At 33.6% G+C, this 72089-nt stretch overlaps 6 protein-coding genes and 1 long non-coding RNA gene across 7 annotated transcripts in view; 4 read left to right on the top strand and 3 right to left on the bottom strand.

Annotated features, from left to right (window-relative positions):
• Positions 1 to 177, top strand: part of LOC147396709 (BTB/POZ domain-containing protein At5g48800-like) — a 5800-nt gene extending 5623 nt beyond the window's left edge. The window contains exon 4 of the mRNA XM_086452075.1: positions 1 to 177. This exon is cut by the window's left edge and continues 582 nt beyond it. The gene's annotated coding sequence lies outside the window, so the exon portion shown is untranslated.
• Positions 178 to 6111: 5934 nt separating this feature from the next.
• LOC147396708 (cytochrome b5-like) lies at positions 6112 to 13685 on the bottom strand. Its single transcript, XM_086451776.1, has 3 exons — positions 13425 to 13685; positions 7079 to 7145; positions 6112 to 6554 (listed from the first exon to the last, which is right to left on the bottom strand). The coding sequence occupies exons 1-3, from the start codon at positions 13506 to 13508 to the stop codon at positions 6304 to 6306; spliced, it is 402 nt and encodes a 133-aa protein (XP_086307902.1). The 5' UTR covers positions 13509 to 13685; the 3' UTR covers positions 6112 to 6303.
• An 8383-nt stretch (positions 13686 to 22068) lies between these two features.
• Positions 22069 to 25177, top strand: LOC147396707 (transcription factor FAMA-like). The gene is made up of 4 exons (XM_086452879.1): positions 22069 to 22489; positions 22575 to 23222; positions 24209 to 24649; positions 24916 to 25177. Exons 1-4 carry the CDS (start codon positions 22454 to 22456, stop codon positions 25003 to 25005), a joined length of 1215 nt encoding a protein of 404 aa, XP_086309005.1. The 5' UTR covers positions 22069 to 22453; the 3' UTR covers positions 25006 to 25177.
• Positions 25178 to 33934: 8757 nt separating this feature from the next.
• On the bottom strand, positions 33935 to 35606 carry LOC147396706 (uncharacterized). The gene is made up of 4 exons (XR_015181204.1): positions 35463 to 35606; positions 35288 to 35379; positions 34482 to 34659; positions 33935 to 34200 (listed from the first exon to the last, which is right to left on the bottom strand). It is a non-coding gene; the product is annotated as an uncharacterized LOC147396706 (long non-coding RNA).
• Positions 35607 to 42400: 6794 nt separating this feature from the next.
• LOC147396705 (uncharacterized) lies at positions 42401 to 49752 on the bottom strand. The gene is made up of 13 exons (XM_086450160.1): positions 49724 to 49752; positions 48680 to 49634; positions 48369 to 48559; positions 48120 to 48227; positions 47379 to 47999; positions 47038 to 47262; positions 46847 to 46946; positions 46428 to 46758; positions 46054 to 46307; positions 45794 to 45856; positions 42770 to 42826; positions 42603 to 42667; positions 42401 to 42509 (listed from the first exon to the last, which is right to left on the bottom strand). Exons 1-13 carry the CDS (start codon positions 49750 to 49752, stop codon positions 42401 to 42403), a joined length of 3108 nt encoding a protein of 1035 aa, XP_086306286.1.
• Positions 49753 to 55349: 5597 nt separating this feature from the next.
• LOC147396704 (large ribosomal subunit protein uL13w-like) lies at positions 55350 to 58845 on the top strand. Its single transcript, XM_086451756.1, has 4 exons — positions 55350 to 55704; positions 55786 to 55902; positions 56030 to 56117; positions 58508 to 58845. The coding sequence occupies exons 1-4, from the start codon at positions 55433 to 55435 to the stop codon at positions 58649 to 58651; spliced, it is 621 nt and encodes a 206-aa protein (XP_086307882.1). The 5' UTR covers positions 55350 to 55432; the 3' UTR covers positions 58652 to 58845.
• Positions 58846 to 68580: 9735 nt separating this feature from the next.
• The window catches only part of LOC147396703 (Leucine-rich repeat protein kinase family protein), a 16325-nt gene continuing 12816 nt past the window's right edge, over positions 68581 to 72089 (top strand). Inside the window, 7 exon segments of the mRNA XM_086451755.1 lie at positions 68581 to 68965; positions 69520 to 70063; positions 70553 to 71004; positions 71092 to 71209; positions 71319 to 71387; positions 71497 to 71565; positions 71679 to 71730. Of these exon segments, the coding sequence (XP_086307881.1) occupies positions 68887 to 68965; positions 69520 to 70063; positions 70553 to 71004; positions 71092 to 71209; positions 71319 to 71387; positions 71497 to 71565; positions 71679 to 71730 (1383 nt within the window). The 5' untranslated portion in view covers positions 68581 to 68886.

Genomic DNA, 72089 nt, shown 5'->3' with positions numbered 1-72089 from the left:
TTTTTCTCTTTTTTTCCTGTCTGCTTTGTCCACCTTGTTTAGCCATTGGCGGCGATTTTCGGTGATTTCTATAATGCTGTTTGATTTACACTAATGGTGTCTTTACAGTCAAGAAATAGAAATAAAAATCTCTTGTATAGTAAATTTACCTGATTGTATGTTGAAGTTTACCATTACTATATCACTCTCTTATTTGTTTTACATGTTTTTTTATTTTTTGAGCAAGCAAGAAGTGTTTAGAATTGCAAAATGTTACACAATTTCAGGGGCATATCCCCTATTTCACAGGTCTCCGAACTGAGAATTTAGAGGATCTCATATACAACATTGAGAAACAGTTTTCGATGATGAAATTGGATTAAAAAATATGGCATGCAATTTTCTTCGAGCACCAGATGAAGTAAGGGGTCTCTCTACCATCAGATTACCCTCCCTAAAACGATTATTTTATTTTACTAGACCAATACATGATTTGCATGGCATAAATGATTTTCTTTTAGTATATTTTTTTAATTGGGACTTAAATTAGGAGATCTATCGGGTGGTATTACTCAAAAGTTTAGAATCTCGTTTCAAGGCAATGTTTCGGTCAGGTGAAATGCCAAAACAATATCGACCGATACATTTCAAGACAATCCTAAACTTTGGTCAATGTTTCATTCTGTCTTAGACCGAAACATTTTGAAACGGAATGAAACTTTGAACCATGGTTTTACTTACCAATCCAATTGTTGGCTTGTTGGGATTGGTTCTTGTTTGTAGATCCTTAATCCATATTCCATCGAACTCCCACTTTGTAGCTTCCACAATAGGTGCACAAAGACAGGCATAAACGCAAACGTACTAATGTAATCTAAGTCCTCATAAGTAATCAACAAATTGAGAAGATTGTGTCACAATACTTAGAAAGAAGAAATTAAAATCAAAGCCAGAACTCAGAAATCATGAACAAGATACGAAGAATGAAAGAATTTGTAGAACAACAAATTAAGTAGTTTTATGCATTCAGTTGACAATCCCCTTGTATCTTCAACTTACCCTATCATCCTCGCGTGGCAAGGAAAATTTTACTCTGAGACCACGAGATTTCCGATCACTGTCTTTCTTACAAAAACAAGACTTCAACACAATAGGTGGCTTAGCATGGAAACGTCTCACCTCAATCGAAGAATCAAGTTTAGATTTTTCCTTAAATTGTTCACTGTGTCCTTGTTGCTTAGTAACCGGATCATAGTTTTCGTGTTTGGAAGTAAGTTTATTCCAGCAATTGATAGGAAGTAATTCTTGATAAAGATGTCGATCATGAATTTGGATCTTGGGAGTAAACTTAAGCCAATATCCAAACGGGAATCGTCGTTTAAGATATCGATCATCTTCTTGGTACTTAGAAGTCTCCTGAGCCCATGACCCAGCTCGAGATTTTTTTAATGAACGAAGTTGACGTCGGGCTTCATAGGCTTGTAACAACTCATATAACGTGTGGTTGGGGACGATGTAGAAGATGCTTCCTAGGTTCAAAACCGAATCAGGGTGGACCACAATCCATGGAAACTTAAACACGTCGGGGCGAGCAACACAGTGCCTTGGATTCCTGTCCATGACTTCCACGGCGATTATGGGCTGGGTGTGAACCTCCACGAACCCGCCGGGGTGCACGAGCTTCAGTATGCCATGTTCTCTAGTGACAGTTCCCATTGTCATAGTTTTTCTCAAGTAAGAAACAAAAGGAGGAGATAGCAATGCCCCCTATCACCCCTTCTTATGCATGTTCATGTCCCACCAACCTTTGAAGTTGTGACAAAAAACTGGCGGAAATTCTCATGAAGGATATCTTTGGATAATGTGGATGGCTTTGTTCTATGGTGTAATTGTGATTAAGATCATTCAATTAAATAAAAGAAAATAAGAGATAGACTGTAGAGAGCATCTAAGTGTTGTATTTGTCTTATGTCATGTTGTGTTAGAACAATGATTTATAACTTAATAGTTCGACTCGACTCTATATTCTAATTCCTTATTTGTACTCTATGTACTCCCACCTAAGACAAAAATTTAGATAATCCAATACTAAAATGAATTGTTTAGGTTTCGAAGATTATCCTCAAAAAAAAAATAATAATAATAAAATAAAAATCAATCTATTCTGACATGTTTTACTCCGCTAAAACTTGACTTAAATTTAAGAAATTTATTTATTTAAATCGTTAATGTATAATAGCACATAATGCTATTACTTTCGGTGACTAATGAAGAATGACTCATGAAAAAAACACATGATATAGGCCCTCGAGATAAGTATTCCTTTAGATGTGTTATTAGGATATATGTAAATCCCAACTGTTGGATTTCATGATTTCTCATGAATCTTTCGTTGTGAGTCACCGAAACCCAGCCCAATGTATATGTCCAATCATATTTCGAGTCAATCTCAACATGATAGAGCATCATCACCAAAAAAAGAAACCAATAATACATTCTAACTAAGAATACTAAATACATATATTTAAATTAACAGTCTAGGTTCCTCAATTTCTCAAGTCAAGTTTGAAAAGAAGTATGTTAAAATAGATTGAATTTTTTTTTGAAGATGATCTTCTGAATAATTAATTAATTATATGATTAAATTATTTAAAATACTATCCAAAATTCCAAATGGACCTGAAGGAAATCCAATTCATGAAGATATTATTAATATGTTAAAATTTGAAATTTTATTTATTTTTTATTTTCCTGGAAAATAATATATTAAAGTTAGCTCCAACGTGATCCAATAAGATTTGACTAGTTTTTTAATTCAGACTTGGTAGATCAAACCTTTGGGGTTTGAATACAGATGTTTTGTAGGACAAATAACAGCATATAAGCCTCACATCACCCTACCTTATCTGATTTTTGGGATAAGGCTTTGACAACTAATGGGACTGAGACTGACTTTTGTACTAAAGGTTTCAATGGGTACCCACTGACCCGATGTATCATCCAAAACAGTTTATATTGGGTCAATCATGGATCCGATCATTTTTTGGTTTGGTTCGGTTTGGTTCTGAGTTACTGTCTTAGGAATTCAGGCCTCCATCAAGTATCCGAATGGGTATCCAACTAATCGATATGTTTCAATAACTAGTTATGAGTATTGGTCACAAAACTATCTGAATTTCTTTAAAAATTTGTAAAATTATTTATAATTTAATCAAGGAATACATTTGCATTTTTTTTACCTTTCACCAAATAAATTTTATTTTCGTCACATTCAAACATCAAGAAGGTCAAAGATGATGGATTTTCATATATATTAAAAACCCCCAAAAATCATTTATATTCACAAAAGTTTTCCCAAAATTTTTATGAAACATTTCCAAATTTATCTTAATGAACTTCACTGAATTATTAAGGAATCCAAATTTTGTTACTTTGCTTATAACTTATAAGAATATTAGAAGTCTTAACTGATTAAAAAAAAAACACATCAATAATCTAATTAAATATTTAATTATAAGGTATCTAGAAGTAAATGTACTTTAGATTTTACTTTCTCTTTATATAAAAGTTCATTCACATTCCTCATTTCTTCTCAATTTTAATTACAAAAAACATACTCCACATCATAATTTTCTAAGATTTTCTTCTAAAAAATTTGATTTCTTTGTGGTATCAACTATCATAACGAATTCCAATTTAGCTTTTCCTTTTCTTTTATCTTTTATTGGATACCTATCTTTTCTTTTCAATTAAGGAATAATTATATATCTTATTGGATATCTAATGAGTATTAGTTATCATATATATATATATATATATATATATATATATATATATATATATATATGAGAGCGGTTCGGCAGCCCTAAAGTTTGCCAAGTTTGGTGCCAAACATTTTTTGTAAATCACTTTTGATGGGGTTAGAAGTTTTGGAATAGGCTGATTTTTTATGAGGATGATCTCTTTGTGAGGATGATCTCTACGGTAAAGAGATCATCTTCACAAAAAATCAGCTCATTTTGAAATTTTTAACCCTAATTTACAAGTTGAAGAATCGTGGACCGTCCAATTTTTGTAAATCACTTTTGATGGGGTTAGAAATTTTGGAATAAGCTGATTTTTGGTGAGGATGATCTCCTCATCATAGAGATCATCCTCACAAAAAATCAGCTCATTCCAAAGCTTCTAACCCATATTTTGAAAAATGTTTGGCACCAAACTTGGCAAACTTTAGGGCTGCTGAACCGTCTAGGAGATCATCCTCACAAAAAATCAGCTCATTCCAAAGCTTCTAACCCATATTTTGAAAAATGTTTGGCACCAAACTTGGCAAACTTGAGGGCTGCTGAACCGTCCCCTATATATATATATATATATGGAAAATGTTTGGCACCCTACGTGTTTTGTCCTACATGGGTTAGAAGTTTTGGAATAGGCTGATTTTTGGTGAGGATGATCTCTACGGTTAGAAGATCCTCCTCACCAAAAATCAGTCCATTCTGAAATTTCTAACTCCATGTTTACAAGTTGAAAAATCGTGGACCGTCCATTTTTTGCAAATCATTTTTGATGGGGTTAGAAATTTTGGAATTGGCTGATTTTTGGTGAGAATGATCTCCCCACCGTAGAGATTATCCTCACCAAAAATTAGTTTATTCCAAAACTTCTAACCCATGTAAGACAAAACACGTAGGGTAAAGTGTAGGGTGCCGAACGGGACCATATATATGGGAAATGTTCAGCACCTAACATTTTGCCCAATATGTTTTATCCTACATACGTAAGAAGTTTTGGAATGGGCTGATTTTTTGTGAGGATGGTCTCTATGGTGAGGAGATCATCCTCACCAAAAATCAATCCATTCCAAAACTTCTAACCCCATGTTTATAAGTTGAAAAATCGTGGACCGTCCATTTTTTGTAAACCACTTGTGATGAGGTTAGAAGTTTTGGAATGGGCTGATTTTGGGTGAGGATGATTTCCTCACCATAGAGATCATCCTCACCAAAAATCAGCTTATTCCAAAACTTCTAACCCATGTAGAACAAAACATGTTGGGTAAAATGTTGAGTGTTATATATATATATGAGATCAAGATCCGTATACACACATATCTACTCATATATCTACAACGTGTGTAGATCATCTGATCTTCTCTAATAGATGACAATCCTACAGTAGAGATCAATTTAAAGACTACATGCTCAATTATTCACTTAAAACTTATCCTATATTACAGATACCTTCCCAAAATTGTAGACACCTCCTTGTACTTGAAATAAAACCCCAAACCCAACTCACTATCTTCTTCACAAAAACCCTCTCCTATGAACAAGAGAAGCGAACCCAAAAGCGAAGAAATCCTACTCTTCAATTTGAAGAAACCTACATCTCCATCTCTCCCTTACACCTTATCTTTCAGATAACAACCCTCAAATGATTAAGACAACAACACCCACTGCACTAAATGTGAATGATTGACTTCAACATTATTCATCAGATATTCAACAAATCGAGTCAAGAAGAACCCAATGTGAATGACGAAAAAAAGGAACCTTTATCTTTATCCTATCTTACTTTTTGACATGTGCTTCTGCTTAATTTAAGTGTGAGACTGTGGAGAGGTTCCTTTCAAATAACAAAGTAGATAATGAGAAGGAAAGGAAGTCTGATGATGAATCGGTGACAAAGTTCAGGATAAAAAAAACTTGAGAAATGACGGTGCGAGGTATTTGATTTAGGCACGTGAGGTATTTCTGATCTTCAAAGTAAAGAAATTATAGACAAATCGTGAAACAGAAATTGAAATAGAGGGTTTTGTAGTGAAGAAGACGAAGTTGAGAAACTGAGATATGTTTTTACGAGTAAGTACTTGCAATTTTGAAATTTTCGTTTGTAAATAGTAAAGTCACACTTGATCTGAACCATAGATCTACTATATATCAGACGGTTTAAACTGTTTGTAGAGATGTGAGCCCGTATGTTTTGTCTTCCGAACACATATCCAATGAGTATTAGGTATTTGTAGGACATTTTCCTGAAAAATGTAAATTCCTGAAAAATCATTTTTGATATTTTCCCCCAAACTAAAAACCAAATCTCTTTTTGGCATTTTCCAAGGAGAAATCAAAATCCAGAACCATTTCTCAAGAAATTTATTATCCCCCAATCATTTTCCCTTGAAAACAAATTCCCAAATGAGCTCACCATACAAATGTTTACCATCCTATTTATCCCCTAAATAGCAATGATACCAACATAACATGATAACTAACAAGATCGGTGATTGTTCTTTTAACAGAAACCTACTGCGAATTGTACCCCTTAAGCAGATTTGGTATAGAAACGAATTCCGACAGCCAAACCCAAAATCGCCAGGGGAACCAGGAATTGGAGTAGTTTGATGATGAAGTCTGAGCTCTTGTCCTGATCGTAGTGAGGTTGATTGGGAGTAGTGTATTTCTGCTTGGTTGTGATGGTTGATGCATCAATCTCCCCAATATAGTATTCCTCCATCATTGCCCTAGCAGTGTTACTATGACCAACATCCTCGAAATCATCGGTTGCATCCTTCCCTGCCACACCATGCACAGCATTTAGATATAGATTCACTATCAGAAGCTTATATTGCCTCACCAAATTTTCATTATACCACACCAACCATTGAATTAAATGGGATTTTTTTTATTGGGAAAGAAGGGGAGGGATAACATTTTTAGATGAGTCGTGATAATATGACGCCTCCTATGACACACGCCCCCATCACAGAACCGTAGATCATTTGCATCAGGATACACAAGAAAAGGATTTATGATTATGCATATCCCGAGTCAAATGGTCTAAAGTTCTGTAATGAGGGCATGTGTCAGTTGGGGCATCAGAAAATCATTACACTTTTTAGATCTCTCTCTCTCTCAGCCCTGCTTTATATGCAACTAGACTCGAGGAAAGAAGGAGAGAGAGTGGAGGGAGAGGAGGTTCTCTATGTCGGTGGGTTATAACAAAAAGTTGGTGTGGTTATATAATCTATTTACTAATCTAGACCGAAAAAATAAAATTGTAAATGTTTTATTAAATAACATTTCATTTTACGTTATACCTGTGGCCGACAACAGAACCTCATCGCCCCCAGGATGGTCCTCCAAGAATTTGGTCACATCATACACCTGTTCCAATCCAACATTATAAGATGTGGAATTCAAGAGCATGATAAATAAACAAGCGAAATCCAACCTCAAACTTGAAGTTCAACAATCCACCTCTGAGTTGCAAGCAACCGATAAAGCTCATTTTGTCTATAATTTTTTTTTTTTTTACTATCAGTGATGTTTAATGGACGTCTAAGAGCATCGAAATCTGATATAAAACCATCAAATAATTATATTTACATCAATTTCGTAGGTCCTTCATCTCTTTAATAAGCTTCACATTCCTACTATGTCAAGGAAACACAATGTGTGCTCAGATGATACGCAAACGTGATTCACGGACATCCACACACAAACATGAGCACAGGTGCTTTACACAGAATGGGCGACAGCGGGTAGAAAAAGAAAACCAACTTCACCTCCTGAATCCAAACAGAACTCTAAACATCCTACAGAAGATTAGATCAGATCATCAAGAACTAAACCTGCAACTCACACCTCTTAAGAAGTGAGATTGATGATGTAGGGGAATTCAATTGGTAGGGAATGTGGTTGCTATGGGTAGTGTTCATTAGAAAGCGAGTTCAATTGATGATGGGATGTGGGCTAGTTGGATGTATGGGTGCATGGGTGGTTCACGGATACTGAAACATAAAGTAAGAGGAATGGAAAATTTTTTTTTTTTTTTTGTAAGTATAAATTTTATTAAGAACAAGAAAAATGAACAAAAGTCGGTCGAGATGACCAACCGAAGAGGAAAAAACAGCTAGCAACTACAATTAACCACTACAAAGAGAATCCCAACGAAACATAAGCTCCTCAAAGAAAACACTCTTGAACTTGGGGCAAAGTTTGCTCCAAAAAATACAGCAGCCCCAAAGCATCACATCTTGAAAAGAAGCAGCTACCCCTTTAAAAATTCTCCTATTCCTTTCCAACCATAATCCCCAGGTAATGGCAAAAGGAAGTAGCCTCTAAAGAATTTACTTTCTCCCACGGAACATTGACGAATGCCAACTTTGAAAAATGGACATCAAGGAATTAGGAAAAACCCAAGGAATTTCGAAAAGCCTAAAGAAGTGATACCAAATGGAATAAGAAAAGGAGCAATGCAATATGATATGGTCACAGATTCCCCACCCGCACTACAAAGATAGCAATAATTTGGGGTTACAAAGCCTCGTCTAATAAGAAGATCGATGGTGGGAAGTTTACCAAGAATCACTACCCAAGTGAAGAAGTGCACCTTAAAAGGAGACTTAGAACTCCAAATGAACTTGTAAAAAAAATGTATAGAAAAAGTAGTAGAAGTTGTCATACTTGAGGCCAACGATCTCATAGAGAAGTTAAAACTTTTAGTGCAAGTCCAATCCCTCCCATCCTCTTCCATAACCACCCAATGAATGTGATCAAGTTGAGTCATTAAGTTTTGAAAATCCTATAACTCCCAATTATTGAAATTCCTCCTGAAACCCAAGTCCCAACCAAGCTCATTTCCATCAATGTTCAAGAAAGTGGCACAAGTCAGCCCCTTTTTCATGGAGAGACTACACAACCGCAGGAGGCGAGGCTAAGCACTGAGTCCCCACACCACCAATCCTCCCAAAATCTGACCCTATCACCTTTCCCCACTTTAAATCTCACTCACTTCCTAAACTCCGACGCAACTTTTGTAATTCCTTTCCACATACCACATCCATACGACTGATTGACCTCCTTACTCTCCCAACCATTTCAAAACTCCTCGTACTTGACCTTAACAACCTTTCTCCAAAGACTAGAGTTTTCAAAAACCAAACCACCATAACCATTTTCACAACAATACCTTGTTAGCTACCATAAAGCCCCCTAATACCTAAACCTCCTTTCTTCTTAGAGTTTCACACCATTTTCCAATTCACCAAGGGTACATTTGATTGCACGGAAAATCAGGCGGAAATTGTAATTCTGTGAAAAACTACTATTTTCAAGTGTGTGATGTGTCAAAAATTAGAAAATTACAAGGTAAATGATTTGCCAACACACGCGATTTTCCTTCATGAACAGCAAATCATTTTCTAACCCCTCCCCCCTACGAAAATGATTTGCCATCACATGTAGCATTAAAATATTAAAATAATGAATTATTTTAAATTGTTAAAAATTATACTTTATTTGTAAAATAAATATTTAAATTGGGTAATTAAAAAAAATATAACAAGATCATAGTTTTATTTGTAAAATAAATCTTTAAATCATTAAAATTTAATTATATTTATCAAAAAAAAAAATTAATTAGCTTAGTCGATCATATTTTTGTAAATTTCTGATAAATAAATAATTTTAAATTATTTCAATATATTTTTTGTAAATAAAAATAAAGAGCTACTATTGGCACCCCAAATTTTATTGATTACACCCTAGATTAAAAAAAAAACAAATCATAAATAAAAGTTATGGTGCCAATAAAAACAATCTTAGATTTTTTCTAGATTATTATCTAATTTTTTGTTTACGATTTTATATGAGCTTAATCATAATTGTAAACAACTATTAAAATTATTTGAACGAGTGTTATAATGTTGAGATTATAATTTGTGCCAAACCTTTGTAGTTTTTGAAGAGTGTGTTTTAATCTTTAAGTGGGGTGTGATAACTTATTTAAGAAATTGGAATGTAATAATTAAAATTTGGGGTGCCCATAGTAGCTCTCTACAAATTTAAGAAATTAGGGTGTAATAATTCAATTTTTTCACAAAAGAATGATTTTACTAGGATTTTTTATATAGTTATCACAAAAGTCAAATTAAAATAATATTTTGTTATGCAACTCTAATCACAAAAATAATTTTCCACAAAATTTTCCATGCTATGGTCAAACAACAGAAAAGAATTTGCCTAGCAAATGATTTGCCAAGTAATATTTTCTCTGCAATCAAACACACCCTAAATGTAATTTCTTTGATTAGTTCTTGTCATGCCACAAAAAAATCACTAACTAACTTCTCTAATCTCTCCTCCACACTTTTTGGCATAGTGAATAAAGAAAGGTGGTAAACTGGAATACTTGCCAAAGTGCTCTTAGTCAGAGTAAGCTTCCCTCTCTTGGACAAATATTTGGCCTTCCAAGCACTCAACCTCTTCTCCATGCGCTCGACTACTAGATCCCAAATGGTCTTGCCCCTATACTCCACTCCTAGCGGCAAGCCCAAATATAAGGTCGGAAGTCGCTTCCTTTGACAACCAAACAAATTGGAACTGAGTTTAATATAAAGAGAATAATTATATATTCCTCATGGCATCACCATATTATAATGATTGTTTTGGACATGGACTTGTCACTATTTTTTCTGCTTCCAACAGTTGCTAGTCGAAGACAATAAACAATCAACATTAGTGTCTCTTATGCTTTGAGTGTTGCACTTAGTGAGGTGGGATTCCTTGCTTTTAAGGAGGTGTGACCCCATCATTTGGAGGAATTAAGGGTATGTTTGATTGCATGGAAAGTGACTTTCCATGGAATTTGAAATCCATGGAAAATTAGTTATGGAAAATAGGTAGGGTTGGAAAATCAAATTCCATTGTTTGATTTCACTTGGATAAAATCATGGAAAAATATGAGAAAAAAGAAGAAGAGGAGAAGGAGGAAGAAGATGAGAGGAGGGGGAGAGGAAGAAGAAGATGACGAGGAAGAGGGAGGGGGGAGGATGTGGTTACGGTGGTGACGAAGGTGGCGGCGGCAAAGACGGAGACGGTGGCGGCAACGACGGCGACGGAGGTAAGTGAGGAAGATGGGGGGGAGAACGTGGTGGTGGTGGTGGCGGAAGAGATGAGGGATGGAGAAGAAGAAAAAGAAGAAGAGAGAGAGAGAAGATGGTCGGAGACGAAGCCGACGGCTACGGCGATGGTAACGACGGCGAGGTTAGTGTAATGGTGGTGGGGGTGGTGGTAGTGATGGTGGTAGGGAAGAATTGAGGATGGAAAATATGGGTGGATTTCATTTTCCCACCCATATGGATGGGAAAGTGAAATCCATGATTTAGTGGACTTTTTGAATGGGGTGGAAAATGAATTTCCATTTCCATGTGCAATCAAACACTTGAAAAATGTCATTTTCCATGGAAATTGATTTTCCACCCTATTTTCCATGTGCAATCAAACATACCCTAAGGTTAGATAAATGCTATCCTATTTCTTCCTAGCAATGTTTTCAAAGGCATTGGAACCTTATGCCTTAAGGCGTAAGAAATACCTTTTTCATATATAAATATTTAAGAAATACCTTCTTACCTCAAATGTTTATGTTTTTCTCCAAGAGGTATGAAAAAGCCCATGCCTTAGGAGAGGCACGTTCTTATAAGTAAAAGAATACAATATATCCCCCATAAGGCATACGGCTTAGTGACTATACACACATGCGTGCACACGGATACATACACAATTATTCAAAATGAGCCGAACAGATAGGTCCAAGTCAAAGGATAAAAACTAGAGGAACGCTTAGCACATAGGTCAACAAAAATCGAAGACTGATGCTTGTCATACAAAAGCAGGCTAAGAACTAGAAAGAAAAAAATTATCAATTAAGAGTGTGTCCTTAGTTCTCCGTTAAATCTTTTCTACTTGTTATAATCTTTACAAACCCTATCAATTTGCAACATAACAATCTCTGGCTCTTCTTTCTTTCTTTCTTACCTATTTATTTGTATCTCTCTCTATGTTGAACCTACTCATATGATTTTTCTCCTAGACTTAAAGAGTGGTTGTTACACTCTTTAAGTGTTACCTTTTTGTGTGTGCGTGTATGTGTGTGTGTGTGTGTGTTCAAGGGAATGAAAAAAAACATGCATGACCAGCCTGTTAGGTCATCATTGGCACTTTAGGCCCATATCTCCTTAATCACAAGCATTAAAATGAATTTAAGGGGGTCTTTTTTGAGGATTTCATTTTTAGGTGGGAGTCAACATCAAGAAATTGCTCCATAGCCTTTTTCATTTTTGTTGTTTCTTTTGTGGCAGCCCTCCTTGGCCTCCTTTGTGATTTTTTACTTTCATGGTTTTAATCAATATTAAATAAAAAAACAAAATATTTGAGAGCTTGGAATTTGAATTGACTATTAAATTTTGAAATGCAATATTTTTTTTCTTTTGAGATTTTTCCCCAATTTTTCTTTGTTGGAATTTGTATTATTTAAGAACTCTGGATTGTAATGAAGCTGAAAAAATTTTGATGGTCATTTTGCCGAGTTCCTTTGATATGGTTCTCTCGGTTAGGGACCTAAAAGATTGAATGGAACAATACATAGATACATAGACAAGTAAATCCCTTATGGGTTCCAAGGTCTTCCTTTAAGGTAAGGAAAGTAGACTACTTTTAGCTATACATTCAATCGTTCATCTATTTGAAAAATGCATGCTCATAAGACTTACGCCTTACACCTTGAGACTAACTCAAGGCTTTGGCTAGTGAAGTGCCTCGCCTCACTCGTTAGCATTTAGAAACATTACACACATCATGTGTTTATAACAATTTCCACTTGCGCATAAAGACTCATTTTTTCTTCCACTCGGATCCCTTTCATCTCCAAAGAGATTAAGTCTTTTTTGTCCCCATCAGATTCTACATTACACTTGTTACATCCAACTCAAACAGAGAGTGATGCGGCACTATGAGAAAGACACCAACAAAAAAATTTGTCAATTACATGGAGAGAGGGTTTCAAATTCAATAAAATGGTGGGTGTGTAGACACAATGGGACAACTAGAAAAGAGAGCAGACTACAAAGAAAGTAAAATGTCTTTGTGTCGTCTTCTAATGTAAAAGAATGGGATTTCCAAAACCTAATCTTCAAGGACAATCCTCCCATCTTCAATAAAGAAACAAACACAAATATCGTTATTTCCTCTTCTAATTCTAGTTATCAGTAAAATAATAGAAATCGAAGCTGTGAAATCTTCAGACTACGTGTTCTTTTATGAACCCAAGTCAAATCTGCTTCTTCCCACCACAATCAAACCTAAAAATTGCAAAAGTACAAATCTAACAGCATTAGAACCCTAGATTGCGATAAAGACTGAACTATTGAGAAGATAAAAACATCAACCGGAACAAATAACAGATCTAAACAACAACAACATCGCAACCATTTTAAAACAATTCCAAGAACATTAACATAGAAATAAATGATCAAAACGAATTTCTCGATCAAATTGATCTTATTCAACCACCGAATCGAATTCAATTGAACTAAGATCGCATACAAAACATGGAATCAGATATTAAAAGTCCAAAAAATCAAAGAAATTAGAAACAGATACCTTGGAATTGATGATGAGCCAACAATCCTTAGAGTTGTTGTGCTCAGAGACTTCAGCCAAAGTGAAGACCTTCCCTTCTCCCATTTGAGATTGAACAAAAGTGTGATCGAGATGGATCGAAGGTATGAACCCTAACCCTGGAAATCAAACCCTAGGTAGAGGTGTCGGTATCAAGAGAAGAGTAAAGAATGATGCAGACTACGAAGAGAAGTAAAACCGAAGAGGAGAGCTGACAAGAGAAGAAATTGGTGGTAGGTAGGTAGGTGGTGGGGTAGGGCAGAAAATATGATATATGTCCTTTTCGAAAGTTGATATACGAAAAAAATCTTAGCCGTAGGATTTACCTACTTTTTTCAAATCCTAATCTGTCATCGCACACTCTAATGCCACGTTCATTTGACTTTTTTTTGAAGGGAATGGATCAGCAGTCAAATTCTCAAATCAATATTCATACAATTTATTGTGATCGTTGGATCAAGATAGATTTAATAGTGGATTGAGATGTTAATAACCCATGTTTGATTTTTCTCACTTAAAAATTTTAAAAATTATAAATACTTCCCTAAACAGAGACTAAACTTAGATTTCTCTCCTCTCTTCTCTTTTCTCTCTTCTCTCTTCTCCTTGTTTTGTCTTATTTAACTCAAATCCTAATTCTAAACACAAATCAGATTTTTCTCATCTCTTCTCTCTTCTCTCTTCTCCTCGTTTTACCTTAATATTAACTCACTTTTTCTCTATTGCGACGACGACGACTCACTACCGTTCCAGTCATTGTGATGAAGAAGACGAAGACGCGCAAACGAGCATTACCACTCCATCTCTTTGACACTCTGACCTCAATGACAACAACGGACAAAAAAACCCATCTCAATCTCATCTTCTTCATTTTTGTCGTATGTAATTGATCAACTTAGGTCAACTTTGACGAAGTTTATCTCAAAAGTATGATTTTTAGTTGTTTTTTCAACTTTTTTCTAAATTATAATTATTCCATCAAATGTTGTTGAAGATGAGAATGGGGTTAAGAGGTTGTATCTATGGTTCAGTTGATAATTTTAAGGGCTTATACCCTGGAGCAACAATGATAACATCAATAATAAGTGCTTATACCCATAGTTCAGTTGGACCCTAGTTATCAGAAGATGGGCAAAAACCTTATACCTTGAGTATTAGTTTTTAAGATAGAAATTGTTGGTTGGGGCTATGGAACATAACAGTCTGCATAACTTCACTGAGGAATTTTATAAGTATAATTTATGATTTACAAATCAGAAATCTTAAACTTGCACTCATTCTTTCAGTGAGTATTAATTTGTTATCTATGAGGAACTCCTCTTAACAAACTAATTCCTCCTAAAAAAAATATGATTTTTAATTTATTTGTTGATTTGTTCTTCTTTCTCAGAGGTAAGATTTCTAGTTGATTTTTCAACTTTTTATAGATGATAATTATTCCATCAAATGTTGTTGAAGATGAGAATGGGGTTAAGGGGTTGATGCACTTCACATGCCTTAGGAGTTGTTTATAAGCTTAATCTCCTTTTTTTTCACCAAGAAGATCTATTAACAGATTAAATTAAAGATGTTAGATTTATAACCAAAAGCGGATCTCTTTTTTCTCATTTTGTGGAGTTTTCAAAGCTCTAATTGAGCAATGAGTCTATGTTCTGTAGTTTCTTGTGTATCTGAAATATTCACCAAATAGACACTTAAAACACTTGTTTCTCAGCTTCAAGCTTTCTCATAAGAAATTAAACAAATAGTAATTTAAATTCCCATCTTTAAATTTAGCTAATCAAAAGTTAATATATGGATTTGGCCAAATTAGCATACCTCCTCTACATCAAAGCATATCTAGGGACAATATTTGTGTATTGGTGTGTAGAAAATTTAATTAACACTTTCAAATCCTCCCTAAAACAACAATGATAATACCTCCTTTGCCTGACCTTTCTCTTTATAGCTTCATATGATTATGCCTCGAGTGTATCTATCTCAAGAATCAAATTGATTCGTAATGTCATATTTCTATTTTGAGTGTTTCTTGATACCCCTTTGTAAAATTATTTGCAAGGAATGTATTTTCCATTAGTCATTCACGACTAAAAATCAACGGAATTGATCTCAATATCCATTGGAAAAACTACGTGAAGAAGATGAGAAAAAAAGTAATTTGGATATTTCAAAAAACACTATTGATAATCTGTCTTAGGCACATGGCATACTCAATGACTTACCTGATATGATAGGCTTAGAAATCGTAGATCTGCTCTCATCGGGATACAAACCTGTGGTTCCCCATAAAAAGATGCGGTTTTGTATCCCAGGGACAAGAGATCTATGGTTTTCAAGACTGTCACGTTAGGTAAGTCAATTGAGTATGACATGTGCCTATGTCAGATTATCACAAATCTTTAAAAAATTATAACGTGGGATGAGGTTGAGGGATCATTAAAAAAAGAAAAGTTTACTAAATGAACTATCAAGCTATTACCCAACATATAGGGGCTATTAAAAAAGAAATCCTTCCGCCAAGAGTCCTTTAAGTATTTTTTTTTTCCTTTCTTTCAAAACTAGATAATGTTCTAAGTTTCGCTAAATAACTAAATAAGGCACAACTTAGAAATTAAGGGTAACTCGATTACTTAATGTCTATAGAATTGATTAATTGATTTGGGATTTTTAGTGGATTTGATAAAAAAAAAATAATGATTTTATTTTGTGGCAGTCTTTTTAGGGATTTAATAAAAATCAGCTCTCCTTCAAGCAATGGTTTCAGAGGTTAAGACGTCAGGCAAGGCCCTCAATTAGTATCAAGTCATAAAGCGTAAGCCTCACACATTATTTTTCAATAAATAATATAAATATATAACATCTGAAATAATTAATATTATAAAATTGAAAAATTAAAATAACCACCACATATTTCTAAGATAGTTTCTATTGCCACACCAATTTTTACTAATGCCACGTCAACTCTGGTGATTTATATAAGAATGGTGAGGCATTAGTAAAAGTTGGAGTGGCAATAGTAACTCTCATATTTAAAATATATAATCAAATTTCAAATTTTAATCCCATTAGAATAAATAATGATATAAAATACTATTATTTTATATTCAACAAAAATTACTTTAAATCATTTTCCCTATAATAAAAAAAAAAGGCTTGATGTCATATTAAACAATGTCTTGTGAAATACTTTTTTCAGCCCAACAATCATATAGGCCAATCTTTTGCTGGACATATATATACATAAACAATCAGCTTGATTGGTGACTTCTATTACTTAAATTCCATTTGTTGGTACTCTACATTTTACAATACTGATCAAACTTTAGGTGTATATATGTTCTTTAAGTAATTTTCCCCCCAAAAAAGAAAAAAAAATCCCAAAAGGGAAATTCTATCTATCATCCCATCTCAGCCATTCGATGACGATGTCGATCGTGGTTGGACCCTAGAAATGTCCATCTAAAAATACTGGACAGATCCCCTGGATCACAGGAAAGTAATAATCTTCTCTAGAGGTCCTTCACGGGTTAAAATATCTTGTATCACATGAACGCTAACTTAACTAACCTTTTTATATTATTATTTTGACTGTTGAAACTTCAAAGTTCAATCTGTTTGTTAAACTTCATTTCCACCAACATTATAACCTTTTTATAATAGACACGTGAGTCGTGATTGGTTTGGAGACCGAGTTGACTCGAATAAATTTAGATTTCGAGGTGAATCAGTCTCAATACTGGATAGATCACTGAGTCAACTCAGAAAATTGGTGGAGTCAGACTGAAAATTAACTGGGCTTGGTCAAAAAACTCCACCGAGTTTTTGTGAAGAACACAAAAAATGTGTATTTATTTATTTATTTATTTAAAAAAATATATATATTTTTAAAGTTTAAATATCGATAAATTCAATAAATCAATATTTGACTCATTCAAGTAAACTTGACTCGACTAGGTGGACAATGTACTCAAAACATATTTGTCTTTTATCATGAAAAGTGTGTTGGTAGTTTCAAAGCCCATGTCGAAAAATGCCTAATTCCTATATAGAATTGGTTTGGGATCCATCTCGATGACTCGTGAAAAATTACGATATTCAAACCGTTAAACCATAAAATTCAAGATCAAGATAAAATACATATCCTAAATATTTCAAATATCTCTAGGATAAATTTCAACCATTGAATGTTTTTCCATTCATGAGCCATTTTTTCTAGGATCAAGTTACAATTTTTTTTGAGCCGTGATCTATTGACTCAAGTATTTTCACTCAGTCTAACATGGAAAGGATACAGAACTGTTGATCAGTTTCTTCAGAATACACAAGAAATCGATCAACAATTCTATGCCCTTGCCACAACGACCAAGTGAAAATATACTCAAGTCAGAAAATCATTAGTCATTTTTTTTTTCTTCAAACTTTCATGAGTTTGTGAAACCCAAAAAACAACTCAAATTGTACGGATCTAACTAAACCCAATGCAAGTATCATAGACATTCCTTTCACTCGTATCTCAATGAAAGCATCTATGGTTCTTGTACATTTTCACGTCAGGTTGTGTAATGTGAAGTCCAATCTCGATGATCACTTCGGCATTATTCTTATTAATAACTAACTTGTATACCTAGGTAATAGATTTTTGCTTGATGGTAACATTAAATACTTTTAAGGGTACGTCAATAAGTTTGTAATGCTTCTAAAGTGGTAATTGTAATTATGCAATTTTTTTTCTTTATGAAATAGTTCTAACTATTTAAAGTTTGGAGTTGTTATCAGTCATTGGATTCAAAGGTGTGAATTAAATTAGATTTAAATTTCTTTTAAAAGAAAAATTGTCTTAAATTAAAAAGATTCAGTAAGGGGATTCGATTAAAGAAAGAAAAAGGTATTAGGCATCTCACTCTCTTCGTTTTGACAATTTTTATGACTTATTATATTGATAGAAAGTAAAAAAATTATTAATAAAAAAATATATAGTAGGGGCCAATGGAAGCTTAAATTGAAACCATCCTTAATCTATGACTAGTGACTTAGGCTGCATATCGTGAAAAAAAAATTCGACAGATTAAGGCGTCGAATTTTTCATTAATCAAAAAAAAATTTGTCGGCTCTAAAACGTCGAATATGGGGAACATAAAAAAGTTAGATGGCCATTGACCATTGAAATTCAGTTTTTAAAACTTGAGGGCCTTAGTCCATCAAATTTTCCAATAGAATTTTCCAGTTTTCACACACATGAAATTCGACGGACCAAGGCATCAAATCTTTCATAACTGAATTTTTATTTTCAATGGGCCGAAATTGTCAAATTAATGAAGGATGAGAGAAATTCGACGATTCTAAACCGTTGAATCGAGAAACATAAAAAAATTTGATGGTCATGGACCGTCAAAATTCAATTTCTAGAATTCGTGGTGGAGAAATTTGGCAACACAACTTTGACTTCTTTTATTTTATAGTAAGATATCAATGGAAGTTGAAAAAAAAAAAAAGAGGGGGGGGGGGGGGGGGGGGAGGGGGGGGGGGTGGCGAGTCCATTTAGAATTACTCTTCAAATGGATTTGATCGAGTAGCTAGATGGATTAGGGGTGATTGCTTGTTGAGACTCACATTAGATCCAAAACAAAAATTAAAGAGATGGAAGGAGATAGAAGATCGACAAGGAATGCAAGTGGATTGAAAGACTTAAAAATGAAATTCGTAAACCTATATTCCTACGGCCTTGTTTTTTTCATGCTAAGTGTATCTTTTCCTTCACTTTTGGGTATGTTGTACCCCAGTTAAGTCCTGCGACCCTCTTATATTCATAGTTCTCCCTCTCTCCAATATATCAATCTTTTATAGTAGTAGGTAAGTTAACATGGTAAATGAGCGCTAGGTTCGTATAGGTCAAGGGTTTGATTTTGTACACCCTTATGAGTAAGGGGGAGTGTTAAATGTATATTTTCCTTCACTCTCGTGTGTGTTATACCCCACTTAATTAAGCACTATGACCCCTCTTATATTCATAGTTCTCCCCCTCTCCAATAGATCGGTCCTTTGGAGCAGTTGGTTGATTAACACTTTATGAATCTTTGTTTTGTTGTAGAATTTCCACCCCAAAAATTGTTGGTTGTCTTGGACGAGACAAGAACATTTTCCCATATCTCTAAAGTAAAAGTAAGGAGAAGAAGATCTCTTGTCATGGTATCTTGTCTTGTTCACAAATGATATCGATTGGGCAAGTCATCTCGATCTTCAAACCATATTCTGAAATGGTATTTTTCCTTACTAGAAAATTTTTCAGAATATGAAAATTCTCTAAAGATCTAAAGAAAATAGAATTCTAAAATATAGTAAGATACCTTTGGGAGAGTTTCCAAGGAGAAAGAGGTGATGTGGGAAAGGCTAACAGGGTGGGCCATAAGATCATGGATTAGGTATATTGTGGACACAGTCCAACTTAACTTGTGGGGCAAGTGTTTATGGAATTGAGGATCTTTTGCCCACATGCATGGGCCTCCAAGCTATTTCTAACCATAGTAACAAAATTCGGATTCGAGAATCATTTGATGGTGTCAATTCAATTTAATTTTCTTTTAAAAATACATGAAAATTTTGGGAAAAAATTCAAGAAAATGTTGTAAATCATACCAATGATATTTTTGGATTTGTTCCCAAAGATCCATCAAATTCAACCTCCCTAATATTATGGGAACATGAAAGTCGAAGATGTATAATCTTGAGGGTGGGGGGACAATTATTCGTTACCAATTTAATATTGGGGTAGGTTCCAGTGACTCATGAAGAATAACTCATTAGAAAACACATGATCCCAACAGTCCAAAACCAAAATCTAACTGTCGGGATTTGTACTTGTGATGAAAACACAAATTTGGACTTTGGAGATACTTATTGATAAATCTCAATTGTTGTAAAATGTTTGGGATCATTTGTTTTTATAATAAGTTATTGGAACCTTGGTATCTTATTAGGAGATTTTTTTTTTCAACTTTTGTGACAATGTTTCTAGCCCCCTCAATCGTCATGTTGACCTTGAAATTCATCTATGACACAACTAGGGCGGCAACTTGGGCAGGTTGGCCCAAACTCAACCGGGCTCAACTCGATTGATGGGCGAGTTTGGGCTGAGTTGTGTAGAAGATGAGTTGAGCCCGGGTTAGAATATCTCAACACAATTTCAATTCGGGTTGTGCTCAGGCTGAGGGTAAAAAAAATCTGACCCAACCCGAACCTAATTCTATATACTAATATATAAATATTTTTATATTAATTATAAATTATTTATTTAGCTTTTTTATTCCATCTTATTATTATAATTCCTGGACAATTAATCAATATTAATGTGAACTTTGTTTTAGCATGGTTTGTCTAAATATACTTTCAATGATGGATTTAAAGATTGTTTTCGATTTTATTTACTAGTAGTTTTATTTTTGATGTAGTATTTTTTTTTTTTTTTAATTTATTTGATAATCAAAATGAAATTAGGGTTATTCAACAAGCCCAATCCGACTAGATCACCCAAAATTGCCTAACTCGGGCTAATCCAAATTCAACCCGAGTTTAGATGATCAAGCTCGGGTTGAACTTAGGTTAGTGAGCTTCGGTCCTATGGTCAGCTTGAGTTGAGCTCAGGTTGAGGGTTTTGCTACTTTGGTTGATCCTAGGTTTACCCTCCAACCTGCCCAAGTTGCAACCCTAGACACAACTAGAATAATACAACATCATCAGAAAAATTCTTGAAAGCATGGTTTAAAAACTCAACTTGAATGTTCGCTGAGTCAAGTCAAGTTGACAATTTGCATGTCAATTTCGATGTGTCAAAAGAAAATACATTAACTTTATAAATATTTTAAAATTAATTTTTAATAATTCAAAATTAAAATAAATAGAAATATTTAGTTATTGTTCTTCGCATAAATAATGTTTATTGTCGTATAATTCAGTTGAGTTTTCAATCTGACTTGGCCGTAGGGGCAAAGCCATGATTTTCTTGTAGTGGGGGCAAACTATAATTAATGTTTGTTGAAGATCTTGAAGATGAATGGTTTTGAGGAGAAATTCAGAGGTCTTTGGTTAGAAGTTAAAGAAAAAGATAATTAGGTCATTTCGACGAAAGAAGGCCCAATTAAGAGCTAATGTCATCATCAAAAAATATAAAGGGAGGAGGCAAAATTGGAGGGAGGGGGTGGGGGCAAATGGGGCATATAATTAGTTGAAGATATATGGGTATCTCAAAATTTTGTACGTGAAAATGGCCCCCACTGGTTCCTTACTAGCTTTGCCCTTGCTTGACCAAGTTGACTACGTAATTTGTCAAGACGACTCGATGAGTTGGTTCCACCAAATTTTGGTGCCAAAACACCTTGACATCCAATCGGGTCGAGTCAACTCAACTGTAACTATGGATGAAAACATATATAATAGGTTCAAATATCAAAACTTTATAAGAAGACTTTAAATTAAATTAAATAGGTGTCATGAGATAAGAAAGAGAAATGGAGAGGAGAAAAAGCAAGGGGGAGCGTTGTTGGCCTGTGAGAAATATTAATAGAATGAGGTAGTGAGGTGGAATTTAATCTCCTCCATTTCAATCTCAATAAATACAAGAGGCTCCATCTCTCTCTCTCTCTCTGGCCTACTATAAGAAGATAATCTTACCACCCAATCTGTAAATTTCTCAGATTATATATATGAACATGCATGGTGGTGGTGCCCCATGCTTCTGTATGATTCTCTCTGCTTTCAAACAATTTGGTTTTCTTTGTAGTTTTCTTCTTCTTCCATTAGTTCAATTAATTTTTGTTATAGATTTCAGTTTCATGTCGTCCAATCTGAAACAAACTGCATCAACTAATCTCATATTTCATCAACTAATTACCAACAGTAAATTATAGATTAATTACTCTCTTTCTTTTTTTCTCTTGGGGACCCCATTACCGTACCCTTAGAAAAAAAAAATCTTCTTTTTTTTCTTGTTTAACCTGGCTTGAAGTCATCTTATAATAATGGAGAAAGAACAAGAAGAAGAAGAGAACTACTCGGTAAGCTTACGATCTCTCTCGATCATTCTCTCTACAGTTTTTATCTTATTTTATTTTAATTTACTCAAAACCCTAATTATTGTAGGCAAGTCTACCAGCAAATTATACAGGACTAGACTATTCTCTAGACCAGCATCAACAGCTCATGAAGTCAAGGATCGGAGAAACTTCAGGCGAAAACAGCATCGAAATGGTAGACTACATGTTCAACAACCCTCCACCCCAACAAATATCTTCTAGCTTTTGCACTTCTAATTCTCTTGACAGATTGAGCTTCGCCGAAGTTATGCAATTTGCTGATTTTGGACCCAAGTTGGCCTTAAACCAAGCCAAGATGTCGGATGAAGAAAACAGGATCGACCCAGTTTACTTCCTTAAGTTCCCAGTATTGAATGATAAGTTGCAAGATCAGATGACTCTCATGGCTCCTCCACCAACAATAAATGATGAAGAGAAATATGTCATGGAAGAAGAGGAGGAAGGAGAGGAAGAAGACAGTCGATTGGTCAATGAAGACACCTCGGTAAGGCTTCGATTTCTTGGAGGAAGTCTTCCGAAGAATCCAAGCTCTGAAGCTAAGAATCGACGGAAGAGGCCAAGGTCGCTGAAGACTACTGAGGAAGTTGAAAGCCAACGAATGACACACATTGCCGTTGAACGTAATAGAAGGAAGCAGATGAACGAGCATCTTCGAGTGTTGAGGTCTCTCATGCCAGGTTCATATGTGCAAAGGGTATACATATCTAATATTATTTGTTCTAAAGGAACATTTTCTTTCCTATTATTTTGAGATCCCAGTCCTTTTTAATTGATTTCACTCCGTGGGTAAGTATTTGTTGAGTTTGTTTGAATTTTAATTGATAATATTTAGTTATTTCAGTCTATGGGTACATCCAATATTACTTCATAATTATAGAACACTTCTTTTCCTACTATTTTGTGATCTAAATCTTAAACTGAAAACTTTAATTGATTCAGTCAGTGGTTGCAAGTTTTTGTTGAGTTTGTGTGTGAATCTTAGAACACTTTTTTATGTAAAACTTCTTTTCCTACTATTTGAGATCTTAAACTGAAATTGTTACTGATTCATTCAGTGGTTTGGAGCAAGTTTGTGTAGGGCTTGTGTGAATTTTAATATATTTTTTTCTTTATTTCAGTTTAGTGGGCACATCTAGGTATTCATACTTCTTATTTATGGGTATATGGGACAGTTTTTTCCTACTATTTGGGATCTCAATCTTAAACTGGAAATTTTAATTGATTTCAGTTAGTAGGTACAAGTTTCTTTGCTTTTTGTTTTTTGTTTTTTTTTCTGAGTTCATGTGAGGTTTCATATTATTTGGTTATTTCAATCAGTGGGTACATCTAATACTACTTAGTTATTATGGAACATTTCCCCCGTAACATCTAATTAGTACTGATCAAATGAAAATTTTAATTCATCAATTTTAATCAGTGGGTGCAGTGTTAATTTTAACTTATATTATTTGTTGATTTTAATCCGGGCTAGATCTAATATTACTTCATATGAAACATTTGCTTTCCTACTATTTTAAGAAATCAATCTTAATTAAATCGATGCGTACATCCAATATTACTTCTAACGGAGCATTTTCTTTCTTATATTGAGATATCAATCTTAATTAAACTGAAAACTTACATGATTAATTTCAGTTATTGGGTGCAAGTATTTGTTAGTAAGTTTGTGTGAATTTACAGGGAGATCAGGCATCAATTATTGGTGGAGCCATAGAATTTGTAAGAGAATTGGAACAACTTCTTCAATGTTTAGAATCTCAAAAGAGGCGAAGACTCTTCGGTACTGGTGGTGAACCTTCACGACCTATCAGTGATTCACAATCTCTAGCAATCCAACAACCTCAACCACCATTTTTTCCTCCATTGCCTCTCCCAAATGATCAAATGAAGCTTGTCGACTTTGAAACGGGACTTCATGAGGATACAGCAGAGAGCAAGTCTTTCTTAGCCGATGTTGAAGTGAAGCTCTTAGGGTTTGATGCCATGATCAAGATCCTCTCTCGTCGAAGACCAGGCCAGCTTCTAAACATAATAGCAGCACTGGAAGACTTGCAACTCAACATTCTACATACTAACATCACCACCATTGAACAAACTGTTCTCTATTCCTTCAATATCAAGGTACCATTCTTATAATATGGAAAATTATTTACACTAGTCTGAAACGACGTTTAACGCTCTTCATCAAATGAATGGTTGAGATGGGCTAATACTCCTAGGCTAGGGATTGGAAGAAAATTGTATCTCTAGAATATCTTCACTATCCATAGAAAACAAGCATTTTTTTTTCTCTCTAGGAAAGCTGTGTTGTGAATAGTTCAATTTATGAAACAACAGTTTATCTTTTTTCACAGATTTAAATGTTGAAATACTTTTGAATGTTTCAGGTGGCTAACGAATCGAGGTTTACAGCCGAAGACATTGCCAATTCAGTTCAGCAGATATTCACATTCATCCATGCAAACATCACTATATGATATGTTCTAGAGAAAAAGGATTGATTAAGCTTGTTTTAATTTAGGTTTGAGTGTTCTTTTGACTTACCACCTTAATTATGAGGTATATGTGATTACATATATGTTAGGATGATATATTTATATATAAACTTACTTCTTTGCTATAAAGACATGAGTTACCTCCATCTCATCCCTATGAGGTAGACCTATACACTAACATCAATCTGATTTAATTTGTTGGTTGTTATTGTCGAATCTAAACTTGATTACTATGCTTAGAAGATTAAGTCAAAATAAAGGATTAAGGGTAAATCACCACCTTAACTACCAAGTTTACTGAATCCAAACATTTCCGTTGACTTTACTAAGAGATGCTTATCAAATCATCGAAGTAAGTCCAAAAGAATTATTTTGGATTTCATGCTCGCACATAGAGATATGTACAATGCATATGAAATAGAATTGAAAGTAGAGACCCATATGCAAAGTACCCATCATTTGTGGTCGAAAAGAGAGAAAGAAAAGATTGTGTAGTTGAGTGGAGACAAATTCTGGAAGGGTTTTTGTGTGAATTAAAATTTGGTGCAATTATTTGATTTCAAGGTCAACGTGTGGACGTACATGGTTGCCTTGGGTTGACTTGTCAGACGACTTTCTTGGTTCTATTAGGCTACAATGTAAGGTAAAAGGTGCCAGAGGACCCACTGCCTGCTCATCAAACACCCTCTTGTTTTGAAGGTCAGGTGATCGGTCAAGCTGCACATCCAATCATTCCCGGCCAACCCAACATTTAAAACTTAATTTACATCTTTTTGGATTTATGTAAGTCATGGATACACTATAGAATAGATTAATACATATATGTTGCCCTACATGTAGAAAGTGAGAGATCATAGATAAATAAATTTGGAATGATATGTTTTCTACCATACATTAATATTTTCATAAAATTATGGCAAAATATCCTCTTGCATGAGTTAGATTGGGTCTATCATGGACTAGACTTGGGTATTAATAAGAATCATGATGATCTAACGCTCCTTTTTCGTAAGTTCTTTTTATGCTTCTTTCACAGAATCGTACAAATATATGTGCATGTGTATCCCGAAGCAATAGATCTACGGTAATGTGAAGGGAACGTATGAAAATGGAGCGTCAAATTATCATGATTCTATTAATAAAGGTAAGTTTAGAAAAGTTTCAAATATTGCTTGGATTTACGAGGATTGGGCTCAGGCTTGAAAGCAAGGTTCATTAGATGTTCTTGTTCCCTCCCCTTCTCACTTTCCTCTCTCTTGGTTCCCGCCTATGTTTTTAGGATAAATTCATAAGGATAGGATCGAAATTGAAACTAATCTAATGTGAATCGGATTAAGCCTTTGTACAATTAGGTCGGTTTACACTGAATCTCAATATGAGGATCCAAATCGATCTGATAACAATCAGATCATGTTTAGATTGGGACAAATATAATTTAATATACAAAATATTTTTATATATTTTCTCCCATATATTGGATCAGGGTCATCCTATCATATTGGGACGTGGCTGATCCATAATAGTTTCAATAAGCTGTCAAATCGGATCCTTTTCGAAACCCAAATCCTGGATTTAGATCCAGATTTATCGGAATTGATCAAATTTGGATTAGATGTTATCTATAGCCTTTCTATCTCTATTATTTAATTTCCAAGAAGAGGTCAACAACAAATCCTACTATGTTCACCCTCCCCTCTATTTTACAAAGCATTTCATGTTAGACCATGATTTTGGATGGATGTTTTAATTTTGGATGGATTCTATAAAATTAAAGAATGTCAATAATAAGGAATCCCAGGTGAGTTTGAATTTTGAAAAGATTCTCATTGGATTTTAATAGGACACCTTTATGGATAGGAATCCTATTAAAAGGGAAATTTTAGACCCTCAACTCTCATCTATTTAAGAAGGGACGGCACCCCATTATGGTAATCGTACATAACGAGAAAATTGAATTATGAAGGATGTTTTTTACAGTGATCTCCATCAATCACTACAAACCCTTAGTTGTTCCAATGATAGAGAGGAAGTCGAAGGTGAGTCTGTAGAAAGGTGAATCAATTTGATTCAAAAGTTTGGGGTATTGCAATTTATTCTACAAGTTTTACTATTGCTTGGTTAATAGCTCTAGGGGCGGAGCCAGGATTTTGCCCATGAGGGGGCAACCAAGAGTAGAAATTTTTTTGTGGGGATAACTAAGAGTGAAAAAAATAGTTGGGGCAACTAAGATTGGAAAAAAAAAATTGTGGGGGCAACAATGGCCCATTTTTTTTATCCGCCACTAAAATCCATCGCAATAGCTCACTAATTCATAGACTTTGAAAATTCTTGAGAGGGCAAGTGCTCCCACAGCCCCCACTCTAAATCCGCCCCTGAATGACACAATATACGCACTCTTCAACTTTCAAATTTAGTTTTGCATGTTAGAAATTTCTTGAGATATAAACGTGATTCCTAATTAAGATTTAGGTTCAGGTGGAATGATTTAGAATCATTTAAATCTCACATTCCAAGCTTGACCAACCCGACCATGTCATTTAGACCTTACAATCAAAGTCTAGATAAAGAAATGTACCAAGTTATGTTGGTGCTAGGATAAATTTTATCAAGGTGAGTGTATGAAAATGGATCAAACTTTTGGTCAAATTACACCATCAGATACAATTTTAAAATATTTACATACTTGATAAATTATCCATCTGTGAAAAATAATTTGTAGTGAATTTATCTTTTAGAAAACTTTTATCCAACAATATAGAACACCAGATGCTTCCACACCAACAAATCAAGCATGAAGCATTAGTGATGCTTCATTCTTCCTATCACTACCATTTCGTCTAGATATTGGTGGGAAAATAAACCTTTTTTCCCATTTATTCTCCTTCATTCCATTTCTTTGCTCAAGAATTCTGAGGCAACCTTTGATAGGACATCATCTGAGGCAATCTAAACTTCTTCTCACTTATTTTGTATGCTTTTTCACCACAAATTACTATCTACAAATCGTTAAAGATAGGACAAAAGATACTAATAAACTTAAAAAGGAAACATAAAATCCTAGATGAGAATATAACCCATCAAGGTATATGTGTAAGGCATATATGCACCTAAATGTAGGTTTAGTTTTTTTTTCTCTCCATCTATTTGTTTTGTACCCCTTAACACTTTTGATCATGCTTCCAAGTGATGAATAGAAATATCTAGTATATATAACGTGCAAAATCATGGGCCCAAATGAGAAAAGGAGACATTAAATAACACTTGATTACCTTTAGGGTGTTGGTGCAGTGGTAAAACTAGTGACGGGGTTCGTCCCTTTGGTAATGTATTTGAAATTAGGAAGCCTCCTGATTTATCCTGTTGCACATTGGGAAACTTTTGTGGGGGTTAAAATGTGCAATCGAAGGGATTAATCCATATCTCAAAAGGGATGTTGGATAACCAATGTTACATGCAATTGGGTAAGGATCTTCTCATTATTAGTATATCAAACTTTGGAGACTACTTTGTCCATTGGCCAAGCAATACAAAACTTCAAACAACATTGAAGAATGAAATTATTTGCAACTAATTTGCATCCAGGCATCTAACCTTACAAATTAAATTTGTAAAAGAAATAATGGAAAAAAATATATGAAAGGTATAATTGCTTTTAATTAGAATTTAACGTAAAATCAGATCTTCAATGAATAAATATATAGGGTCATGTTTGACAGCCAACTATTTGGCAAGCACGTTTTGTCCTAAATGGGTTAGAAGTTCTAGAATGGGCTGATTTTTGATGAGGACGATTTCTTCATCTAAAGTGGTTTACAAAAATTGGTCGGTCCATGATTCTTCAACTTGTAAACATGAAGTTAGAAGTTTAGGAATGAGTTGTTTTTTTTTTTTTTGTGAGTATGATCTCTATGGTAGATGATCTCCTCACCATAGAGATTATTCTCACAAAAAAATCATCCCATTCCGAAATTTCTAATCCATGTAGAACAAAACACATTGGTTAAATACTTGGTTGATGAATGTGACCCATATATATAACATTATATATTTGAGAAGTAAAGAATTAAGGGTCTATGTGATTGCATGAAAAGTCATTTTCCATGGAATTGGAAATACATGAGAAAATGGGTAGGCTGAAAAAAAATCGAAGTGTGTTATTCGATTGCATCTAGACAACGTTAGAAAAAAAATTTTGAGTAGGAGGAGGAATGAAAAGAAGAAGAAGATAAAAAAGGGAGAGAAAAATAGAGAGAGAGAGAAGAGGGAGGTGGCCAACGACAAGGATGATGGCGGTTGAAGGTGATAATAGCTTTGGTGGGGGGCGGGAGTAAGAAGAAAAATAAAAATATAATATAATATGAACTTGATTTGAGGATGAAATTGGGAGAAGAATTTTATTTTCTCATCAGAATAGGTGAAAAAATGAAATCAACACTTTACTAAAATTTTAGATAATGGTGAGAATCTATTTTTCATAAACTAAAACCAATCAATACATAGAAAATGTGATTTTCCATGAAAATGGATGTCCTACCCATTTCTCATCTGCAATCAAATACATCCTAAAATTATATTTTTTATTATTATTGAGAAGTTGGGGTTAAGGGGACCCCACCCCAAGAGGCCGAACTCGACAATTACATGCAAATAAAATTACAAAAAAAAAAAAAAAAAGACCATCCAATTAAATATATGCTAAACTTGGAAGTAATGAAGCCTCATTTTCAAAAATCACAATTTTTTTGTGAAGATGTGCCTAATCTTGCTAAAACATGTACAACTTTGTTTGCTTCTCTCCAATAGAATTTGAACTAATAAGATTGGAACTAGATAGAGATTTAATTTCTTTATTGCTTTGTAATAAAGTAAAAGAATACCTCCATGAGACTTCAATTTCTCTCTTTATTCATTTGATAAAGCATGAGGAATCAGAACTAATAAGGATCTTTTCAAGATTCTTCCTCTTTGCAAACTTTTAGATCTTCAAGAATGAGCATTAACTTTATTTTAATAATCTCATCTTCTTCACAACCACCCCATCCTCCAAAGACACATTTGCCATAGCTATCTCACCCAATAAAGTCGAATCCTCAACTTGAAGATGAAAGGAAATCATATGTATTAATTTTAATGGAACCCATCGATCTCACGACAATCCCATACCATTGAGATTGATGTTGGAACAGAAAAAACCTCACACGAGCATACCCAATTGTGCAAAATTTAGGATCCATAGTCATTATAGGCAATTAAAGGCATTCCATTGAAGATAACTCGAACATTGTTTGCAATGGCTTTTAGTATAGATTCTTTGACAATGGCAAGTCTTTGAAAATGCACCTATTGCTTCGCTCCAAAAGTGATAAATATGTTGGGTGCAATCAATTATATTAAGAAAATAAATTAAGTACTGAATTAAATGAGAAATTAAGTTGAATCCAAACTAAATATTAGGAGAAAAAATTAAAAAATATAAACTTTAAAATAGCTTATTAGTTTGTAGAAGTAAATTAAGATTAAGGCTTCACATTGAATGTGATGTCCTTAAGACAGATTTCACCTCTGTTCTAGTGCCAACAATTTATAGACGTATGTCTCCTAGGATACAATAATCTATAATAGAGAGGGTAGTACTCCAATCTCTATTTATGGTGAACCCGAAAATATCTAGTAATCTCTTTTTAATATATCTCACAAATAATTAAAAAAAAAAGAATAATTTAAACGTAATCGATTGGATGATTTTAGACTAAAAAATCTCATAATATTATCTTCAAAATAAAGCAGAAAAAAGAAAAATTAATTGATTTCCTTGGATTAACTCCAATAAATAAACAATGAGGAATTCTCATTGTTTCAAAGAAGTGTGAAGAAGAGGTGTCAAAAACTGGGGTGCCAATAAGCAAAATTTGATCTAATGCACTGGTTTGAAAATGACGTCCCAAACAAGAAGTCATTGGAAGAATTAAAATAAGTTATAACTTCTTAGGGAATGATCCCATGGTTAAAATGTAACTTATTAAGTTACTTTCATCCAATAAAAAAAACTTTGATTTTCTAATTCATTTTTCTTAATTTATTTGACAAAAAATTCAACAATCCCCCACATGAATGCAGAAAATAAAATAAATATCAATAAAATTAAAAAGCATATTTATATAGAGAGTACATGATGAAATTCATTTGCAGAATAGGTGTCTTTTGAACTTGAACCTTCCCTAGTGAAGACCAATCAAATTTACTTGACTATTCAGTAAATATGATATCTTAAATTGACTAATCGTTCTTATAAGTCAAGACAATAGATTTCACATAAAGTCTTTTCCATACAACAAGTTCTCATGATTGTGTTCATTACAAGTCCTGAACAACTCTTGGATTCATAAGTACTTTAGAGAATTTAGTCTTTAGAAAATAATTCTCAGAGAAACGACCACATTTCTTCACTTATATAGGTGACGCTTATAAAGAGTATCCTACTATAGTTCACTTAAATTAATAAGATATAGGCATCACTAAAATACTGGTATTAACCTTATATAATTGTAGGTAGCACTTTTACATCATAGAATTTGGGTATAGTGATTTTTTCTCTATTTAGTGTTATATTAGAATTGCTCATAACTTAGTTGTCCTATTGAACCTAAATCGTGATATCTCTAGTCAATTAGGTTAGATTTACATTAAGGTAATTTATTTATAAGCTTTAAACCCATTCCCCTCGATGTATTATAAACTTGCTCCCTAGATAATCCTTTAATAAAAGGATCTGTTAAATTATCTTGAGATCTCACAAAATCAATAGAAATAATTACATTAAAGAGCAATTACTTAACAGTATTATGTCTTCAACGTATATGTTGAGACTTTTCATTATATACATTATTTTGTGCTCTAGCGATTGCTACTTGACAATCATAATGTATACAAATTGCAGGCAATGTACTTGGCCAAAGAGGGATATCCTCCAAAAAATGCCTCGGTCATTCGACTTCTTCACTAGTCTTATCTAGTGCAATAAATTTTGATTCCATAGTGGATCGAGCAATACAAGTCTATTTGAAAATTTTCCAAAAGATAGTTGCACCCCTAAGAGTAAATACATACACACTGGTGGATTTAGATTCTTTTGAATCTGATATCTAGTTAGTATCATTGTAACCTTCAATTGCAGCGGGATACATCGAGTAATGCAAATCATAATCAAAAGTATATTTTAAATATTTTAATACTCTTATTAATGCTTCCAATGATCATGTCATGGGTTACTAGTGTATCTACTTAATCTATTAACAGAATAAGTTATATTAGGGCGAGTGCAATTCATAATATATATATTAAGCTACCAATCACACAGGAATATGCTAATTGTGATACACTATTTCTAACATTTTTCTTAAAATTTATAATTTGCATCGAAAGGAATTCTAATAGGTTTACAAATAAATTGATTAAATTTCTTAAGTACTTTTTCAATATAATGAGATTGTGATAAAATAAAACCATTAATATTTCTAGATATTTTAATATCTAAATAATATCTATAAAGCCTAAATCTTTCATATCAAAATTCTTTTAGTAGATTTAATATCAAGATTAGTACCTATTATTAACATGTTATCTACATATAAATAAACAATCACATATGAATTATTTATACATTTTACATATATACATTTATTACTCATTTATTTTAAAATCATTAGTTAATATTAAATTGTCAAACTTTTCATGTCATTGTTCAGGAGCTTATTTTAGACCATACAAAGATTTAACTAGTCTGTAAATTTTATGTTTTTGATTTTTAGTTACAAACCCTTTAAGTTGATTCATGTATATTTCTTCATTTAATTCACCATTTAAGAAAGTGATTTTAACATTTATTTAATGAATTTCTAAATTATACAATGTCGCTATTACTATTAACATTCTAATTGATGTTATTATAGTTATTAATGAATATATGTCAAATAAATCTAGTCCTTCCACTACAAAATTAACGGTCTTTACTGGCGTTTCCAAATCGCCGCCATATGCCAGGGAAGCGTCGGCATTACATATCAACGGCGGTTGGCCTTTAGCTTGCAATTATGGCGTCGAGGAAAGATATAACGGCGCTTCTAGCGGCGGTAATCGAACCGCCAGAAATAATATATTTTTTCCGACGGTTTTATGACCAATTACCAGCCATTCTAAAATACCGAGACAACTCTTTTGTACACGTGTATTTTCTATTACTGACGGTTATAAACAGCAGGCAATACATACTATAAACGGCGCTTTTGAAGAACCGCCACTGAAAAATGTATTAGCGGCACTTAAAAAACTACCGGTAATATATTATATTAACGGCATTTGGATAACCGCCGTTAAATAAGGTATTAGAGGCGCTTAACGATCTACCGGTAATATATAATTTTAACGGCATTTCCTATAAATCGCCGATAAATCAGGAATTAGAGGCGGTTGATTAACCGCCGGTAATACATAACTTTAACGGCATTACTGAAAACTGCTGGTAAATAATTCATTAGTGGCGCTTTAGAAACCGTCGGTAATAAAATTACAATACAGAAAAAAAAAATCCCTATTACTATAATTTTATTACAGTTAACCTGAAATTACTATAAAATTACAGTTAACCTGAAATTAGAACTATGACTACACGCATTTAAAATCCATTGTAGTATTTTTCAATTCCTAGAGGTACAGGGGTACTTTCAATTCCCATCATGTAAGTCACCAATTTATATTGTTTTCTAGTTTTCATTATGTTTTCTTTGTAAAAAATCCAGCTTAAATTGGTTTGCTGAACTTGAAAATTTATTGTCTTGTATACAACATCTAATTGATTATTCAACTATGAAAGACACTTAACTCAAAGGATAAAAAGGCCTAAAACAAATTGGAATGCGTAGAAAGATAAAAGTAAAATACGATAGAAGTTGGGTTCAAAAAATGATCTTTCAGCATTAACAATTTGTTAAAAAATGAAAAAAAAATAAAAAATCAACAAAGACCATTGCTTGATGATGTTCAATAAATTAAACCCAATACCTCTTTAGGATCTCCCAACATCGAGACAATGGCAGTATCAATAGCATCTTGATTCTCCAATCTTGAAGCTCTAGCAGCCATCAGTACAACCATATCCTTGTCAACACCTTTTGCGAAAACCTGTGGCAACATAATAATTTCTTGCAACATAAGTTCTAATGCAATGGAGCTATGCAAGTAAAAAGGATTTTTATAAGAGTACAAAAATGGAACTATGTAAGAGCAGACAGGTATAAGGATTTTTATAGACAGGTATAAGTTCTAGTTTTCTGAAGTGTGACTCTTGCGGTATTTTCTGTCTATATAAGTTTCACATGCATGCAAAAATGATAGAACATTTGAATTATAATCAGTAAAGAAGCAATCAGTTCTGGTAACAAAGACATAATTATCATCTTTACCTTTAGTGTTATAAATGGGGTATTAGGAGCCCGAGAGCAATCTGTGGAACCGTTGTAATCTTGAATCATAACCATTTAAAGACTTAGCCTGGTCATGGCATGAATATCTTCCCTCAAGTGACCTATTCTGTTTCCTTCTCATGTGAAAGAAGTCTTCAGTGTCCAAAACATAGGAGACCTGTCACACACAAATTCCAAAATAACAAACTTGAAAGAACTGACATGTTACTCCTCAACGACATTAAATTCATATATATCAAAACTAATGAGTATGGTAGCTTGATAACCCCAAGGGGTTGGTCTAGTGGTAGCCGAGCCTTGATAAGCTCCTTGGGAAGGGTAGGTCAAGTGTTTGAAAACCCACGAAGCAATGAATTCCTCGGGGCCACCTTCTACCCTCGACTCAACCAGTTGCACATAGGACTTTCCTAGGAGGGCCGGCGTGTGTGACTGGGGGATTAGTCTCACCTGAAGGGTGGGGATACCCACAATAAGCAAAAAAAAAAGTATAGCCGCTTGATACCTTGTATGAATTCACTACAAAGAAATCATGATGCGATGATGTTTGACCAAAGAAATCATGCATTTCCTCTTATCTAATAAATCCAACTTGCATATTTTGTTCTTGTACCACAAGGTTGTAGCTAAAAAAAATTGATCTACCTTAGCTGTTACTACAACATACAATGAAAACATAGATATTTCTCTCAAAGATTTGTTGACAACGCTAAAAAGAAACAAATTTTTGTCTCTATTTGAACAAGGGTGCACTTTAGAGAAGAGATCACAATATGAGAAAATAGTACCTCAACTTTATCATATCCAACTCTTCTGGTTCCAGTCTTAAGGTTGGTAACAAGCACAAATCCCACTGTTGCTGCATGCCCACCAGAATAGCCTACAAAGCACGTGGGTGTGTGTCCATCAGATCAGACCAAGCTAAGCTTTCTAATAAAAGAGGGAAGGAACCACCGATCAAACCTTTGATGAACTGTCGTGTTTCTTCCGCGTTAGATGGCTTTTCTCTGATTATCCCCTTAATATACCACCACCTACAAGTCAATTGAGTTCACAAGTAACATACATCCCAAAAAGTTTCATCCCCACACCCCTCTCCAACATATATATATATATATATAAAACCATGGTGGTGGCGGGGTGTGGGGGAGTTAAAGTTAATGTTCTCAAGGAATACAAAAAAAAACATGGTGGTGTCTTGTGTGTGTGTGTGTGTGTGTGTTGAGGGGGGGGGGTGATGTTCTCAAGGATGTTTACAAAACAATGTGTTCCATTACAGTAAGCTATCTATGATCAAGGATACCAAGGATGCGAGTGTCAGTTATAGATACGTAGCCAAACAACCAACATGGTGACATGAGACGTCCTTAAAAGTTTTATGATAAGAAGAATATTTGTGTCAAAATTGGGAGATGAGAAGACTCCTTCTGACCCTTAGTTGTACACATCTCATGCATGGTACCTACGCTAGTGGGACTCGCCAAGGATATTATAAAATGAAAGAATTTAATATCATGTAATAATGATCATTAATGCATATAATAGTTTCTTGAGCATTAGATCCAACTTTTGCAACATCTAATTTATATTTCTATATTCTCCCTTTGTGTATGTAACATAAATACACTTATTTTAAAATACACAGATACCAATCATTTGCAACTGGTGTGTCATTTGAAAAGAAGGGTATTTGTGCCTTTTGAAGATAAATGTATTTGTGTGGTCCACTTGAAGTGAAAATGTAATGCAATGCTGCTAAAGTTGGGAATGAAGAGGGTATCTGACCTCAACCAACCCGGAAACCCGAGTTGGGCTTGGGTGATCAAAGAGGACATCAAGTAGGGCTTGGTTTGGCTTCCAACCTGTCAAAGTTGCAGTACTACTATAGAACTTATTATAATCCTCCAGATATATGAAAGCATTACACTTTTAAAATTAGTTATTCAACTTGACCATGAATACTGTGTTGCACGTTCACATAGTATGACACTTCATAACTATGGGACACGCCATACCATACGCATGTTATATTCCAATGTTCATACATGTACAATAGCATAAGAGCTGAAAACATATTTCAATAGTGACTGAGTGCGAATGATGTTTTGGATTTCCCTAGCAAGGAGCAGTGCAAGTAAGAATCTCTGTATATTGGCAATTCTCTTCCCAGGCTATTTTTCTATTTTTCTTGTATGATACAAATATCAAAGTTTCTTACAAAATCAGAGGAAAAAAGGTCAATAGAAGTTAAGCAATATTTCACCTCTGTATGAACGAACTCTATGATCAAACATCAAACAGTACCCAGGGCAATTCATTGGCTTAAGTCCAAATTCTTGTTTCTCAACCTGCACAAGATACAAGTATGTTATCGAATCAAAGGAAGCACGATATCAAGGGCCAAAAAAAGGAAACAAAAACTATTTCATTGATGCATCATAGGAGGAGGGGGTGAATAGCTCTCATAGCTGGGCTATTAGATAGATCTAGAAGTTATGCTAGCTCCCACCTGACATGAGCATTAGTTTTCCTGAGGCTATTGCAAATTTGCTGGATGTAGCCAATACCCTTAGACAAAATGCAGCAGCGGGCTATAGACATGTAGTCATGTAACATTTGACAATAGTCAGTTGAGGTCACCATAGAGGATTTAGGTTACTATAGCAGGATATAGCTTCAAATCCAGTTTATTATGATAAGACTACCATACATAACTTGATTGTCACTTCAAGGAGAAAGTACCATTTGAAGAGATTTGCGTTGTCTAACTCGTTTGTATGTGGGGAAAAACCAGTTACTGTGGTTATAGTACCACCTGTTTGTGCTCGTTTCGGTGCTTTTCACATTGGCATTTAGATCCATTCTTTTGCTGATTCAAGAGAAAGATCTCAAAAGATTGTGTCTTGGTGGGAAACTCACTTCTGGATTTCTATCCTACATGTGGAGATATAGAAACTGCTCGCAGGATCCTCTTTATGAGATGCCTCAAAAAATGTGTTTTCGTGTAATAGTATGGTTCAGGTAGGAGTTTTGTAAATGAGAGCAGCTTGTGGGGAAATGAACCACAGATACAACTTTCTGGGTTCTTGGGTTCCAGCATGTCCACACAGGTCAGGTGCAAAGGGATAACGCATTGATTGTTCAATGATTGTAGGTACCAAATCAGGCCAAAACTTGAGCATTATAGATGTGTGGCTGATCTTCTCAGGTATAACAGGGCATGAGGGAGGCTTAGGTGTTATCAAGAGAGCAAATGCTAATATGGGGTGGCATAGCTGTTGCTCTTTGAGAGGCTTCCTCGGCCTCCTTGTACTTTGTTCTTCATTTTTTCATCAAATATATTACACTTATCAAAAAAAAAATATGGGGTGACATAGCCAAATCTTTGGTGAACAAAGCACATGGAATAAAGCAAACTTCTGTGAGAGAAAATAGGTGTTGTCATCCAACATCTATGCTGAACAAAGCACATGGAATAAGGTTTTTTTTTTTTTTTTGGGATAGGTAAATGCTTGATTAGTGGTCAGTGACAGGTAATATGGTTAGTGGTTAGCATGAGAAGTATGGGTTCAAGGGAGTTTGAACCTAGGACGTGGGAACGACTCTCCACACGTCTTACCACTTAGCTAACTGGCACACTGGCACTTTTTATAGCGCATGGAATAAAGTTGAGAAGGTGAGAGTGATAATGAGGAGAAGAGTGTCCTAAAGGCACCAGGGCACAGTATGCTAGGACAAAATTTAAAGATGAAGCTAATAAAGGAGCCTTTAATAATAAATGACCTATTTTGTTGTAATAGCACGATCACATAGTTACGTGGAGAAAAATAGGCGCATAAAAATGGAAAGCAATGAGATTATAAGATTAGGTGAAAGAACTATAAATCAAAAAGTGTTCTTGATAACTAGCATGTAAGAATTTCAACGTGTGTTGAATTGATGCATTTTGTTTGGGCTTGGGTTATGCAGAAAATCTCCCAATATGATCATTTGAAGAGGATGGGAAGAATCTTTTAGTTGGCCGAATGTTGATGAGACACACGGGATGGACCAAGCTCTACCTAAGCTTGGCTCGCAACATAAGTAGTTGGGACAAACACTATGCCACCCGTGATAGGCCTTAACTCGGTCCAAGCCTAGTAAAGATTGGGTATAGTGGGTGAGCATAAACTTCTATCTAAAAGTTAGGCCCAGGTCTGGCCAATTATCTAGCGGGCGTTAAAGCAAACCCAAGCCTGACCAATTATCTAGCGGGCGTTAAAGCAAACCCAGGCCTGACCTGACAGACCAACAAGATGTAGCACAAGCTCATAGAAGGATGGGCCTTGAAGCCTATCACACCAACCCAGCCTATTAACACCCAACAAATTAATGAACATCTAGATCTTACGCATGGCATCCAAATGGCCTAATTAAAATCTTACCTCAAATACAAACATGTTCTCTTTGTAATTTGCAGCATGATCGGAGGTTTCCTAGAGTTGCATATTGTACATGTTTGGTGTCAAAACCTGCCAAAGAGAACAAATGTGAGCGATTCAACTACTCAACATCACAAATTTTGAATGGCTTAGTTAACTAGAAATATAAATTCAACATCTTCATAACCTCTCTCCCTAAATCCCTGAGAAGGATTCCACAATTTATACAATATGTAGTTCATATAATGAATAAAAGAAACAACATGATACTCCCACACTACACTAAAATGGTGCAATATGTGTGTAGCACAAACGCTGCAAAAGAAGACTGAGGAAAATGAAAAGAATGTAAATAAGGACACGACTACCACTCTGTCCAAATAGAATTTTTGCAAAGCTACCACTCCAAATTTCAGTTGGGCACATTTCAGACAGTTTGAATTATAGACTTTGTAGCTTGGTTAAACCTATGATTCAATTGAGCAAATCTTATAAGAGACTTATGGTTTCAAAAATAAACAAAAATACATACAAAATAGACCATCACTTTATCATATATTAAACTATTATATAGTACAGCAATTTTATGACAAAATGTACTAATTACAAATGAATGAAATTTGATGTAACAATTAAGTTCCATTCAGCACAAACATAGGGACCAATCCTGAGATGAACATAAAGGCCTGCTTTCTTAACCAGCTTAATAAACTGAACTAAATCATATCTCCCCTACTAAAAATATTAAAATAGAAGTATCCATATGGGCAAAACTTCAACAAACAAAAATAATGCAGGAAACAAGATTATCAGAGATACCCATTTGTGAAAAATTCCAGAAAAAACAAAAAAAAATGCATAAAACAATAAAACAATAAAAACAGAGGTGGGTACCCCATTGACCAAAAACTTAAAAGAAAAATTGCAGAAAACAAGAAGATTAGAGATACGCACTTGCGAAATATTCTAGAAAAATAAAAAATTGCATAAAACCATTCAAGTGCTTTACTAGAAATAATTTAAATAATAGTTAAAGAAGTCTATAAGGCATCATAAGCTAGCATTGCACAAGACAGTGGAATCATTGCTTTAGTCTCCCACCAAACCAATAATAGATTTTAATGTTTCATTCCTGTTCAGTTCATCTTCACGATGTATTATGGAGTTTTTTATTCTTCATGATGGGTATACTAAAAAAATTTGTAGGTAAGTCCTATGGTTTTTCTCCCTTGATTTCTTTCCATGTATTAGCTTTATATTGGTTTGAGATTGGATATAATTATGGTGCTATATATGTGCAGATACTTTTGTCCACTGGAGTTGCAATATCCACTGCCCTGGCGACCTCTTTGCCACTAAATGGAAACTGTGCAGTAGGTCTATTTTGCTGATTTATGTAACATAAAAATTCCACATTTTTTTTCATGGGTGTTTACTTGAATTGACTTCCTTTGTAAAATTCAGATGCACTGAAGCATTTGGTTGTCTAGCTAAAGAAACTCTTTCTTCTATAAGTTGAATCTATGTAGTTTGTGCCTCATAAATTGCCATACATTTTGTGAATGCAAATGCTTTTACTTATTGAAAGGATCACCAAATGGTTTGCAGATTGGTAAAACAAAGGTTTTCTTAAGGGCTGGTCAGATGGCAGAGTTATATGCACAAAGAGCAGAGGTGCTTAGCATTGCATTATCATTGTCCAGTCTTAAAAATGCCTTATCTTACAGCACTATAACCTACATATCAATCAAGAAGGCATGGAAGAAAGCTTGTTCAACAACAAATGTTGTTACTTCACATGTGTTCATTTATGAGACCTATGTGTACAGTAACATAAAGTTATAAACAGAAAATAGTAAATCCATGTCAATATTTTGTATGAAAAATATCACTCATAAAGAAGCAAAGACCCTTAAAAGAGAGGAATCATCTAGATCTAGTTCTAGGGAACACTAAGGTATAAGCATTCAAAACAAAGTGCTCCTATTATAAGCTAAGGTTATTTGGGTGGGAACACATTAAGGAACAATAAGTTGGTGAATTTCAAGACCATGGAAAGGAAAACCAGCACCCAGCCATCTTATGAGAAACCCACAACTTAAATTTAAAATCCTTTCATGTGGGCTTACCTAGCATATGTTACATGGCAACCTCAAAATTGGTGGTGTATCCATATCAGATACGATTGTTTACAATGGGCTAATTTAATTAATATGTTATGTACCTTATATAACAATGCCATGATAGATCAAACAAAATATCTGTACACATGAAGCTGATGAAAAGTTACCCAGACATTGCAACAACATAAGCCAATTAGATCATTCATTCATTGAAAATCTAACAATGGTACAAAGCACCCTCAAACTTCAATGAGTGGATATCAACTTTGGAGCATACCTCAATTTAGCATTCATTGTCGCGCACCTTTTACACAACTATGTTTTGCTTAATTCATCATATTTCATTGATGAGAAAAGAAAAAACATTAGAAGTTCATCTAAACCAATATATAAGCACAAATATACATGTCAATCAAATTTAACACTCAAACCCATATATAATTAGGGTCTAACCTTTCTTGAGAAAAAGCTTTGAAGTAGATAGCTTGAAAGAATGGCCTTTGTACATGTCATCCTTCCGTGCTCTTGTGCACATTTGAGATACCCGTGTGTTTTTAAAATGTGTCCTATCTCTTGACCTTTACTATTATTAAAATAGAAACGTAAAGACCTACTAAAACTCAATAAAACCCATGAAGGCAGCATTATTGGTTTTGATCCTGCATATGAGTCCGTTATTCTGAAGGTATTGTGTATTTCAGAACATGGACCTCCTTCATAGATTTATGATATACTAAACTACTGAAAGTGTTTGTGTACTAACAATTTAAGAATATATTGTTATTAGGGTGCTGTTAATTTGTGTCCGGTACACGTTAAGGTGTATTAAATACACCTCCAAAATTTATGTTAGGAGCGGATGGAATTTGGATTTTCTACTTGTGGATTGGCATACACTATGTCAAAAAAGCCCATATTTGACGGTCTTAAAACAACAAAGAAGTCTAATCTGAAAAAGGAGATTTAGAATATATATGCTATGCTGATGATTATAAAACTAATAGTAAAGAAAGTAGAACAGAGTGGCTCATCAGCAACACAAACAAGATGTTGGCCAGCTTGAGCTAGGTGAAAGAGGGGTACTTACCTCAAGAAGTGGTCGGTCATGTTCAGCCTTAGGAAGAACAGATGAGAGTGATCATACGCACTAATGCCGCATCACCCTGCACAAGGAATGAGACATTATTTTTCTAATTGTACAAGAGAATTATTGGCTAGCATATTATTGTCAAACTTTCAGCTTAATTTGGGTTAAAAAAACAGCACCAGGTTCATTTTATCGATATGGGACGATGGACTATCCTATGTTGCTATCAATCTTGTTCAATGTAATGGTCTTCTTATGAGTGAACTACAATCAGATTTGTGTGCTCTTCTTTACAGGTTTGTCTTGTAGTGGAGATAGCTTTGCCAAGGAAGGCAGCATTATTGGTTTTGATCCTGCATATGAACGCCATTGTTGGAACCTAGAGTAACAAAACCACAACAAAAAGAGAACGCATTATCTGGCTGCAATTTTTTACAGATCTAACAATAAACAGAGATGACAGCTTACATACATCTCCTTTAATACTATTGTACGGTTATTTGTTGCAAAAAATATGCTCAAACGAAAGGCATGAATCTACATATTCATTCACCACGGAACTTATGATACATAGATAAGTTGACTTGAGAATATCATGTTGGTTAAGTACACAAATATTAGCAAAAGATTAAAGAATACCAAAGCATTGCTTGATGTATAACTAAGAGTACATAAGGTAAAGCAAAGGAGCAAGACCTGCAATGAAACATTGTGAAAGTCATTAATGTATTTATATGATTAAAATCAATAAAATTTTATTTAGAGTTCTATTTGAAACCAATAAAACATAAAAACAGGAAAATGTAGAATTCTTGTTACCTTGGAGAATTGGCGTTTATCTCTCACAGAAATGTATAAGGTAGGAAAAACTGGATGGGCAAAATAACAAAAAGCATATAAACTAATACCTGGCTGTAATTGGACCGTATAGGTTCTAGTTCGGCTGTTGGAGGAGCTGCTTCTATTTCAGCCAAAGAAGAATAACCAAGATAGATGGCAGCCCATCACAGAAAAGCCCAAATATCCTGCTTGAATATTTTGCAACCCTAAAGATTAAACAAAACATATTGGCCTGCCCACACACCACCCCATTAAAGATTAAACAAAACACAGCACATTTAATCATATAATACTAACTGAGCAACTAATAATTAAGAACAACACTTTATAATTATAAGTGCAAAAAAAATAGACCTAAAGAGATGAATTGGCTACAAAGAGAGTAGCCGAAGCCATGTTGTTGATTGGTGATATGTGAGAACAGCAGCAACAAGAGTGAGTTTGAAGCAATACAAAATATATGATGAGATTATGGATAACTTTGTGGATAAATGAATAGTTGTGGTCTTCACTCCCTCACACTACATATATCCTCTACTCTTCGTCCTCTTACCTTACAATTCCTTTGTTCATGATTGTATTGGACATGGGCCAAGTGTGTCACTGTTTCCATGTGTGGATAAGAAAAAATAAAACCCCAATAAAATCTACTACACATATAATCATGTATATATGTAATTTTTTTTTTAAAAAAAAGAAGAAATTGGATATGTTGCCTATCTTTGCTTGGCATTTTCTGACCCTCACTGACCAAGACTCTATAAGGGATTATTCGGAGTGTCCAAAATGCATGTTGTTAATCTTGAAATGGAATCTACCTCTAGATGTCCTTCACACCACTAGCCTCACAAATAATCTGAACCAACTTGAAGGTTAGACACATGGGGGATATAATCTGAAATTAGCATGATATTTTTTTTTAGAGTAGTTCACATAGTTTTTTTTCACTATGAATGAGAGAAAAACAGGCAAACTATACTAATACGCATGGGTTACACTATGCAACACCTGCTCATTTTGACTGACTGCACTACACAGGGTGCGCTACAAAAGGAAATAGAACTAGCAACAGAAAGCTAGCACTACTGAGCCAACAATGGCGGTGGAGTTTCAACAATTGGAAATAAGTTCTAGTTGAATTTAAAGTTCAACTGTTACCAAAAAATTGAATTCAAAACAGAAAGCACTACTGAGCCATGTGTAATGAGCTCACGACCTTATAAGCATAATACAAGGGAAATTTTCTGTCTTGACACTATTGTGCTTAGTGTCAACATGCATTCAAAACAGAAAGTTCTCGTCATATAGAAAGCAATAAAGTTGGAATGAATGGGGAAAGAGATTTTCGTACTGTCAGCAATACTAGTGAGTTGGGATTTGTCTTGGAATATTGGAGGAAGCTTGTATATCCCTAAAGCTTGTAAAGACCTAAATTTAGGCGCTAAACAACAGAAGAGACTCTAAATTGGGTCTCACTGTTGAAATTACCAAGTCAAAAGTAATAGGACAATAGTATTTTAATTATATCAAATACTATATGAATTTAGGTTCGGCGTTATGTTGCTTAATGATTTAGCAAAAATTATTCTTATGTGAGCATAAGGAGGACCATATGCAGCAAATGGATTGCTTCAGTAAATAAATTTAAACACCAACTTTCTTGTCAACTTTCTTGTTGTGAAATAGACTTTGGAGCACTTTTCCAAGGACTTCGGAGTTAAAGTAGCCCATGCATATAAGCATATCAAGCATTAATGATGGAATTGAGCATACTAGAAGTAAGAAAATGTCTATCAATTTGTTAAGACCTAACTTAACATTATCTTTTCTATTAGAGAAAATTAATTGTATTCAATACACAAAAGAAGGACAAGGATAACTATAATAACCATTCAACTAAAGCCAACCAAGATTATTCAGAATTACATTAAGAAGTTCTATTGCAAATTTGTTTCTTTTTAGAAAGAAATTAAACATATTATGGTCAAACCATTACTATATTTTCCAAACCATTACAACAAATGTAAATGAACAAACAGAGTTGAAGTAGTAAGAGAAGGAATGAATAAGCAAGTAATACCAATAAACTATCCTAGCATTATAAATGTTCTAAACTATCATACTTGGATACTTCAAAGTTATAGTTACCTCTTAAAAGCCTTGTACTATCAATAGTTAACAACAGAAATTCCAGCTCCAACAGTCATCCGGGCTTCGGACCACCCTTTTCCCTCCTCCTTTATCCGGGCTTGGGACCGGCAATGTAAAATATATAATTTTACATTGGCGGAGTTAAAAAGGGGTTAGCTAACAAAAAAATAGTTATAAAAGAAATCATAAAATATATGTAGGTAAAAAAGTCTATGTAGTGATCCATTTCATGCAAACAACTTGCACACATAAAGGATAAGAATGCCATACCTACTGATTTGCTAAATCTTCCAGTCCATTTCATCTATTTAGGCTAGTAATGGACACAATCCTAATTTTTAATATTTACAGACCATTATCATAAGTTTTTCATAAGTAAGCAAACTAACAAAATCATAAGTTTATCTCAAAAAGAAAGTATCATACACCATCATCCAAAACACAAAATTCACTTAATAAAACTAATAAAGTTAACTAATTTAGAAGTTTTTCTAACAAAAGAACGCATCAAATCAATCATCTGGCAACTGTGTCGATGAGTTCGGTGGAGTTGGGAACGTACAGCCCAGTGGAGTAGGGAACGTGTCACCAAACTACAATAAACATATCAAATTATCAGATATGTTATGTTTATATATCTAAAAATTAAATAAATATAAATTTTTTACTTACACATCGTGACAGGTTCATAACCATCTGTGTGAGATTATCAGACTCATCCTCTGAAGGGTCCATCTAAGACATGCAATAAACAAAAAAGTTAGCACACAATAAATTATATGAAAAATAAATTAAATAATTAGTAGTCATTTCTATCCAAATAAGCATACCAATTAACATTCTAAACTTTGATTGATTGTGGAACCCTTACAAACAACAAATCATGAGTATAGTTTTTAATCTTCAATGTCAGTATTGTCTGAACCATCAACAGAATTGATTGTACGTGGGGGTTGTTCAAATAACAATTGAGAAGGTGCATCGAGAGTAATTCCTGGTACATCATCTCTAACCCAAATGACATCACCATCATCACCTTGTTTAATGACATTTCTATCTTGACAAACACCAAATGGCTGAGGTTCCCATATATCCTCTTCTTCATCAATATTCACCACACTCATGTCATACAAGTCTCTAGGTTTAGCCTTCACAACAACATGCCAATCTGATTCTATAGGATCTTCTACATAGAATACTTGTTGTGTTTGTGCAGCTAAGACATATGGTTCATCTCTCGATTGTAATAATAGTCGATTGAAATTCACAAGTGTGAACCCATGCTCATCAACCCTTATTCATCTACCCATAACAGTAACATCAACCCAATCGCACTTAAACAGTATAAACTTAAGACTTGGAGAATACGTCAACTCAATAATGTTTGTTAAACGTCCGTAGTATGTTACATTTCCTGTTACGGGTCTTTGATCTCTACTACTTGCATAACTTGTAGTGGATGCAGTAACTGCAATCCCACTATTTTGACATTTACAACCTTTCTCCTTGTCTGAAATACAAAATCTAAATCCGTTCAAAACATACCCCTTATACCTCTTCGTCATATTTTGTGGACCTAAGCTTAGGCTCGTAATATCATCTGATACGATATTTTTCGATTTCCTCAACAATTGCACCTATTAGTAACCAAAGAGGATCAATATTATTACATTATTGAAAATAATATAATATAGTTGTAATTGCACTTTGAATCATCTCACTTACATGATTCTTGAACCAACTAGTAAATTGTTTATTCTGTAACTTCTGCAAGTCATGAGCACGTGTGTGTGGCAATTGCATCATAATCGATCGCATGAGTTGTCTGTTTAACCATTAAGTATTACACATGTTAGATTGTAGAATATGTTACATTTGTATATAATGTTAATTGTGCCGTAAAAATATCAACTTACTCTATGTAATTGGTAACTTTGTCATTGTTGATCAATATGTAACTATGTGCTTGTTCCCTTTCCAATTCACTTAAATGAAATGGCACTATACTTCCGATCGTGGAATAGTCGTAATTCCTAAGTGGCCGATTCAACCTTGTCTCAATATTATGTAGATATCTCGAACAAAATGCCAGACATTCCTCAGCCAAGTACCCTTCAGCTATTGACCCTTCCGGTTGAGCTCTATTACGTACATAAGACTTAAGTCTGTACAAATACCTATATCAAAAAAAAAATATGTGACTTAATTCATTGGTAGGACGGCGAGAAAATGTATTAAACTCGTAAATAATGTGCACCTTTCAATGGGATACATCCATTGATATTGAACATGTCCACCCAATCTTGCTTCTTCGGCCAAGTGGATTGGCAGATGCACCATAATATCAAAGAATGCAGGCGGGAAGATTCGTTCTAAACTACATAGTGTCAATATAATACGTTCTTCCAGTCGATGTAGTTCCTGAACATGACATATCTTGAAACATAATTCACGAAAGAAACTACTCAATTCAATGATTACGGCAATGACATTCTTGGACAGTGATCGTCTGACCGCCAATGGCAATAATTGTTGCATTAAGACATGTGAGTCATGACTCTTCAAACCAGTTATTTTACGCTCTTTTACATTAACACATCTGGCGATATTGGAAGAATAACCATCTGGGACCTTAATATTCTTCAGTACCTTACAAAACAACTCTTTTTCACGTTTGTCTATTGAAAAACATGCAGTTGGAAGATATACCTTATTTGTTGAAGACACTATTTGTGGGTGAAGTGTGTTCCTTACGCCCATTTCTACCAAGTCTAGACGAGCCTTTAAGTTGTCTTTCGACTTGCCTTCTATATTTAACAACGTACCAATTACATTATCACACACATTCTTCTCAATATGCATCACGTCCAGATTGTGTCTTAATAAATTAGTACTCCAGTATGGTCATTTGAATAATATGCTCAACTTCTTCCAATTAAATGGCATGATGTCCTCTCTTGCTTGTCTTTGTCGTTTTCTCGCAGTGTGTTTTCCATACTTGAATACAATTCCATCCAACAGGTTTACAATGTCATATCCAGCCACATAGTTTGGTCGGGACCTATTTTCTATCATACCATCGAATGATTTCTTATCTCTTCGAAACCTGTGTTGCAGTGGTAAAAATTTACGATGTCCCATGTAACAATGGTTTTTTCCTTTTCGCAAATAACGACTGCATGTGTCTTTATTGCAAATCGGACATGCAAGTTTTCTTTTTGTACTCCAACCTGATAGCATCGCATACCCAGGAAAGTCACTAATCGTCCATAGCAAACCTGCACGCATCTGAAATGTCTCATTTCTTGATGCGTCATATGTCATTAATCCACTTTCCCATAATTCTTTCAATTCTTCCACCAAAGGCCTCATATATACATCTATGTTGTTTCTAGGACCAGTAGGACCAGGGATTAATATGGACAAAATCATGTTTGACTGTTTCATACACATCCATGGGGGTAAGTTATATGGAATCAATATCACAGGCTATGTGCTGTGACTAATGCTCATAGTTCTGAACAGATTGAAATCGTCACTAGCCAACCCAAGTCTAACATTACGAACATCTAAAGCGAATGACGGATTGCAATTATCAAAATGGCTCCATGCTATTGAGTCTGCTGGATGCCTTAAAAGACCATTCTTGGTTCGACACTCGTCATGCCACCTCATGTCAGAAGCTGTCTTTGATGACATAAAAAGTCTTTGCAGCCTTAGTTTTAATGGAAAATAACGTAGTATCTTAGCTAGACTTTTTTTCCTTTTCCCTCTCGATTGATCTTCGTCCATTTTCCATCTAGAAGCACCACATGTGTCACAAACTTGTTTCTCGCTAGTCTCTCTCCAATATATCATGCAATCATTGGGGCACGCATGTATCTTATTATAGTCAAGACCTAAATCTGAGATAATCTTTTTTGTCTGACTGAAATTTTCTGGCAACGTCGACCCATTCGGGAGCACCTCCCTCAACAAGTCAAGCAACATTGTAAATGACTTATTGCTCCATCCACTAAGGCACTTGATGTGAAATAGTTTAACTATGAACGATAATTTGTTGAATTTTGTACAACCAGGATACAACTCTTTCTCCATATCGTTTATCAACTTGTAAAATTTCTCAATTTCTACGTTTACCTCGCTATTTGGTATTTCTATACGATTACCAGTTACATTACATTCTGCATTTGGCATTCTGAAAATATCATCCAATAGATCTCCCATTCCATCCCCACTTTCATTTCTCATTGCATTGTTTGATCGATCATATGAATCTGAATTCTGACCTCTAGATGATGACGACTCAGTATCTTCACCGTGGAATAACCATCTAGTGTTATTCTTGTCGAACCCGTAACAGATCATATGGTCATATGCATTTTGTTTGTTCTGGTAGTACACGTTATTGCATTTAGAACATGGACACTTCAACTTCTCGTCAACAGTGGCTCCACGTTCAAAAGCAAACTGAATGAATCTTTTTACCCCTTCGATATATTCTTGACTAATCCTAACACATTCAACAAGTTCATGCGAACAATACATCAACATTACAATATGGTGACATCAAATCAATCATGATATGATATATCAACATACCTCGACTTTCGAATCCAACTCTTATCCATTGTCCGTAAAAGAAATTGACACTGAAACACAGAAACAAAAAATTCATAAAAAAAAATGGGGTAAGATCGAATGTATTAAGTTTCATGTGTAGTGTGACTCCATCCATGTATGTACGGTATGTTCTTTCTATTTATTTATTATAAAAAATTATATATATTTTGTTCTTATCTTCTAACCATAAGTAAAGTGTATGATTCAACATGATCAAAAGGTTTTTAGGAAAAAAATTGACAAGAAGTTAAAGAAAATGGTACGTCAGTTATTTTTTATTAGTCTCTTACAGAAGATTGCGATTAACAGTCTGTTTGAATTGAGAAAAAAGAAGAGAAGATAAAATATGCAACTTTCCCTTCCTTTCTCCTGTTTGGATTGTTAAGTGGGGAGAGAAGAGAAGAAAAGTGGGGGGAAGAGAATGAAAAAATGTAAAATTTGATTCTCTCCAAAAGTGGAGAGACGAGAAGGGAAGAGAAGAGAATGAAGTTTTACATTCCAATTTTGTCTTAATTATTTTTAAAATTTTCAAAAATAGGTAATATTGGCAAGCCATCCATAAGGTTATTTGCAAGCCATCCGACAGGCCATCCAATAGGCCATCCAATAGGCCATCCGACAGGCCATCCGACAGGCCATCCGACATGCCATTAGGCAAGTCATCCGACAGGCCATTGGACAGGCCATTTGGTAGGCCATCCGACATGCCACATTGGACAAGCCATTAGGCAGGCCATCCAACAGGCCATTTAGCAGGCCATCCGACATGTCATTGGACAGGCCATCTGACAAGTCATTGGCTATGCTTTATAAGCAATCAATAGGGCACAGAAGTGTAATAAAATATGAAGTTAATATATATTCTAGATTTATCGAGTAAATCTAGAATTAAGAGAAATAAGATTACAATCTATCCAAAAAAAAATAGAGAGAAATAAGTTTTACAATCTGATTAGGTGCTTACATAAAGTTATCCTTCTTTGATCCACTATTGCATAATCTACACTTTCATCTAATGGGGCAGTAGGTTTATCAATCTTGTTAACCCTCCAAATTTAATTTCAATAACTCAAATTACCAGACAAATAAGAAAATTCCAACCCTCAAGAAATAGATCCAAGTTTACGCTATAACATAAACTAGTAAACAATAATATAAGATTTCGTGTTGAGACATTCCTCAATACAAGTTGGGTATCTTTAAATATCAAATTACTAGAAACAGAACAAAACCCATAAAACTTAACCCTTAATTATTAATCAAAAATCAAAAAATTTCTCCATAAATTTCTTAAAACCTGTATAAGCATACCCAATTCAAGATTCTACACAAAACCCAGCATCCAAGTAACAATTTTACCAAAGAAATGCATAGTTCTATAAAGAAAAAGGAACAAAAACTTCAAAATTCATGAAAAAAAAACTAGTTCAATAATACCCACTAGAAGTTGGGTATCTATAAATATCAAATTACCAAGAACAGAATAAATCCCATAAAACTTAACCCTTAATTGTTGCTACCCCACACTCTATTGATCAAAGATGCAAAGTAAGGCGAATCAAAATATCGCATTGAATTCTATTGCATTTAAAACATGATATCAAATGGAATATTCATCAAAGTCATGATACACTGCCTACATTGGAGTATACTGATAAGCATAGATTTATTTCCTTGAGATACAAGTTTAAAAATCAATGATTCTCTATGCATTGCCACTTCAGCGTAGTGTCCAATGCAGGTAGTCCATCATCTTCCTATTCATAATCTATTTATTGTTTTAGAGTGTCTAAATGGCACATCGAAAACTAAATAAGTCTTTTGTCGATCTTGCATTTCTCTCCTAAATTTGAGCAAACTCTCTCAAACTGTACATTTTTTAAATTGGTCACATTTTATACATTGTCTTGGGCACCATAACACCATTTATTTTTAAATGATCAGAATACACACATTTTCAACTTGTTGAGTAAAAGGACGATTCTATCTACTGATTGACATAAATAATCAAAATCTCCTTATTTTACGATCAATTGAATGTGATGTTAACAATACATCAAAAATATTTAAAATAATCATTATAGTTGTTAGAGATAGTTATTTGAAGTTATAATGATGTACAAAAGATATGCTAGAAGTCTGTGATATTGGACTAATTTTTAAAACGAATGGAACACGATCAATTTATTTTTATTTTTATTGTAATATCCCCGAAATACTCCATTAATGATATCCAAGACATGCAATTCCATTAAAAGAATGTGACCTTCATGATTGGAGTCCAATGGTCCCTATGTACTTCCATTTCTATAATCTTTTCTTCCTTGAACACATCATCAAATATTTCATCTCTATTAATGGTGTTCTTGTACTAAGGGTTTTATTATCTCCCAAATAAACTAAACATGCATTTAAAAAAAAAAAAAAAATTAAAACATGCAAATTGATCACTATATTTCTACAGGATTTGATAAATTTAATATTTATTTTTCTCTAATAATTTGTTAGAATATTTTGGATGATTGAAATCATAAATCCTCTCCTCGCAAGAGCAAGAGTCCAACCTCTCCACAGAAGAGCAAAAAATCTTTCCACGCAAAAGTAGGATTTTGGAGTTTTTCACCAAAAAGTAAAAATCTCTCTATGTAAGAACAAAAATGTCAATGAACTCTATCCAAACGTTTGCTAGCTCCGCACAAGAGCAGAAGTTGTCAATAAGCTCTATCCAAATACAATGTAAGTCATCAAAGGAAAAATAAATCAACCAACCAATTTCTACAAAAAATTAGAAGGAAAATTCACACACCTAATTGAATTCAAATGTATCCCATAAAATATTCAACTCTTAAAAATCTACATCAATTTTGTTACAAAATACTGAAGTAAATCATACTTGTGGACATAGTTCTATTAAGAAAAAAATTCATAGTTCTATAAAGAAAAAGAACAAAAACTCCAACATTCATGAAAAAAATAACATTCAAGAAGTAAATGAGATTTATCAAAATAAATGATATTTAAAAAACAAAACCTTCACAAACCTCAAATTTGCAGAGCCTTGGTAAAAAAACAGCAACGAGTTGAGCTACTACGTCTTTTGTAGCGATGAAAATTATAACAAAAACGAAGAGGGTATGAGAAGCAGAGATTGAGAGTTAGGGTGAGAGAGTGAAATAGAGAGAGTGCGATATAGACAGAGAGAGAGTGCGAGAGGAAGATGGAATGAAACAGAGGGTGAAATAGAGAGAGTGCGATAGGAAGATGGAATGGTGTAAGAGGGAGAGAGGAAATAAAATCGAAGCTTGGCGCCAAAAATAATTGGTGATTCGTCGTCGATTTCGCAAAAAACGCCACTGATTTCATCTTTTTGGCAGCGGTTTGCAGCAAAAATGCCTCTAATAGAAACTCTCTATTAGCAAACTCTTTGGCTGATTTACATATGAATTGGGTGACGTTAGCAAAAGTTGGTGTGGTGATAGAAACTCTTTTGTTTTACTCTATTTAAATGAGTTGAGATTCAACTCTATGTAAGGTTGTCAACGGATGCTTATCGGATCGGATGCAATAATATCTGAATCCAAATTCAGATTCGAATCTGACGGATATTCTAAAATTCTATCCGAATTCAAATCCGATTATCCTATCAGATATAACATAATATCCTATTCAAATTCGAATTATTTGTATATAAAAAAAAAAAAACATAACTTTTCCTTATTCAATTAATTTTTCATTATTAAAAATAATTATTATATTATTTATATAATAAATAAATAAAATAAAATAATATATATTATAGTATTTATATAAAAAATTAATCAAATAAAATAATATATATTATATATTACTTCGAATCGGATATTATTATATATTATATATTACTCCGAATTTGAATTCGATATCAAAAAATTTCTGATAATATTCGATTTTTCGAATTTTCAACTATCCATTGACACCTCTAAGTTTATGAACATCTAAACTGAGTCAGGTTTTCAAGTGTATTTAATCAACATGAAATTTTACACAGTTTTTAAACTCGAGAGCTTGAATCGAATCAAATGTCCAACTACTTCTAAGGATAAAAAATTTGCAAGTCTACTTAGATGAAATAAATAAATATATTTAACATATAAGTATTTTTAAGATACATCTAGATGTATCTCGACCGAGTCATCCTAAAAAATGAACCACATTGAGTCAAAAACTCAACCAATTTAATCGACTATATATGATATTTTTTAGGAGATCTCCTAAAAAATATCATATATAGTCGATTAAATTGGTTGAGTTTTTTACCCAATGGGGCTCTTTTTTTAGGATGACTCGGTCGAGATGAGGAGTTGAGTCAGTTGATCTGCCGAGTTAATCGATGTTATATCGTTTTTATGCATAAAAAATTAATCGAATTAAGTAACGACATTTTTATAAACACGCCGATATTCGTATGGTATTACCAGCGGTTTAATAAAATAATGTCGTTGTTTCATGTGTATTAGCGGCACATAATAATCGACGTTATATCGTTTTCATGCATTAAAAATTAATCGAATTAATTAACGACGTTTTTATAAACACACTGTTATTCGTATGGTATTACCAGCGGTCTAATAAACAATGCCGTTGTTTCCTATGTATTAACGGCACATAATAACCGCCGTTAAATCATTTGTAATAAATTTAAAAATTCATCAAATTAATTAACGGCGTTTCGATAGAAACGCCGTTATTTATATTGTATTACCCGCGGTTCTATAGAAACCGCCGTTGTTTCCTATGTATTAACGGCACATAATAACCGCCGTTAAAACATTTGTTATACATTTAAAAATTCATCGAATTAATTTACGACGTTTCAATAGAAACGCCGTTATTTATATTATATTACCCGCGGTTCTATAGAAACTGCCGTTGTTTCCTATGTATTAACGGCATATAATAACCGTCGTTAAATCATTTGTTATACATTTAAAAATTCAGCGAATTAATTAACGACATTTCGGTAGAAACGCCGTTATTTATATTGTATTCCCCGCGGTTCTATAGAAACCGCCGTTGTTTCCTATGTATTAACGGCACATAATAACCACCGTTAAATCATTTGTTATACTTTTAAAAATTCATCGAATTAATTAACGGCGTTTCTATAGAAATGCCGTTATTTGTATGGTATTCCCAGCGATTTACTGGAAAACGCCGGTGTTGGTCAACAATTAGAGGCGATTTGTATAAAACGCTGTTAACATTCCGCCGCAAAAAAATGCCATTTTTGTAGTGTTCCTTTTATAATTTTATCCGATATTTTCCCAATTTTATCGACTTTTGCCGATTTTGTTTTTCTAAGCTCTCTCTTTTGAGTAGCTTTTTCTTGCCGAATTATTACCGAACTCCGACTTTTGTCACTATGGAAGGAAGAAAAATGTTTTTCATGCATTGTCGACCGGGTGTTAGTTTACTCGTGAAACTCGTCCGAGTCATCTCACAGTGTGGTTGCCGAGTCTAGAAAATAAAACCAGATTTGGAAACACATGATGCCACAAGTGTAAATAAGTTGAAACTTAAGTCCAAAACTCAAAACCATTCCCAATATAAATGAAACCCTAAAAAAACCCTAATCCGAAAAACCCTAAAAAGGGGACGAAGAGATCGAAACACAGAGTCGCATTTCTCCTCGCAGTCTCGCCAGCGATCATGGTTTCAGGTTCAGGAATTTGCGCTCGAAGAGTGGTGGTTGACGCTCGCCACCACATGCTTGGCCGATTAGCCTCCATTATAGCTAAGGAGCTCCTCAATGGGCAGAAAGTTGTGGTGGTTCGATGCGAAGAGATCTGTCTTTCAGGTGGTTTGGTTCGACAGAAGATGAAGTATCTTCGATTCTTGAGGAAGAGAATGAACACCAAACCCTCTCATGGTCCAATCCATTTCCGTGCTCCTGCTAAGATTCTCTGGAGAACCATCCGAGGGTGGGTTATTCAATTGAATCCCCAACCTTATTTTTTTTTTGGATCGATTTAGTGTTTTTTAATCTAATTGTGTTTATTTAGGATGATTCCTCATAAGACGAAGCGTGGAGCGGCGGCTCTTGGTCGGTTGAAGGCTTATGAGGGGGTTCCACCTCCTTATGACAAGATTAAGAGGATGGTCATCCCTGATGCTCTCAAGTCAGATACTTTTTTTTTTTTAAGTTTTTTTTTTTTTTTTCTTTAATGGGTTGGTTTTATCTTACTGTGTTTCTATGTTATTAAGAAATTTGAATTTGAAATATGGTTTTGTTTTTATAATTGTTAGGGTTTTGAGGCTTCAGCCTGGACATAAATATTGTTTGCTGGGCAAGCTTTCGTCCGAGGTTGGATGGAACCATTATGACACCATCAAGGTGAGATTTTGCTACTTGGTTTTTGTTGGTTTGCTTTGTTTTAGTTCTAATACCCACTTGGCAGATTTTGAAAATTGTGATCGATTTGTTGTATCTATATATAAGCGGAATTGATTTTTATGAATTTAAATGTTTGTCATCTACGTAAAATGAGCATCTACTAATACTGTTTATAACAGAAAAATTATGTAGATATGGATATATATATAACTATTAAATTCATATAAATCTGTTTGTAAGGATTTGACTCATAAGTTTGACCTCCACGGATGAGGTGATGAGATGGGAAATGGAGTTTAAAAGCCGCTTTCTCTTTAGTGGTATCCAAGATGTATTACTTAGAGTTGGTGGGTATGAGGTTTTCTTGGATTTCAATTATTCAATACGTTCAGTTTAACTTACTGTGTAAACAGTGAGTGAGAAAAAAAATATTTATGGGTATTTAGTTTCTACTTGTTAGCTAAATAAGTAGGAAATAAGCCTGATACTGCTAGTAGAATTGACATGGTTCATTTCCTTTTATTTCTATCCTCCAAAGCTCATTAACTGTATTATGGATCCTATAGAATTTAAGTTAATTAACATGTTTCCTTATGTTACTAAATGAACAAAATAAATCTACAAGAACATTGCATATATTGCTTTTGTTGTATTGAGATTACTGCTTCCCGTAGACACTTGCATCGGTATAAGTAGCCAAAATAAACTATTGAATGAGCTATAAGATTATAGGGGGATTTGTTGTTAGGAATGCCAATGCTTGTACACATAGTAACACCAAGGGCATTTTTTGTTCTAAAAAAACGTGTCTTGGCAATTAAAACGATAAAAAACACATTTTCTGTATGTAAAAGTTGGGCTTATTTTAGAAATGTCTCATTTTTTACGTTTTAAACATGTAATGTTTTTTTAATATAAAAATAAACTAAAACTAAATACTTTCTTTGTAGCCTTATGGATTGCTTGTGATTTTATTTATGACTGTTGTTTAATGTTGGATTTGATACATAATAGAATTTGGTGATTTATAAATGTAGCAATATGGGATTTGATGATTTTAATTTTATATATATATATATATATGATCGATGAGTAAACTTTTTTAGCATCACAACATATATAAATATATAATTATATTCGAGCACATGTTATGTTGAAAACATATAATAATTAAAATGTGGGTTTTTTTTGTTTAGGTTTTTAGTAAATAGGAAACTAATTGCACATAGTTCTTCTTGGAAATCCTCCATAAGTGATTACCAGGATTTTATCTGTGCATAAAGTGAACAAGAAAACCTCTCTGCTTGAGTCTTCTCCTCAAATCGAATGGAGATGTGCTCCAATGTTGATGGCTTATATGCATCTTTATTTTGTCAATCAAACACAAGTTGTAGTGTATAAATAGTTGTTCTTGCGCATAGATCTCCTTGGAAATCCTCAAAAAGTGATTTCCAGGATTTTATTTTTTGTGCATAAAGTTAATCAGAAAACCTCTCTGCTTGAGTCTTCTCCTCAAATCAAATGGAGATGAGCTCCAATGTTGATGGCTTATATGCATCTTTAATTTGTCAATCAAACACAACTTGCAGTGTATTAATAGTTGTTCTTGCACATAGATCTCCTTGGAAATCCTCAAAAAGTGATTTCCAGGATTTTATTTGTTGTGCATAAAGTTAATCAGAAAACCTCTCTGCTTGAGTCTTCTCCCCAAAGAAAATGGAGAGGTACTCCAATGTCGATGGCTTATATTCATTTTATCTATCAAATGCAAAACTTGTATTCTTTGTCTTGCTATGTTATTATGTTGACATTATTTAGGAAGAAAGTTAACCGATCTCTACATATTTATTCACTGAAAATTGGGGAAGTGTTCAAAAAAGATTTAACTGTTTTTCTAGGTTCAAACCCCTTGAACCCATGTCCTAGGTGGTAAGACTTTTGGAGGTTGTTTCTATGTTATAGGTTCAAGCCCCTTGAACCCATATTTCTTATGTTTACTATTAACAATATTCCTGTATAACCAAGCATTTACTTATTAAAAAAAAAGATCAACTGTTTTTCTGTTTCTGAAAGCTTATGAGAGTTCATGTTTGATTTCGGACCAGCAAGAGAAATACATTTGACTTGTTTTGTAACATAATTCAATTATCTATCTTTTACTTTGTTGAAAAAAAAGTTCCCACTCTGCGCTCTAACCCTTCTAATAGCAGACTCATGTCGTATTACTTGTGATACTTATCACTATTTCCAAGTACTCTTAATCATCTTTAAGAATATTATTAGGCCGTCTTGAAATTAATTAGCAACCTTGCAAGAAAAAATCATTACTAAAACATATTTCCTTTGGTGTGAGTGGTTCTCTTATTATTTGTCATTTGATTGTTCAACAGGAACTTGAGAAGAAGAGAAAGGAGAGGGCCCTGGTCTCATATGAGAGGAAGAAGCAGCTGATGAAGCTGAGAGCCAAGGCTGAGAAGACTGCTGAGGAGCAGCTCGGCCCACATCTAGATGTCCTTGCCCCCGTTAAGTACTAAATCTTAGCCAAAAAAAAAGAACGTTAGTTATCATAAGAAATGACAATTTTGCATAGATTCGCTTTCTTAGTTCTATTGAATTATTTCTTAGTCTTGTCACTGTTTCCTTTCTTTCTATTTGTCTGCAAGAGACTCAGAAGAGCTACATCATGTTATTGTGTGCTAGTTTTTATTTTTGGTTTTTTGGGTACCTATATCACTTCTCTAAATTGTCTCTGTTTCTCAATAAGCATCAATCCGCGCATTGTGACAATTAATTATGTCACTAACAAACTCGATTTATTAGGATCTTTCAATGGGTGTTCAGTAATTTGCCTCACCTGGTTTTGGTTCCATGAGTTCATAACAGAAATTACTGAAATGCCATTATCTTCCACCTGCCAAAAACCTTTCAGTTTATTTTTTATTTTTTTTCTTCTAGTCCATTGTCTTCAATTGTAAAATTTTGTATCCTCCTCGACCTCAAGAGTGTTTAACTCTATTTCATCCAACATTGAAACCTTGAGAAAAAAGTTGGCACATGGGTAGGTTGAAATCTGATAGGTTTTTTTTGGAAGAAAAATCAAGTGTTCTTTGCAGAGGTTAAATATGAGGGCCTTTTGGCCATTATTTGTACTCATGGAAAACCAATGTCAAGGGCTCATGGAGTTTTTTTTTCCCTCTGAATTATGTGCAAATGTACCCCATGGAAACTGATAAAAACAGATACTAAATCTTATCCCTTAGATTTGGGACTGGCTGAAGGAGATTTAAACATGCCGTGGTTGCTTATCGAATGAAACCTTTCTAATTGTAGACCGAAATTCACTTTTATTGGTATCCATAATTTTGCTATTTTGTGATGAAAAATTTGCTCTCGGGAAATCTTTTGCAAAATTGGTTTTTTGGTGTTTGGTTGATAACTTGATATTCCAAAGTGCAAAGTGATTCATGGTTAAAATAAAAAGTGGCAATAACTGTAGTTTATTCCATCTCATGAAATTTAAAATACAAAAGTATCCCCCTTACTTGCTATATTAACATACATCTGCATTTACAAAAAAAATATTTATATGTTTATATGTTTAAATTAGAAAATATTTATCATCAAATAAACTATTTAAATTACAAAAAATACTTCCAATACTTGTTACAATAACGTGCATATGAATTTACAAAATACCCCTTATGACCATGAGTAATTTTTAAAAACATTGAGGGGTATTTTTATAATCTTAATAGGTAAGTTAGACATTTCTGACGTGGATGTGTGTCATGACAATAGACAAGTTATGGTATGACACATTCACGTCAGAAATGCTGCTCACGATGTACATTATAATGGTACTTCAACATTATTCGACCAAGTAAATGTATCTTTTATTTATGAATTCATGTGCATGTCATCGATGCAAGCACTAAGGGCTAATTTGTAAAAAAATTTTAAGTGAAGGGTCTTTTGTAATTTCAATATGTTAACAAACCTAACTTTGGTGGGGTATTTTTATAAGTTTATGTATGTATTGTAGTAACAAGATTGAGAGTATTTTTGTAATTTGATTGTTTTTTTTGATAAGGAATATTTCAGTAATTTTGACATATATAGAGGTTGGAGTTGAATAGTTTTGCAAATGATTTAGGGTGTTTTTTTTTGCCACAAATCATTTAATCTGAAAAAATAGAGGATAATGGCCTATTATTGGGGTTGTTGAATCTGAAACACCCAAAACCTTCTCATTTCTGTCATTATTGATATGGAATTATGTCTTGCAAAAGGACTCAAATACTTGATAAGGTAGAATTCTATATTATTAGAAGAAAAACACTTTTCTTACTCACTTAGTAAGATTTTAAGTCTTACTAAATGTCGTTTTGCACACATGGATTACATTCGCAATCCAACACCACAGCCCTTTAGATTTCATGGAAAAAAACTTAAAACAAAATAAAATAAAATATATAAATAAATAAATTTGGACTTGATCCAAGGTTTGAAATGGACGTTATTGAACTTCCACGAAACTCTCAAATTTAAAATTAAAATTCAGCAGTAATTTTTTTTCTCAAAGTTCATAGAATTTCGTCCTCTACAACCCAGTGACATTGGATTATGCTTTTTGAATGCCACAAGATGAGGTCAACGACTCTTAGTAAGAGTTGAAATCTTACTAAGTTAGTAAGGCTAGATGAGTTTGCCCTCCTAGCATTTGTACCTGGAAAAGTATAGAAGAGGTTATCATGGATTCAGGAATCATTAAAATCAAAGTGTGTTTCATCCTAAAAGGCAAGGGTTTAAGTAGGGTTGTCAATGGGCCAGGCTGAGATGGATTTTGACTGCTCGGATCGGTGTTATCAAGCCTCAAAATCCTAGTCCAATCGCAACCCATCTATAGGCCAGGTGAGCCCTATAAAACTCTTTTTTTCCCAAAAGTTTTTTCCCCCCGAAAGGGCCATAACCCAGCCCTAAACAAGATTTGGGCCTAGTCAGGCCCATCTAATAACTAAAAATTCTCGAGATTAACTTTTGAGAGAATTGATTCTCACTGATCGAGAAGAATAAGAAAAAAGAAGTAGAGACCAAGGTGAGGTGTTATTGTAGATTTTCAATTTCTTTGTCTCTAACCTTATTTATGAAAGAAGAAAAATGTGAACGGATGTCGTCGTCTCATAAATAGTTAACCTCATCAATGATAATGATATGCAGTACGAGTTGGCTTGGTCACCCAAGTTCGATGTGTCATCCACGCTAATCCTATGCCATAACTTCTCATGAATATCTTTGTTTAAGTACCTATCACGATGTCCTATGGGGTCTCCTTCCCAACCACTAAATCATATCTCATTAATAATTTCATTCCTAATCATATATATAGTCCATCATGCTTTAATTTGATTGACGTCGTGTCGGCTTACATATCCATGGTAGACCTGTTAGACTTTCAATTAGCTTGACAGGTACAAAATAATGTACAAAACCATGCATTTCATGATAGTTGCAAAATTATCCCTATTACAGTAACAATACTCTAAAAATAGAGAGATACTATTGCCACACTAACTTTTTCTAATGCCACATAAATTCCTTTGTAAATCACAAAAGAATTGCATGCAGTTGGTGAGGCAATAGTAACTCTCTAAAAATATCTTACAATAAAAAAAAATAAAAATAAAAACATGTTCAAGTAAGTCCCTAAAAATAAAGTAACCAAAATATCCTTTTGAAATGAACTTCCATTAGATTATGTTTGGTAACACTTAAGAAGTCAGAAGTCTGGAAATTAGAAATCAGACTTTAGAAGTTTCATTTAACATCCACCATCCCTAGTTCAAAATCTTTGAATTTTGATTCTGAAATCTAAAACGAAACAAACAAAAATAAAATTTATGAAGTCTGAATTTTAAAAGTAGACCACTTCCATCAGACTTCAAAAGTGTTACCAAATACATACTTATTTTGCCCTGGCAAATTTTACAAAAAGTAATGTTGCAGAGACTTTCTACGACACTGCGTTAGACACTGAGTTGACGTAAACTCATGCACTCCAATATAAATGCTCTTCACTTGTTTCTCAAGGAAAAACATCTATGGTTTTGTACACAAGTCCATGTCAGCTCAATGTCGTAGGTAGTCACTTTAGCATTTTTCTTTTACAAACAAGGGCATGGCCAACTAGACCTAATAGTAAATTGAGTGAAGTTGATGCTATAAAATAGCATAGGCAATATTCCTACAACATAAGTTCTTGAGGAATATATTATGCATAATCGATACTAAGTTTATGGTGTCATCTAAGATTGTCAATGGATGGGTGGACTAGATTGGTACCAAATTGGTACAGATCCGAAAAGAAATTTATAGACCCAAAGCTGATTAGATTTATCATTTTGAGTTTGGATCCAATCTAATATAGTTTGTGTTATTTTGGATCCGTGAAAAAACAATATTTTTGGATTGATTAATAAAAGTACATATAAAATAAATGTGGATCACATTTAAATAAAATATAAATATACATTTTCTTTTATATATTTCAAATGCATCATCCGATGGGAGGATTGTTGATCCAAAACCAATCCAATAAGTTATCAAGTCGGATCCTTATCGAAACTTAAATCCTTTATTTCAGGTATGATCTGATCCATTAACAGTCCTATTGTCATCTTTATGTTCGTCTAGTAGGAGTAGGACTGTCAACAGATGCTTATCGATTCAGATACAATAATATCCGAATTCAAATCCAAATTTTTTATTTGATATCCGAATTTGAATTTGAATTTGACGGATGTTCTAAAACTCTATCCGAGTTCGAATCCAATTATCTTATTAGATATCGGATAATATCCAATTAGAATTCGAATAATTTGTATATAAAAAAAAACATAATTTTTCCTTATCCGGCTGATTTTTCATTATTTAAAAAAAACTTATTATATATTATATTATTTATATAAAAAATTAAGAAAATAAAATAAAATATATATTATTTCAAATAAGATATTATCGAATTCGAAATGTTAATATCCGAATCTGTATTCAATAAGGATTCGAATATATAAAACTATCCGAATTCAAATTTGATATCCGAAATATTCGAATATATTCGATTTTCAGAATTCGAATATTTGACTATCCATTGACACCACTAAGTAGGAGCATAGTAACAAAGTTTTTATTCGACAATTATTCAATGATTTGATTAATTCGAATAAATTTGAAAGAAAAAAATGGGCATAAGAATATATACCTAAAAGAAGTCGAGAAGTGGGATAGAATAACTTTTTTAATTAATCAGTGATATTTTGAAGAAATAGTCGATTTTTTTTATCGCAGATCGATTGCTGGTTTTTTCGACTGAACCTCCTTTTGATGATCTTTTTTTCTAAATTTCTCAAGATGATGGGAGGTATCCCACATAGAGGCGGGCATGATTTTGGGCACTTAAAAGTCACTATTTCTGCTGAAGAAAGGGAGACAAAGTTTGAATAAAAGTCCAAGCAAAGCAAAAACTATTATTATTCATCATTTTCTTATAGCGGATCCAACAAGTATCCTATGTACCCTTTTAAGTCAAAAATCTTAAACTTTAAGGATCATCTAACGACTCTGTCACCACCTTTTTTTTCTTCATAAAGTAATACACATTTTAGTTTCTCCTTTCCCTATGGGACATGGGTCCAAGTAGTTAATATAATATACTTTTGAGTGATTTAGACAAAATCATACCCCCTCAATTTTTAGTGAATATTTGAGATATCCTATATTTTCAAAACGATAACATGGCCCCTTGATCTCGGTCTTCTCTTACAGATTAATAAAAATGACCTAAATGCTCTTATCTTCAATCTCTAGTCAAACCCTTGACTTTTTTCCTTAAACAAATCTATGATTTTAAGACTCTCCAACCTCTTAATATAGTTAATTATTTTTAGAACTGTGCTAAATTGACTAAAAAGAAAACTCAAATGCACTTAATTGACGTGGAGTGTGCACAAAATCATTGATTTTTCTTGAGATACTCAAGAAAAATCAATGATTTTGTGCACATTCCACGTCTGTTGAGTATTTTTGAACTATGTTAATTACTTGATTCGTGGGTTCACTTAGTTCAATATCAAGTTCACAGTTTGTCAATTTAGTATCATTCTTATTTTTAATATATTCATCGTCATCTTTTCAAATCCATCATTTTCAACCTCACCTTACCCTCTTACATAAAATCCTTCATTTTTCTATATAAAATTCCATCATCTTCTACCTTTTCAAAAATCTTATATTGTTCTTAAGATTGAAGGTTGAAGTAGATAGACTTGTAATTTTAAAGATGATAAAGGGGGAATTTTTTATGAAAGAAAAATCAAGAGAAAATTTTCAAGTCATTCTCATATTAAAGTTAATTTGAGTTTAAAAAATCTAAGTCATTGATTTAAAATTTTAATTGAAGTCAAATTTAAATATAATTAGCAATATTTCAACAATTATCATTTTTGAATCAAACTCAATGTATGATTAGGGAGTAAACTCCAAGAGTCTAACTCATAGGTGCCTCGTAAGCTAATGAGTGGATCCCACCTAATTTGCTAGGGTTTTAGCATCCAAGATACTCCATTTCTGATGCATTGCCCTAGAAAAATTTTCCCTTTCAATTTGGTAGGTTAATTAATTAATTTTTCTCCATCTTATTTAGAAGAGTTGTGATTTTCTGACACCCCCTTTGACGCACATTGCCATACTCACCTGGACGTGGCATGAGCTAGAATCATAGATTTTTCCATCGGGATACACAATTGTATATTCTCATAAATATGTGCAGATGTGTTCCAATCTATAATTCTAACGCATGTCACATCAGAGGCGTCAGAAAATCATTATTCTATTTAAAAAGGTGGCAATTTCTTATTTTCAAGTTTCCTTTAGTAGGTTAGAAAGGATGGCATAGTTATGAACCCAACAATTCAAAGGGCTCCTCCTCTTAGGATTATATTATTTGCTAATACCAACTTGATCCGATGGTCATAACCATTTGATCTATAAACCACATTCACATACGGTAGATACATACCGAACAAATCTTTACATGGGGATCCACATGTGAAAAAATGTATTCAGTACCTGCTAAAATAGTGTTTATGAGTTCGGTCCCGACTTATCGAACATACTTGAAATTTTGGATTTTTTATTTATGCAAACAGTAAAGATAAAATCAATTTTTAACATGTTCATTTGTAAAATGATCAAAAACAATTCCAAGAACAAAAGATGATGAAAATAAATAATAAAAACTCACTTCTATCTATCAAAATGATTAATTATATCAAATAGTGGTAAAAAATTAGATTTTAATAAATAGTGTTCTCACAAATTGATCAAAACACGATCGTTTGATGAATCTCTAAAAAAAATCAATTGGTTATGAGGATTCAATTGAACTTTCATCAGATTTTTCAATATGGATGTTTCAGTAGAGCTTGATATGCTTCGAATCAATAGGAGAGAAAAGTTGTGCTTGTTCGGTGAGGGTTAGGTAGGTGTATGCAGTAAAACACAATAATACCCCAAAAGTGTATCTACGTACTTATTGACATTTAACGTTGAGAGATTTATCCTTCAAAACTAATTGTTGCACTTTTATTACAAAATCTCCCTTGGAGGTCTAACAAATCCAAGGGAACCTTACTTTGTAAATTTTGTTACCCATCAAACCTCACTTTATCAAATTTCTTGCTTAGCAAACCCTAGAGTGGGGATCCACGTCATAAATTTCTAAATTTTGTTTTTTTTTTTTATGAACATGATTATAAAGGACAAAATTCTAAAAACTTTAAATAAAGAAGTTAAAAACAAAAAAAACAAAAAAAGATTTAATTTTCACAGTCAAATTTTAATTTTAAATTTGAGGGTTTGCTAGCCATTCATTTTCAACAACAACAATCAAGCTCAAGAAGGTTTTTTGTTTTTTGAATTGTTTCTCTTGAATTTGAGTTTTTCCATGAAATCTAGGAGGTTGTATTGTTAAATTGCTAATTTGATAATCCTGTGGGCTCAATGAACCTTAGTAAGATTTCAAAATTTATCAAGTTAGTCATGGTAGTCACATTAATAAAGAAAGGTTCGAGCCGGTAACAAACGTATAAAGTAGGGGAGTTCTTGTAATAAAATTGCAACAGATGGGTCTGCCCGGTAAATCTCTCATAACGTTTAAGTGGGTGTATCGAGCAAAAAGTGTGTGTATATAGCGCTGGACAAATGAAGACTTCCGTGCAAAGTTGATTTTGCTCTTCTTTTTGTCTTGACTGCTTGGCTTATTTCTCTCTCACTTTCAATTGAACAGTTGGCTTTGAAAACTAAGTCATTAAGACTTAATCAAACCCTCATTAATATACTTTGACACTGATTGGCAAATTTGAATTTTTCAAGTAAGCTCTTGGAAATTTTTTTTTTTTCCTTTTAATACAAAAAAAGAAAAAAAAAAAAAAAAGATGCAAGGGGTGTGTTGGTCATTACACAATGATATTTTTGTAAATACTTTGTTTGATAAAAAAAACCTATTGTAGAGTGATACCCTTCCTTTATAAACTAAAAAAGATAAAATAATAAATAGTTTTCAAAGACAATTTTATAAAATTTAAGATTGCAAAGAATGTTAATGATGGTTTTAAGTCAACAAGTGAATAAATAAAATTTCATTTTAAAGACTAACACTAATATCAAACATCTTACAGGGAGTGACTTGAAATCTTAGAAAAAAAAAAAAAAAAAATTAAAGAAAACTAAGCAATTGATTATAATTAAAAATATTAATTAAAGGATTTTTGAAGATTACTTAATTAAAAAAAGATACTTTTGTAATTTTGAAAACTAAGCAATTGATTATATTAAATTTAAATATAAAAGTGAGGGTAGTTATGACCACTCAAAGTCTTAATGGTCCCTCAACCAACCTCATCTCAACTTATAATGTTGTTGAAATATCCAAACTTTCCATTTTTTTCCATTTTCTTCATATATTTTGGTTTTCCAACGATGATTCTAATTATTTTCAACGATTTTTATTTATTTTTATTTTTATCATGAATGATGAATGAAAATGATATATTTCTAATTGTGAATATCTAAATGTATTTATTTATTTATTTCGACAAAATGAATAATGAAACTGAGATTAAAAAAATTTATACAATGTCGAGCTCTGAACTTTTAATTTATTGTGAGTTCATTAGTTTTATTTATTTATTGTCAAGCTCATCAATTTTTATTATTGAGTTCAATAATTTTTTTTTAAATGTCGAACTTGACAATAAAAATGTTGAACCTGAAAATAAAAAGTAATGAGCTCGACACTAGTAAAACCCACCTATTTTCGTTTCAATTGAAATGATAATAGATATTAGATTGAAAACTTAAGAATTTTTTTTAATAAATGATTAGGACGAGGTTGAAAACGATTAAAGATGAGATTCAATAGATTAAAAATAATTTATCAAAGTGGTTAAAGAGTTTGAAGATGACTTGTCCTGAGAAGAAAAATCAAGGGTTTTCAATACAAGTGCATTACGATTATTTTCAATAACATGTTACAGTGACAAAGATCAATGGCCGGGTCATCAATTTGAAAACATAAAGATCTCAAATATTTAAAATAAAATAAAAATGTAAGGGGAGCACATCATCAATTTTAAGGAAACAATAAAAAAAACTCATGTGTTATGTAAAGGAATTCTTCAAAACTTCAAGCGAGCCGTATAAATATTCACAAAAAGTGAAGGGATACTCATATAGTTATATGTTCAAACGATGACATGCCCCTTGACCTCAATCTTCTCAAACGGTCAACACTCAAAAAATCATCCAAACACCTTCATCATCAATCTCTAGTAAAAAATCCTCGAGTTTTCTCCCCAAAAATCATTTGGAAGAAAATCCTAGATTAAATTTTCTACCCAAAAATCCTATTTAGAAAACTTTTCTTCAACCTTTATAGTAAATTATTTTCAATTTATTCAGCTTTATCTTCAATCCATGGTTGTCAACCTTGCATTAACCCTTCGTTGAAAATTGTAAAATTTTTCTATAAAGAAATTCCATTATTTTTTAGTTCCTTAACTCCATGTTCCATTGAGGTTTGAAGGTTGAGATAAACAAAATCTTAAGGTAACAGATGAAGGCAAACCCTTTTATTATTATTATTATTTTCAAGAGGTTGAAGATAACTAACAAGAAAAATCAAGGATTTTAGGTAAAAGGTTGAAGACGAGGACATTTAAGTCATTTCCCATTAGTCTATCAGAGTAGACAGATGTCAAGAGGGCATACCATCAATTTGAAAACACAGGAGAGTATTAAAAAATATTCACCAAAACATAATCTAAAGTGGGTAAAAATAAAATTAAAACCACTTTTAAAATGTATGATTGATTTGAAGATTTCAATTACCCCAACGGTCGTGTCGGCTACCTTGCTCTCGACTGTTGAGGTCAAGAAAATTGAACTCAACTAAACCAAACTGAAAGACTTCTACGACCCTAAGAGAGAGAGAGAGAGAGAGATATGGAAGAGTGGGGTGTAGGTGCTCCTATCATGCTCCCTTTCTGTAAAAGAGGAAGGAGGAGGAGGAGGAGTCCTCCCAACAGAAAACATCATGATCACTCCACACCTCTCTTAAACCCTAATGATTACAATGAGGTGGACGAACTCTTCGATTTCCTTTCTTCTCTTCTTATAATAAGATTTCTTGGGTTTCTTTCTCTCATCGAATTCGATGGATTTTTGGTTCTTATATCTCTGCTTTTTTCTTCTGATCCGCACCTTTGTTACTGTCTCTTTCGCAGATCAAGATGGTACACTCTGTTTTTCTCTCTGATTTTTTAAACTTTTTTTTTTCAGATTTAATTCTATGTTACTAGTGTTGAATTTCAATTATATTACTGAATTTTGAAATTGACTTTTTAAATTTATGTTTGGAGCTAAAATTGATTTTCTTCTAATAGATTTCTTTAACATTAATTATCTGATTCAATTCTGTGTTTTTTTTTTTCTCTTTCTGATATAATTGCATGCTTCAAGTGTTGAATTTCAATTATATTAGCATCTTTTGAAATTGAACTTTTAAATTTATGTTTGGAGCTAAAATTGATTTTTTCCTGATAGGTTTCTTGAGTCTTTTTTTTTTTTTTTTTTTGAAGTAGAAATACGAATTTCATTGATTACTTTGCATTTATTCTCTGATTTAATTTTGTTTTACTCTTGACATAATTGCATGTTTCAACTGTTGAATCTCAATTACATTAACACATTTTTATTTATAAAAATAAAATAAAATTACATTAACACATTTTTTTAATTGAAGTTTTAAAATTATGTTTGAAGCTAAAATTGATTTTGTTTCATATAGGTTTCTTGAGTCTATCATGCGGTGCAACTATGGGTTTCACCGATTCTTCAAACATTTCATGGATACCCGATGGTTCTTACATCACTACCGGCAATACTACTACTGCTAACTTAATTGAGGGTAGTTCATCGTCTCAAGTCCCATTACGGTTCTTCCCAGATTCTCAAGAAAGTCGAAAGTGTTACAGAGTACCTGTAGAGAATATGTCGTCGCCAGTTCTTGTTAGACCCCAGTTTATATACAAGAATTATGATGGACTAGGGAAACCACCGGCCTTCTGGGTATCTCTCGGCACGGCCACCACCACAACTGTAAATCTGACCAATTCGGATCCATGGGTCGAAGAGTTTATATGGCCGATTACTAAAGACACACTCCCGTTTTGCTTGCACTCCATCCCGGATGGTGGATTTCCAGTTATTTCTTCTCTTGAAGTTCGCCCGCTTCCTCAAGGATCTTACAGAAGTGGCATGGGTGACTTCCCGAATAAGTCGTTAAGGAAGTGTTATAGAATTAATTGTGGTTACGTCGACGGGTCGATACGGTAAGAACATCTTCTATTCTTTTATGTACAGAAAACGTTTTCATTATCAAAAGAGAGCTGCAACCAAGAAAACAAATACAAAAATCAACTGGGTCTATGATTATTATTAGAGAAAATTTCCCAAAACGTGATCAACTTTTGACGAAATTCCCATTCTGGCTCATTGTTCATTTTAATTCCCAAAACATGAAGAGCAAGATTGAAGGTTTTTCAAAGTGACAATCTCGCTGATATTTATTTGAAAAGTGACAATCTTGCTGGTTATAGAAGTAAGATCTCACAGGTTTGCTACTTTTTAGTGGGATCGTCATTATATAAACTAGCGAGATTGTCACTTTGAAAGACCTGCGATCTCGCTCTTCATGTTTTGGCAATTAAAGTGAACAGTGAGCCGGAATTGGAATTTCGTTATATTCAGCTCATGAAATGGTAATTTACTCTTCTTATTATTTGTTTATTAGAGTCTTTGATTGATTTCTATGAAATTAGGTACCCTTCTGATTCTTATGATCGTATATGGGATGCCGATGAAAACTTTTCTCCTCCTCAATTGTCAACTGGGTTCAACATTCAGCTTTCTTTCAATATGTCAGGCCTTGGGGAGAGCCCACCCATTGATGTTCTCCAATCAGCAAGGGTTCTTGCACGGAAAGATGATTTAACTTATAACTTCCCTCTTGATAAGCTCGGAGATTATTACATTGTCCTGTATTTTGCTGGAATTCTGCCTGTGTCCCCCACGTTTAGTATTTTTATTAATGGGGATATTGTGTGGTCGAACTTTACTGTGAAAAGCTTTGAAGCTACTGCTCTCTTCTTTACAAGGAAGGGCATCAGGAGCTTGAATATCACTTTTCAAAATATCAGCTTCTACCCACAAGTCAACGCGATTGAGGTTTATGAGATTGTTGAGATTCCCTCAGAGTCTTCTTCGACTACAGGTGTTGTAAGCACTCAAATTATCAGTTTATTTTGAATGGTTGAAATTCAACCTCATTTTTCTCACGACCTGTTTACATGTGATGCAGTTTCAGCACTTCAGGTGATCCAGCAAACCACTGGCTTAGATTTAGGCTGGCAGGACGATCCATGCTCCCCAACACCATGGAAACATATTGGATGCGAAGGAAGTCTTGTTACATCATTGTGAGTGTAATATTTTGGTTGGTTTATCTTTATTTCTTTTGTCAAAATGCTCTAATGAGTCTTATTATATGGTTTTATTTCTTTTCTTTTTTGTATTTTAATTCCTTAGGGAGCTTTCAGACATTAACTTGAGGACAATCAGCCCGACTTTTGGTGACTTGCTAGATCTCAAAACTCTGTAAGCTCTTTACATTCATAGTAATACTAAGAGATTATTTATACATCTTTCCCACTCGGTTTCTTTATACACCTTTTCATTATTGTCTTTTGGCGGAATTATGCTTCAGGGATTTGCACAACACATCACTTACTGGGAAGATACAGAACTTGGGTAGCTTGCAGGAACTTGTAAATCTGTAAGGCCTTCCTTGATAATATACAATATGAAAGTTTACTTTTTTTCTTTTTTCCTTTTTTCTTTCTGGATAACGCAAATTAAGTAAAAAAGAACATGAACTGAATGTTGCAGGAATCTGAGTTTTAATCAGCTAACAACTTTTGGGTCTGATTTCACAACTTTGGTAGCCTTCAAATTTTGTAAGTTCAAAGCATCACATCACTTTAGGTAAACATACCTCAAGTATTATGTTAACTCCACCATAGATAAACTCATTGGTGATGTACATCACATGATTGGGACACTTATTCATCATCATAAAATCATCATTCAAGCATCTTCCAAACTATTTGGGTTTCACTAGACAAAGCCATTTCATTCTACCTAGGGAAGTATATTTTCTTTATTCATGTCTTCAAATCCTTTATCACTATCTTGATGCACAGGTTTTGGCCCGACCCCTCTTGTTGTTTTCAAATTGTCCCTATGTGCTCCTTACATATGCCATCAATGGCCTTCTTGGTACATGACATGACATGAACA

Source organism: Akebia trifoliata, chromosome 8 (genome assembly GCF_017979445.1).
Source record: "Akebia trifoliata isolate Shusen 1 chromosome 8, ASM1797944v1, whole genome shotgun sequence".
NCBI classification, from domain to species: domain Eukaryota; kingdom Viridiplantae; phylum Streptophyta; class Magnoliopsida; order Ranunculales; family Lardizabalaceae; genus Akebia; species Akebia trifoliata.
The sequence above is the reverse complement of the archived record's forward strand: the minus strand, read 5'-3'. Positions and strand labels throughout refer to the sequence as shown.

Bases quoted from the DNA above. Each gene is read 5' to 3' on its own strand.
- LOC147396708 (XM_086451776.1), bottom strand. From the start codon at position 13,508: ATGGGAGAAGGGAAGGTCTTCACTTTGGCTGAAGTCTCTGAGCACAAC. The intron at 7,146-13,424 runs GTATCTGTTTCT...GGATTGGAACAG, and splicing joins GGCTCATCATCAATTCCAAG to GTGTATGATGTGACCAAATT. The intron at 6,555-7,078 runs GTATAACGTAAA...ATGGTGTGGCAG, and splicing joins GGTTCTGTTGTCGGCCACAG to GGAAGGATGCAACCGATGAT.
- LOC147396705 (XM_086450160.1), bottom strand. From the start codon at position 49,752: ATGGATAAGAGTTGGATTCGAAAGTCGAG. The intron at 42,827-45,793 runs GTAAGTAAAAAA...GTTTCATTGCAG, and splicing joins TTATGAACCTGTCACGATGT to GTCTTGCTCCTTTGCTTTAC. The intron at 42,510-42,602 runs GTATGTAAGCTG...TTGTTACTCTAG, and splicing joins ACAATAGTATTAAAGGAGAT to GTTCCAACAATGGCGTTCAT.
- LOC147396707 (XM_086452879.1), top strand. From the start codon at position 22,454: ATGGAGAAAGAACAAGAAGAAGAAGAGAACTACTCG. The intron at 22,490-22,574 runs GTAAGCTTACGA...TAATTATTGTAG, and splicing joins AAGAAGAAGAGAACTACTCG to GCAAGTCTACCAGCAAATTA. The intron at 24,650-24,915 runs GTACCATTCTTA...TGAATGTTTCAG, and splicing joins TCTATTCCTTCAATATCAAG to GTGGCTAACGAATCGAGGTT.
- LOC147396704 (XM_086451756.1), top strand. From the start codon at position 55,433: ATGGTTTCAGGTTCAGGAATTTGCGCTCGAAGAGTGGTGGTTGACGCT. The intron at 55,705-55,785 runs GTGGGTTATTCA...GTGTTTATTTAG, and splicing joins CTCTGGAGAACCATCCGAGG to GATGATTCCTCATAAGACGA. The intron at 56,118-58,507 runs GTGAGATTTTGC...ATTGTTCAACAG, and splicing joins ACCATTATGACACCATCAAG to GAACTTGAGAAGAAGAGAAA.